The sequence below is a fragment of the Bubalus bubalis genome, chromosome 4, assembly GCF_019923935.1.
Source record: "Bubalus bubalis isolate 160015118507 breed Murrah chromosome 4, NDDB_SH_1, whole genome shotgun sequence".
NCBI classification, from domain to species: Eukaryota; Metazoa; Chordata; class Mammalia; order Artiodactyla; family Bovidae; genus Bubalus; species Bubalus bubalis.
Genome location: NC_059160.1, coordinates 20,311,949 through 20,384,037, shown reverse-complemented (window position 1 = coordinate 20,384,037; position 72,089 = coordinate 20,311,949). Strand labels below are relative to the sequence as shown.

Sequence of the window (72,089 nt, the reverse complement as noted above, 5' to 3'; positions counted from 1 at the left end):
ACTACCACTAAATACTACTAAGAATTATCTATTTTAATTTAGCCAGTAAAGCCTAAAACATACTTTCTATTCTGACACATCTGCATACTTTTCTACATATCCCATGGTACTCTTGTTCTGTGTAACATCTAGTAAAATATGTCATTTGGCTCATTTTTCTTTTCCATTACGCTTCAGCTTTGATAAAGGGATATTCTTATTAAGCGGCCATTAAATTAATATTTTTTCAGACCTTTTAAACTAAAAAGTCTGTAATTTATGATAGTTTTCAGAGTACTAAAAGTCATGAGGTATTAAAGCAACATTTTCACTTCTTCGTCAGTATTTTGTGGGAGAGTTAAAACTACAAATTGGCAGTTACGTGAAAACTTCCTGTGTACTTTTTCACATATGTTTTGAACAACAAAAGTTTATGTCAGTATCAGAGTGCTTTTTAACCTAGGGTCTTCTCTAGAGGTTCTTATACCAGATTATCTACCTCATAACTAATTTCAACCTACAACAATTTTACATTATTTTAAGTCTCTGATTTTCCTACAAATTTATCTTCAAGTCAGTGAGTATGATTGCTTCCGTTTATTTCCTTCTCTCAAGAAGTTGAAAATGTATGTAATGATTAGCATTAATTTGAACTAGTAACTCAGAATGTATAAATGATAGTTTAGGAAAAAATAGCTTTTGTAAAATTATGTTGCATGCTTATTTCATAAACAGTGGCATGGAGTATGAATCCACCTATCTCTTTTATTTATTTTTTTGTTTCTTTGTCTTGAAATTTTCCTGGTTTTTTTTTTTTTTTTTTTTTCATTTTTCCCAACTACCTAGGCTCTTTCCTCCAGTAAATTTATTTAAAAAACTATAATTTTCTCATTATTTTGATTTCTTGGATCAGTAGATGTTTTCATTATTTGGTTTGGTACATAACAACAAATTAATTTCCAAAGGGAAAGATTTAGATTAACCTGAAGTCTGTGTAAATAAATGTGTTTTCTTGCACATTGTGCAACACTATGTGACTGCATTTGACTTAAATTTAGTGATTTTATTGGTGAAAATGTGTATCATTAGTATGTTAGTTCATATTTCTTTGGTTAGTGGTGAAATAAAAATCTTTTAGTGTGACTACTGGTGACAAAAAATTTTAGTAATAAAAATAACATTTCTATAATTCAACTTAATTATTTTCCTACTCTGAGTGAGATTAGAAAGTTGTAACTATTTACTTATACTTTCTTTTAATCCTTTATTAGCTTTAGTCTCATGTCTTACATTTAACATTTTGACTTATCTGAAATTTGTTTCAGTATTGTAGTGAAATTAGTGATCTAAGTCTATGTAATGCTTCAGTGTGAACCAATAGTCCATTCTTCCAGTGATTATAGCACTTTTAAACTTTTCTTAGACCATGCTTATTTAATTACTTTTTCTTAATAACAATAGTCATTTTTCTTCCTCCTCTGGTACAAAAATGTAGTTTAATTACATGAAATATTTTAACAGCTCATTCTTACAATACCAATATATTCTTCAATTAAATATCATTTTGCTGTCATTGAGCAAAGTTTTCAGGAAACAATTTAAGGAAGTATAAAAATTTTTAATTAAAAAATTGTATCCCATTTTTTTTTCTGAAATTTACTCTTAAAATAGCCATGGATGTAGAAAATATCCTATGTATAAAATTATTTGATTTTCAACATTTTTAAATTCTCAAAATTTCATCTTTAAGTTACTTTTATCACATGTTCTTTAATTTTCAGTAAAATGGAAAGCAATGCAAACTTGCCAAAACTGTACCTAAAAGTAATCACTGCAAATCTATTACTTTGCTTTATGTATCAATATTTGTTACATTAAATAGTTAAAGGTGTACTAGAGTATCAATCAGAGAAGGCATTGGCACCCAACTCCAGTACTCTTGCCTGGAAAATCCCATGGACGGAGGAGCCTGGTAGGCTGCAGTCCATGGGGTCGCGAAGAGTCGGGTATGACTGAGCGACTTAACTTTGACTTTTCACTTTCATGCATTGGAGAAGGAAATGGCAACCCACTCCAGAATTCTTGCCTGGAGAATCCCGGGGATGGAGGAGCCTGGTGGGCTGCTGTCTATGGGGTCGCACAGAGTCGGACACGACTGAAGCGACTTAGCAGCAGCAGCAGCAGAGTTTCAATATATCAATGTGACATATTAACTTATCTCACAACTCACTTTATTACAAACACATCTGCTAATAACTTTGTTTTTTGTTTTCTGTTTTCCATCTTAACTCTTAGTAAAGTGTAAGAGAAAAAAAAATCTGTGCTGTATAACTTTGGATGTTTAAAAATTGTAAGATAAATTGCTAAAAGTAGAATTGTTTCAAAGCTTGCATACTTTATGTTTTGTAAATATTGGTAAATAATTTTGTACTCACAATCATTTGCTAATACAAAAATATCTGTTATCTAGTGTTTTCACAGGTAAAAGTTATTTTATTCTTTCAATTAGCCTTTTTTATTTATTAATGCATTTGAAGACAATAATTTTTTTTTAATTTTATATTTTACCTTTTTATTTCTTTTGTTCATTTTTGGTGGTTCATTGGCATTGTCTCATTAATTTAGGTGGTCCATGTGCTTGCTTCTGCTTGTGTGTGTATGTGGATAGGTAAATATGACTTGGTTAAGTAGGAAAAAGATGGTAGGCAGGCAGACTGAGAGATAAATTGTTATTTTACAATTGTAAGATTTACCTAGTTCCTGAGAGAGTTTTTCCTATATTAAGAATCTTCTGAATAATGGATTATTTCAGTGATACAACAACCTTTATGTCAACTTGATTTGAGATTAAAAAGCTCTAATATTAAATTTAAATAATAAGTTCTTTGTTAATGTCTTTAATCATAGTCTACACATGATTAACATTATTCATTACATAAAAACTATTGAGAGAAAAAAAAAACTATTGAGAAGCAAATATATATATACTTAATCTACTCCTTTCAAAAAATGATTAAAAGAGGAAATGAAATGTATAATCATATTAAAGGAAAATAAAATCATTCTTCTAAATAAGGATTGCAATGTTGGGAGAGATTTAGTCTCTCATTTGGTCCCTTTTTTACTCTTCTCATGTTATACCTAAATGTTTACTTATACATAAGAATGAAATAATTTTTCACTGTTTGATCTGATGCAATGACCACTTAACTCTTTCCTCACATTTGTCTATTGCATAGATACTAAAGAGAAAGATATCAAGATTGAGCTAAAGGAATCCAAGTCTTTTCAGAAAAAAAAAAATCCTTAAGAATATGCAAAACAAAGGTATTGTAAACAAGCAAGAGGTAACCCACACAGAACTGAAATTTCCCAGATCTCAACAGAAGCAAAAAAGACCCAAAACAAATGAGAGAAATGTCGTATCAAGTGAACAGCTAGCAAGACACAAGGAACTGAAATCACCCAGATTATCTCTCTTTCAGTACAGAAAATGGACGTTTAGGAAAAAAAGAAAAAGTATAATATTACATTTTGTAATTCAGTAGATCTCAGTTCTTGCATTTCGATTACTTCTCTCAAAATCTTTATTAAATTGCCACATTACACTATTTATTTATCTTCAGGACTGTCCTTGATTATTTTAGGATATTTCTGTGGAATTGTTTGTCTCTTAAATAGTCCTTCACTATGTTCATTTCTTCTAAAATTGTACTGATCCAAATTCCAACACAATTGCATTATTTGTAAGAACTATTATATGAATTCTATTGCTTCTTTCGTGTATTATTTTAAAATAATTCTTGATGCCAGTCTTCAATTCAGTTCAGTCTAACTCAGTTCCACAATTATTTTTTGAATTTGTACTGTGGGCCTGCTCTGGACAAAATGGTGCCTATAAAGGTAAAGAAGCAATAATCACTTAACTTCAAAAAACTAACAAGAGTCTATTAGCAGAGAGACAGACTACAGAAAGAAAAAGAATGTTTTGGAGGCAAAGTTTTTTAAGACTCTACAATCATTTGGATATTGGAGGTAAAGGTGAGAAATTAGTAGAATAAGATAGCAAGGTTCCTAACTTAAGTGACTGAGTAGTTAATCATCTTAACCACCATTAAGAAAAATATGTAATCCAGTAAAAGTCAGATCATGTATGGTATTTGAATCATTTCTTAATCAGTTCAGAGGACAACATACATAATGAAATGGGATCTGAAAGGTTGAATCTCTAGAAAGAAGATGTAAATGGGCAGGAAAGACTGATGTGAGTAGATAGAACTGCAAATAGAGACGATGTGAATGAAAGGTCTACCATAGAAAAGGGCAACATGTAAGAATTAGCAGAGGAAGACTCAAGAAAGGTACATATGAAATGCATATCCAGAGAGGAGAAATTAAACGATGTCTAATAAAGTGTAAGTGGAAAATTATTTCCTTGGATTTTGCAGTTGGGGTTTTTGTTTGATGATGGAGAAAAGCTTACAAGCTACAACTGAAAGTTAAGGGATCGAAAGAAGTTTAGTATAGGAATAAAAAGAGTCCGGAAAGTATTTTTACAATTTTCACTGATAATAGTAACATAAGAGAAATGACAATGAAAAGTGAAAAAGACCTGAGCCAAGACAAGGAATCCCTTATCTCAAAATATTAGATTTTGAGAGATTTGAGCCCATATATAGACTAATCAGATAAAGTTTATAAAAAAAAAGAGATGATGAAGAAAAGGGCACAAAAAAAGATAATTTTCTCTTAGATAATAAATGCTCTATGGGAGACTGGGTGGCATGGAATAAATAGGACATGTAAAAGGTTTTGACTTGAATCATAGAGAAATTGCTCATCTTCTGAAAAAAGAAGACAATGACAACAGGGTATGAATATATAAATATACATACACACACGTACATACAGATATAGGAGTGGGCAAGTTAAAGAAATTCATAACCTCAACTATTTTGGTAAAATAAGAGAAATATCTTGGTGTTTAGATAGAGCTTCTCCGAGGCTTGATTTTTGTTTGTTTGTTTGTTCGTTTTTAACTATCTGGAGGACTTGGGGCAGAAGTTGACCAAAACTGCTGCTGCTGCTGCTAAGTCGCTTCAGTCCTGTCTGACTCTGTGCGATCCCATAGACGGCAGCCCACCAGGCTGCCCCGTCCCTGGGATTCTCCAGGCAAGAACACTGGAGTGGGTTGCCATTTCCTTCTCCAACGCATGAAAGTGAAAAGTGAAAGTCAAGTTGCTCAGTTGTGTCCGACTCTTCGCGACCCCATGGACTGCAGCCTACCAGGCTCCTCCGTCCATGGGATTTTCCAGCCAAGAGTCTGGAGTGGGGTGCCATCACCTTCTCCATGACCAAAACTAAGAGGATTGAATTTAGTATTTTGCTCCCTCATTGCTTAATCTCAAAACCTGAAAGTAAAGTTTGACTCCTCACACTCAAGTAGTGTGTTCAAGCTGACCTGCTTCTCTCTTGGACTGAGATTCATATGTTTTCACGGAGATTACTGAGACAGACTCTCAAAAGTCTCACATCTTCCACTTTTTCAATCCTTTCCTTATATTTCAAGCAAAATGATCATGACTTTTTAAACAAAGTTCTTACACAATTTTCTATTATTCTTAAAGTTAAAAAAAAAAAAAAATAGTCCTCTAGTCATACAGACTATCTCTCCATCTCCATCCCTTCCTTTACTGAGCTCCACTAGATTGTATTTCAGTTCCAAGCTTTCTGTCCTTTAAAAGTGTTTACAGAGATTGCCTCTCCAAGTTGAAGACACCCTCTCTCCATCCCCCATGCTTCTCCTGCTTTAAGGAATAATGAATTTTTATTTTCCTCCAATTTTAAGTATGATGCCACTTTTTGACAGAAACATTTTCTAACATTATGCTGAAACTTGGTGTGTGCCTAATTGCTCAGTTGTGGCTGACTTTTTGCAACCCCATGGACTGCAGCCCACCAGGCTCCTCTGTCCACGGGGATTCTCCAAGCAAGTATTGCCATGGAATGGGTTGCCATGCCCTTCTCCAGGAGATCTTCCCAACCAGGGAATTGAACCCAGGTCTCTCACATTGAAGGGGGATTCTTTACTGTCTGAGCCACAAGGGAAGCCAAAACTTGATGAACATGCTCATATATCTTTATAAAATTTATGACAGCTATTTTTTTCTTGACAAAAGATAATAATGTATTTTGTTACTTCCCTTTTGACTGATATACTGAATGACTGATTGGCTAATAAAATGGATAAGAAAGCTGTGGTACATATACACAATGGAGTATTACTCAGCCATTAAAAAGAATACATTTGAATCAGTTCTAATGAGGTGGATGAAACTGGAGCCTATTATACAGAGTGAAGTAAGCTAGAAAGAAAAACACCAATACAGTATACTAACACATATATGTGGAATTTAGAAAGATGGTAACAATAACCCTGTATATAAGACAGCAAAAGAGACACTGATGTATAGAACAGTCGTATGGACTCTGTGAGAGAGGGAGAGGGTGGGATGATTTGGGAGAATGGCATTGAAACATGTATAATATCATATATGAAATGAGTCACCAGTCCAGGTTCGATGCATGATACTGGATGCTTAGGGCTGATGCACTGGGATGACCCAGAGGGACGGTACGTGGAGGGAAGAGGGAGGAGGGTTCAGGATGGGGAACATATGTATACCTGTGGCAGATTCATGTTGATATATGGCAAAACCAATACAATATTGTAAAGTTAAAAAATAAAGTAAAAAAGAATGTTAATGTTCAATGGAATTTATAATTAATATTTTTATTTGCATGACACTATGCTTCCTGGTGGGGCTTCCCTGGTGGCTCAGAGGTTAAAGCATCTGCCTCCAATGCAGGAAACCTGGGTTTGATTCCTGGGTCGGGAAGATCTCCTGGAGAAGGAAATGGCAACCCACTCCAGTATTCTTGCCTGGAGAATCCCATGGATGGAAGAGCCTGGCAGGCTATAGTCCACCAGGTAACAAAGAGTTGGACACTACTGAGAGACTTCACTTCACTTCACTTCACTTCACTTCACTTCATGCTCCCTGGTAGCTCAGCTGGTAAAGCATCCACCTGCAATGCAGGATACTCAAGTTCAATTTCTAGCTTGGGAAGTTTTCCTGGAGAAGGGATAGTCTACCCACTTCAGTATTCTTGGGCTTCCCTGGTGGCTCAGATGGTAAAGAATCTGCCTGCAATGCGGGAGACCTGGGTTTGATCCCTGGGATTGGAAGACCCCTTGGAGAAGGAAATGGCAACCCACTCCAATATTCTTGCCTGGAGAATCCCTGTGGACAGAGGAGCCTGGCAGGCTACAGTCCATGGGGTCCCAAAGAGTTGGACACAACTGACCGACTAAGCACAGGACATTATTTTCTCTATCTAGATGTATTTCATTTCTGAGTTTACTAGAAGAAAGTATATTTGCGGAGTGCTCAGAGTTAATAATTTATAAAATCATAGGCAAAGGAGGCTCAAAGATGATGGTGGAGGTGGTTCAGGTGACATACCTGGAGCCTCAAGCAGGATAAGAAGTGAGATCAAGAAGAATCTATTAGGGAGGAAATTTGAGTATGGAAAAATTAGAGTTCTAAATGTGGCTAAGAAATGGTTTTATTCAGGATGAACACATTCAAGAATTTAAAAAATGAATGATTTCCCTCTAAGAGTGAAACATTTTGGTGTTCAGTTTTATATTTGATGTTTTCTGGGAAAGGATGAAGCTTCATCATTGTTTCTGTTTCCTTTAGTGTCACACCACCAATCTACAAAGTGGCAAGTGTTAGCTTGGAGCCTAGGGATCTTGTGTGTGGTCCTGATGATAACACTGCGTGTCTTGCTTGCAAACTGTAAGTAATTGAGAAAATATCTGTTCTTATTACAATCAGTATGTCAGCAACATGTTTCAATGATTTGAAATCAGGACTGAATTTTTACATTGTCTTAATATTTTATCCTAAAGAGAACTAATTACTATCATGATTTTTGCCATAGTATTTTCTAGCAGAGAAGACCAAAACCAAAAACTATCAACTGTTCCCACTCTATCTTCTAAAACTGGTGGTAAGTATTCTCTCTGTTCAGTCTAATTCTAATATTGATTACTGGCCTAAAGAGTTTATTTTCCTGACATCCACAAAACTTTGGTCAATCATGATAGAAAAATATCATTTTATAGTATGTTCAGTTTTTCATTAAGGAAAAATTAATATTGGGCAAAAGAAGAAAGATTAATATAGGAGAATGTGAAAATACTCAAAGTGTCATGTGTATAAGTATTGTTTGTGATTTGATTCTTATTAGGAGAAAAAAGGGATTTAAATTATATTGAGGTAAAGGTGTGAGAAATGGGTGGAGGATGTCTAAAAGATAGAAAGAAAACAAGTGAAAAGCCAGGGAATTGTGTCTCTTTAGCAATTTTTCTTTCTCACTTTCTCTGATGGAGATGATTAGCATTTTTTAAATTATAAGCATATATATTTTACATTAATATTTATTGTACATCCAGATTCAGTGGCCATGATATAGAACGTTGTTTTTAGTTTTCTCTCTTTTTCACATATTGCAAGTTTACTCAAATCCTTATCAGTAAATTCAGCACTTATAAAGAAAAAGATATATCTATTCCTAATTGAGCCTGTCATTCCAGGAAGTTGGGATTTTTCCCTTCTGTTATTCTTTTGGGGAAATCATTGCATTTTCATGAACAGGGTTGGACTTTCAGGAACAATGCATTTGCCAAGAAACAAAGTATCTTTCCACACACACACACAAAATAGAAGGGTAGGGCTCCTATATGAACCAAAAGCATTGCCCATGAGTATTACCCATGAACTATCTTCTAAGCAGTTAAAAAGGAAAGAAAAATTATGACAATAATGGAGTAATTCAAGCATGACGTGAAAATAATTTGGCTTAGCATTCTCCAAGAAATTAGAGACAAACATTTATGAAAGGAGAAAAGTCAAAGTATGAAAAAGATGGAAGAAAGAACTAATTTCAAGTTTTATTAAAAATAAATTGCCTGAATAAAAAGGGAACATCCCAATAGGTTCAAGAAACAGGAGACTAGACAACACAGCTACTAGTTTTTATTATAATCAGTTATTGTTTTAGAACCTGTTTGATGGCTCTTAGAAAGAATAAAATCTATAAATGCCAAATATTAGCCATTTATATGGCTTGTGTTTTTGTTTTCCATTCATTCACCTGGTTTGAAAATTCAGTTCAGTTCAGTTGCTCAGTCATGTCCGACTCTTTGTGACCCCATGGACAGCAGCATACCAGGCCTCCCTGTCTAAAACCAACTCCCAGAATTTACTCAAACTCATGTCCACTGAGTCGGTGATGCCATCCAACCATCTCATCCTCTGTCGTCCCCTTCTCCTCCTGCCTTCAATCTTTCCCAGCATCTGGGTCTTTTCAAATGAGTCAGTTATTCGCATCACGTGGCCAAAGTTATGGAGTTTCAGCTTCAACATCAGTCCTTCCAATGAATATTCAGGACTGATTTCCCTGAGGATGGACTGGTTGGATCTCCTTGCAGTCCAAGGGACTCTCAAGAGTCTTCTCCAACACCACAGTTCAAAAGCATTAATTCTTTGGCCTTCAGCTTTTTTTATAGTCCAGCTCTCACATCCATACAAGACTACTGGAAAAACCATAGTTTTGACAACATTACTTTGTTGGCAAAGTAATGTTTCTGCTTTTTAATATGCTGTCTAGGTTGGTCATAACTTTTCTCCTAAGGAGCAAGTGTCTTTTAATTTCATGGCTGCTGTCACCATCTGCAGTGATTTTGGAGCCCGAAAAGATAAAGTCTCTCACTGTTTTCAATGTTTCTCCATCTGTTTGCTATCAAGTGATGGGACCAGATGCCATGATTTTAGTTTTCTGAATGTTGAGTTTTAAGCCAACTTTATCGCGCTTCTCTTCCACATTCATTAACACTCTTTAGTTCTTCACATTCTGCCATAAGAGTGGTGTCATCTGCATATCTGTGATTATTGACATTTCTCCCAGCAATCTTGATTCCAGACTGTGCTTCATCCAGCCCAGCATTTCTCATGATCTACTCTGCATATAAGTTAAATAAGCAGGGTGACAATATACAGCCTTGCAATACTCCTTTCCCTATTTGAACCAGTCTGTTGTTCCATGTCCCATTCTAACTGTGGCTTCCTGAACTTCATGCAGATTTCTCAGGAGGCAGATCAGGTGGTCTGGTATTCCCATCTCTTGAAGAATTTTCCACAGCTTGTTGTTATCCACATAGTCAAAGGCTTTGGCATAGTCAATAAAGTAGAAGTAGATATTTTTCTGGATCTCCCTTGCTTTTTCAATGATCCAACAGATGTTGGCAATTTAATCTCTGGTTCCTCTAACCTTTCTAAATCCTGCTTGAACATCTGGAAGTTCATGGTTCACATATTGCTGAAGCCTGGCTTGGAGAATTTTGAGCATTACTTTGCTAACGTGTGAGATGAGTGCAATTGTGCAATAGTTTGAGCATTTGGCCTTGCCTTTCTTTGGGATTGGAATGAAAACTGACCTTTTCCAGTCCTGTGGCCACTGCTGAGTTTTCCAAATTTGCTGGCATATTGAGTGCAGCATGTCACAGCATCAATTTTCAGGATTTGAAATAGCTCAACTGGAATTCCATCACTTCCACTAGCTTTGTTCATAGTGATGTTTCCTAAGGCCCACTTGACTTCACATTCCAGGATGTCTGGATCTAGGTGAGTGATCACACCATTGTGGTTATCTGGATCGTGAAGATCTTTTTTGTATAGTTCTTCTGTGTATTCTTGCCACCTCTTCTTAATATCTTCTGCTTCTGTTAGGCTCATACCATTTCTGTGCTTTATTGTGCCCATCTTGCATGAAATGTTCCTTTGGTATCTTTAATTTTCTTGAAGAGATCTCTAGTCTTTCCCATTTTGTTGTTTTCCTCTATTTATTTGCATTGATCGCTGAAGAAGGCTTTCTTATCTCTCCTTGCTATTCTTTGGAACTCTGCATTCAAGTGGGTATATCTTTCCTTTTCTCCTTTTATCTTCATTGTCTCAAAAATGACAGAATCATCTCCATTCATTTCCATGGCAAACCATTCAATATCACAGTAATCCAAGTCTATGCCCCAACCAGTAATGCTGAAGAAGCTGAATTTGAATGTCTCTATGATGGTCAACACCGAAATCAGATTGATTATATTCTTTGCAGCCAAAGATGGAGAAGCTCTATACAGTCAGCAAAAACAAGACCAGGAGCTGACTGTGGCTCAGACTATGAACGCCTTGCTGCCAAATTCAGACTTAAATTGAAGAAAGTAGGGAAAACCATTAGACCATTCAGGTATGACCTAAATTAAATCCCTTATGATTATACAGTGGAAGTGAGAAATAGATTTAAGGGCCTAGATCTGATAGATAGAGTGCCTGATGAACTATGGAATGAGGTTCGTGACATTGTACAGGAGACAGGGATCAAGACCATCCCCATGGAAAAGAAATGCAAAAAAGCAAAATGGCTCTCTGGGGAGTACTTACAAATAGCTGTGAAAAGAAGAGAAGCGAAAAGCAAAGAAGAAAAGGAAAGATATAAACATCTGAATGCAGAGTTCCAAAGAATAGCAAGAAGAGATAAGAAAGCCTTCCTCAGTGATCAATGCAAAGAAATAGAGGAAAACAACAGAATGGGAAAGACTAGGGATCTCTTCAAGAAAATCAGAGATACCAAAGGAACATTTCATGCAAAGATGAGCTCAATAAAGGACAGAAATGGTATGGACCTAACAGAAGCAGAAGATATTAAGAAGAGATGGCAAGAATACACAGAAGAACTGTACAAAAAAGATCTTCACGACCCAGATAATCACGATGGTGTGATCACTGACCTAGAGCCAGACATCCTGGAATGTGAAGTCGAGTGGGCCTTAGAGAGCATCACTACGAACAAAGCTAGTGGAGGTGATGGAATTCCAGTTGAGCTATTTCAAATCCTGAAAGATGATGCTGTGAAAGTGCTGCACTCAATATGCCAGCAAATTTGGAAAACTCAGCAGTGGCCACAGGACTAGAAAAGGTCAGTTTTCATTCCAATCCCAAAGAAAGGCAATGCCAAAGAATGCTCAAACTACTGCACAATTGCACTCATTTCACACGCTAGTAAAGTAATGCTCAAAATTCTCCAAGCCACACTTCAGCAATATGTGAACCGTGAACTTCCTGATGTTCAAGCTGGTTTAGAAAAGGCAGAGGAACCAGAGATCAAATTGCCAACATCCGCTGGATCATAGAAAAAGCAAGAGAGTTCCAGAAAAACATCTATGTCTGCTTTATTGACTATGCCAAAGCCTTTGACTGTGTGGATCACAATAAACTGTGGAAAATTCTGAAAGAGATGGGAATACCAGACCACCTGACCTGCCTCTTGAGAAATTTGTATGCAGGTCAGGAAGCAACAGTTAGAACTGGACATGGAACAACAGACTGGTTCCAAATAGGAAAAGGAGTAAGTCAAGGCTGTATATTGTCACCCTGTTTATTTAACTTATATGCAGAGTACATCATGAGAAATGCTGGGCTGGAAGAAACACAAGCTGGAATCAACATTGCCGGGAGAAATATCAATAACTTCAGATATGCAGATGACACCACCCTTATGGCAGAAAGTGAAGAGGAACTAAAAAGCCTCTTGGAAAGTGAAAGTGGAGAGTGAAAAAGTTGGCTTAAAGCTCAACATTCAGAAAACGAAGATCATGGCATCTGGTCCCATCACTTCATGGGAAATAGATGGGGAAATAGTGGAAACAGTGTCAGACTTTATTTTTCTGGGCTCCAAAATCACTACAGATGGTGACTGCAGTCATGAAATTAAAAGACGCTTACTCCTTGGAAGGAAAGTTATGACCAACCTAGATAGCATATTGAAAAGCAGAGACATTACTTTGCCAACAAAGGTTCGTCTAGTCAAGGCTATGGTGTTTCCTGTGGTCATGTATGGATGTGAGAGTTGGACTGTGAAGAAGGCTGAGCACCAAAGAATTGATGCTTTTGAACTGTGGTGTTGGAGAAGACTCTTGAGAGTCCCTTGGATTGCAAGGAGATCCAATCAGTCCATTCTGAAGGATGTCAGCCCTGGGATTTCTTTGGAAGGAATGATGCTAAAGCTGAAACTCCAGTACTTTGGCCACCTCACGCTAAGAGCTGACTCATTGGTAAAGACTCTGATGCTGGGAGGCATTGGGGGCAGGAGGAGAAGGGGACGACAGAGTATGAGATGGCTGGATGGCATCACTGACTCGATGGAGGTGAGTCTGAGTGAACTCTATCCTCCGGGTATACTGGCCACTATCACTTTGCTAGGGTATGTGATTGACATTAGTGATGTGAGGTGGGACTTCCTCTCTAGTCAAGTGGCTGTTGCTGTCTGTCAAGTGCTGGATCTGCTCCCAGTTGCTAGAGTAAAAACCCTGAGGGACAGACTCGATCAGCCTCCATTGCCCTTGAGTGCATGCCCTGACACAAAGTGGGGTGCTTGCTGAAGCAAGTGTGACCCATGTACTTACAGAAGACCTATGCACGACCTATGGAGGTGTCCATGGCTCCACTCAGAAGCAGCTTGGGCTTGCATCCCTTCCCCTGTTGTGATAATCCCAGATCTAGTGCAAGGCTGTAGTGTGGAGAATGCTGAGGCTAGGGGTCAGGGCACTGTGGCTGCAGGAAGTGAGCTGGCTGTGCTGCTATCGAAGATCTGGGCTGTCTCTGTGGCATTCTTCTCCCAGCCCTGTCTGCCACAGATCCAGCTCTGTACTGAGGTATGAAGTGGGTGGAGCTGGGGTGCTCTCAACTGGGAGAGGAACCGCTGAGTGCTCCTGTGGGTGCTGAGAATGGCTGTCACTGCCCTCACCCGAAACACACCTCAGGCTCATCCAGGCTGCCTCTGTGTAGTTACATCAGGTCCTCCCTCAGTATCTGTCTACTGGGACTCAGCACGAAGCCACTGAACACTCCTGCAGTGCTGCCCTGCAGGTTTGCTGACAATGGCTAGCATCGCCCCACCCAGATCACTCTCTAGGCCTCCCAGTCTGTCCCTGCAGAACTAGACAGAGTCTTTTCCCAGGGCCTGTTTGGCTGGATAGGACACCAAACAATGGTGTGGAGTGAGCAGGACTGGGGTGATCACCTCTTTGTATTGAAATTTGTGGCAATGCAGCAGTCACCATTGCAAGACTCTCCCCACCCTGACTGTTAGCCAACCAGCACAAACACTGTCCTCATAAGTAGAGTCTAGGCTTTTAGAGCCCTCTTTCTGTCCCAGGAGTTCCCCCATCAGGCAATAGGGCTTGTCTCCTACACACAGGATCCAGCACTGGGATGCCCAGACTATGGCTTATTCTGCTTATTCCACAGGGTGAGGGTTCTTCTCTTTCCTTTCAGATCCCTCCCAAGGGTGCAAGGCCCTGAACTGATGCCGTTTTTTCCCCCATCCTACCAGGTTACAATTTTCTTGCCGTTTTGGTTGTATGGGAGTTCTGCCAGTTTCCAGTTAGTTTTTCATGAAAATTGCTCCATATATAGATGTCTTTTTGATGTGTTTGTGTGGGTAGATGAATTTCATGTCCTGCTACTCTATCATCTTACTCTCCCTCAAGTATATGTTTTTGATGATTTAAAAAATATTATTAAAAATGCAAATTACATGTTTATTAAATAAAGTATAATTTTTAAATTTTTTTGCTGAATTTTATTCTGTATATTTAAAATCATTAATAATAAACATTTTTGACAAAAGGGAATAACTCATCAGTTACTTTCAGTGCTTGCATGTTTATACGTTGTTTAGCCTCTTATTTTATTTTTAATATTTATTTATATGGCTGCTCCAGGTTTTAGTTGCAGTATGTGGGATGAAACCCAGGCCCCCTGCATTGGGGGCAAGGAGTATTGGCCACTGGACCACCAGAGAAGTCTCTGGCCTTTTAAATATGCATGTATAATTTTAATCACATCAAATAATCTTGTAATATTATTTGGAATGCATTTTCCTTATAGGTAAAATTTGATAACAAATTTTAAGTAGAAAAGTATAATACATGAGCTAAATGTTATTGTTAGCTATGGTTTGTATAAAATTTGCCGAGGAACATTACAAAAAATGCTCTCTTTGCTTTCTACCTAATATCTGTATAACAAGCACAAAGGTATAGTAATTGTGTTAGTAGTACTGATTCATAGTACAGAGTACACATTAAATGAGTTTATATTTTCTAGAATGTTCCTGTGACCTTTGTTCCACTCACTGGATTGGATTTGGAAATAGTTCTTACTATCTTTTCAGTCAAGCCAGAACCTGGGTGGAAAGCCATGCTGCCTGTGCAGAGCTGAATTCCCACCTTCTAAAGATTGATACTAAGGGAGAGCTGGTAGGATAGACACTTCTGTTTTTGGTGGTGGTGGTGGTGGTGTTATACTGTAACCATATTTGGTTTGAAAGTGTTAGTGATTGACACCATAATTTGGGAAAACTGGAGATTCTCAAAAGTATATGATATTTTCTTTCTTTGACTCAATTTTCTTAGGGAGAGATTAGAGAAACTCTACTTTTTGACTGTTTAATGCTAGAAGAAAAAAAATCACATTAACAAATGAGATATCTTGAGAAAAAAAATCTTTTTAACACTAAGTAAATGTATGCAAGCCCTTGGGAGAACTTTAACCAATAACCTTTGAAAGGAGTGGATTATAATATGTGTACTTTTCTGGTTTATGATTTTTTTCCTAATAGGAAATTTTATCAGTGCTAGAAGCAAAAGGATGGATAGGTCTTCAAATCAGTGAATCCTGGTTATGGGAAGATGGCACCACAGTAAATGAAAACCTGTAAGGACAGTATTTTGATAACTGAACTTTTCTGTGTGTATAGGGATGTGTGTATGTTATGTGTGTAGGGCACAGAAAGATCAGCTAAGAAAAAGGAAGTTGTTATGTTTTTTGACAATCATCCTGTGAGATTTAATTGGGGGAAAATTGCCAGTTCTTTCTAAAAAATTTCACCTTTAGGAACTTTACATTTTTAACTTTACTGGACTCAGGATAAATTTGTGCATAGTTTTAGGCAAGCTTATAAATCTATAGACTTCTGTTGTATTTTTATTTGTCATTTGGCTTATAATTCTACTTAAACAGGATAGGATTAGGTATTGTCTAATACTTTCTGTTAAATTTTAATATTTTGTAATTAAAGACTATTAATCTTCAGAGTTTTGTTCTTGTTTTGATTTGTTTAGTTTGTTCTTTTACTGTTTCTTATTTTGTTTTTGCTGATTTTAAGCTTGTGAGTTGGCATTTGTAGATATCACACCTTGCTTTACAATTTTTTTTGCAGATTCGAATTCCTGAAAATGGATGATGAGAGCTGTGCATATATTGAAGGAAATTATGTTTATACTGCTAACTGTTTATCTGGGAAATCTTACATCTGTGAGCTTACCATATAGCAGCTGAATTTTGCTAATACATATTGTTGGTGAATTTTAATTAATTAAAAAGTACAAAATATGTTGTTGCTTTTATAAAATGTTATAAATTATTACTAAAGCTTTTTTTTAACTGCACACAGAATACTTTAGCTAAATTTTTGAATTTTAAATATATTCTAAGTGAGGAAAATTTATCACCCAAATTCCTTGGGAGCAAGTATTTTCCCTACAATAACTCATATTAATATTTTTTAATTTAATAAAGTTAAAAGCACTTTTTATGAACTAAAACATTTGTAAAATTAGGGATACAAAAATAAAAAGTGCTTCTATATCAGTTAGGGTTCTGGCATGAAATAGACATCATTTAAGATTGTTCAAGAGGTTTAAAGTGATGAGGACACTCACCATATTGGTGAGGTTTAATGGAAAAAACAAGAAATAACAAGATTTGTAGACCTCTCCTTGGGGGCAAGTCTTGGGGGCAAGCCAGGGTGCTTGTGTTCAAGCACACTCCTTAAGAGCAGAGTCCAGGCTTCCCACAGTCCTTCCATCTGTCCTGGTACTTCTACCATTAGCCACAGGTACTTGTTTCCCCCACAAAAGACTCCAGGACTGTCACACCCAATCTGTGGCCTGACCCATTCAATCCCAAGAGTGGGTCTCCATCAGTATAATCTCTCTTTCCTTTGAGTCCCCTCCAAGGAGCACCAGTCCTGACCCAATCACTTCTCTTCCCTGCCTACCTGATTACTTGTGTATCTTTCTTACAGTTTGGTTATACGGGAGTCCTTTTGCCAATTTCCAGTTAGGTTTCAGTGAGAATTGTTCCACATGTGGATGTATTTTTGACACATTCATGAGAGGGCAGGTAAACTTTATGGCCTCTTACTCTGCCATCTTAATCTGAAAAGTGTTAGTCATTCAGTTGTGTCTGACTTTGCAACCCCATGGACTCTAGTTCACCAGGCTCCTCTGTCCATAGGATTCTCCAGTCAAGAATATTGGAGTGGGTTGCCATTCCCTTCTCCAGGTCTTGATCTGAACCTCCTTTATTTACTTGGAATATAGCATGACTCCCTTTTGATCTATAAAATTTCTGCTGAAAAGGCAAATAATAATGTTATGAGAGTTCTCTTGTATATAACCAGTTGCTTTTTTCTTGCTGCATTTAGTATTCTCTCTTTGCTTTTTATTTTGCCAGTATAATTATAAGTGTTTTTTTGTGAACCCCTCTGAGTTCCTATTGTTTTGGAACTTCTGTGCTCCTGGACAGGGATATTTGCTTCCTTTTCCAGGTTAGAGAAGTTTTATACTCTTATTTCTTCAAATGAGTTCTCTGCCCCTTTCTATCTCCCACTTCCTTCTGGGTCTCTATGATGCAATTGTTTGTGCACTTGACATTATCCCATAAGTGTATTAAACTGTCCTAATTTTTGAAATTCGTTTTTCTTTATTCTGTTCAAGTCAAGCAATTTCCACCATTCTCTATCAGTTTGCTCATCTGTTCATCTGGGTCATCTAATCTGTTGCTGATTCCCCCATGTGTATTTTAAAATTTTAACTATTGAAATCTCCAGCTCTGTGTTTCTTCTGATATTTTCTAACTCTTTGCTAAAATCTGTGCTCACCCACTCTTCTCCCGAGTTCACTGAGCATCCCCATGATCATTTCCTTGAATTCTGTTAGATAGATCAGTTACCTTCACTTTGTTTACTTCTTTTTCTGTGATTTATTTGTTCCTTAATTTGAAACATCCTGTCTCCATCATTCTCTCTGATTCTCTATATTTGTTTCTCAGTGTTAGGTAGTTTGGTCATGTTTCTGGTTCTTGGAGAAGTGATCTTACGTAGGAGATGTCTTATGGGGCCCAACAGTAGACTTCTCTGGTTACAGAGCCATATGCTCTAGAGGTGACTCTGTGTGGGATGCATAGGCCAACTAACTACTATTGGGACACTGGTAGATGTGGTTAGTCCCTTGTTGGTTATGTTTGCAGAAAACATTTTTCCATGTTGTCATATTTTTTTTTCACTTTTCCAATAGTATCTTTTTGATAGACACAAAGACTTTATTCCCAAGATTTATTGAGATATAATCAACATATAACATTAAGTCAAACATTTAGATTTGATAGATTTATATACTGCAGAATGACTACCATCATTGCATTGACTATACCTCTGTCCTATCACAGAGGTACCTTTCTTTTTCATGATAAAACTTTCAAGATCTATTTTATAAGCAACTTCCAAGAATATACTACAATATTATTACTTTATTCATCATGCTGTACATTAGATCTCTAAAACTTGTTAATCTTACCACTGAAAGTTCATTCAGTTCAGTTCAGTCACTCGGTCATGTCCAACTCTTTGGACCCCATGGACTGCAGCACGCCAGTCTTCCCTGTCCATCACCAGTTCCTGAAGCCTGTTCAAACTCATGTTCATTGAGTCAGTGATGCCATCCAACCATCTCATCCTCTGTTATTCCCTTCTTTTCCTGACTTCAATCTTTCCCAGCATCAGGGTCTTTTCAAATGAGTCAGTTCTTTGCATCAGGTGGCCAAAGTATTGGAGTTTCAGCTTCAGCATCAGTCTTTCCAATGAATATTCAGGACTGATTTCCTTTAGAATGGACTGGTTGGATCTCCTTGCAGCTCAAGGGTCTCCAACACCACAGTTCAAAAGCATTAATTCTTCAGCCTTCAGCTTTCTTTATAGTCCAAATCTCACATCCATTCAAGACTACTGGAAAAACCATAGCTTTGACTAGACGGACCTTTGTTGACAAAGTAATGTCTCTGCTTTTTAATATGCTGTCTATGTTGGTCATAGCTTTTCTTCCAAGGAGCAAGCGGCTTTTAATTTCATGGCTGCAGTCACCATCTGCAGTGATTTCGGAGCCCAAGAAAATAAAGTCTGTCACGGTTTCCACTGTTTCCCCATATATTTACCATGAAGTGATGGGACTGAATGCCATGATTTTAGTTTTCTAAATGTTGAGTTTTAAGCCAACTTTTTCACTTTCCTCTTTCACTTCCATCAAGAGGCTCTTTAGTTCTTCACTTTCTGCCATAAGGGTGGTGTCATATGTGTCAGTCAGTCAGTTCAGTCGCTCAATTGTGTCCGACTCTTTGCAACACCATGAACCATGCATGCCAGGCCTCCCTGTCCATCACCAACTCCTGGAGTCCACTCAAACCCATGTCCATTGTGTCAGTGATGCCATCCCACCATCTCATCCTCTGTCATCCCCTTCTCCTCCTGCCTTCAATCTTTCCCAGCATCAGGGTCTTTTCAAATGAGTCAGCTCTCTGCATCAGATGGTCATGAAGTGATGGGACTGGATGCCATGATCTTAGTTTTCTGTGTTGAGCTGTAAGCCAACTTTTTCACTCTCCTCTTTCACTTTCATCAAGAGGCTCTTTAGTTCTTCTTCATTTTCTGCCATAAGGGTGGTGTCATCTGCATATCTGAGGTTATTGATATTTCTCCTGGCAACCTTGATTCCAGCTTGTGCTTCCTCCAGCCCAGCATTTCTCATGATGTACTCTGTATATAAGTTAAATAAGCAGGGTGACAATATACAGCCTTGATGTACTCCTTTCCCTATTTGGAACCAGTCTGTTGTTCCATGTCCAATTCTAACTGTTGCTTCCTGACCTGCATACAGGTTTCTCAAGAGGCAGGTCATCTGTGTATCTGAGGTTATTGATATTTCTCCCAGAAATCTTTATTCCAGCTTGTGCTTCATCCAGACTAGCATTTCATTACCTTTGACTAATATTTCCCTACCTCACACCAAGTCACTGGTAACTATCACTTCTCTATCTGTTTCTCAGAATTTGACTTCTCCAGATTCCACACATATTTGATATCAAGTAATATTTGTCTATGTCTGTCTGACTTATTTCAATATCAAACTGTCTAGTGTTGCTTTCAGAATATGTAGTTTTGTATTTACCATGCCAAATTCTCTCTTATCACTCTTCAGCTTTAGAAGTAAAATGTCCATTCTTGGCTCTTTGCCCTACTGTACAATTTTTAGAAATACCTTGTTTAGTTCTTGAAAAAAATTAATAATTGGATGTTTATTTTGGTTATACTAAATGTTTATAAAAATTTGGGCAGAGTTTGTGTATTTGTAATGTAAGTAAATATTTCAGTGAATTGGTAAGATATTTCACCATTAATTTAGGTCTTCTTCAGTAATTTTCAATAAAACTTCATAATTCTTTACATAGTAATTGTGTTTATCTTTCACTAGATTTATCCTAGGTATTTAATTTTTTCCTTAATGTAAATCACATCATTTTTTAAATTTATACTGGAAGTGAAACACTCATATAGAAAATAGAACAGCCAATTAATGTAGAACATTTAATTTTCACAAAATAAATATAACTATTTGGGGATACATTGTGTTGCTGCCAGAATATATTTTGAAGTGTTAACTCTCTATTTCCAAATGTGACCTCATTTGGAAATAGATCTTGGTATGTGATCTAGTTAAAGCTAGTTCTTTCTTTAGAGATAAGCCTAGAAAATTGTGCTTAGGGGTCAGCTCTGCTCACAACCTTATTTTGAACTTCCACCTTCCAGACTGTGAAAAACAAAATCTGTTTTTTCAAGATATTCAAGTTATGCTACTTTGTTACAGAAGCCCTAGGAAACAAATACTATATTGATGTAACCAGCACCCATATAATTGAATAATATTCCAAGCACCTAGAAATGCCTCTTGGACACTGTCTCCAGGAATAACTCCTCATCTTCATAACAGCTATCCATTCCACATCATTATTCCTTTTGGGAATAAATCCCCACTGTAGTACATTTTGTCTTAATTTATAATAGCAGAGACAAGATTTACCTGGTTTTAAACTGTATGAATAAATGGAATCTTATAGAATAAACTATTTTGTGTCACTTTTTTTTCCTCAAAATTGTTTGTGATATTAATCCACAATGACATGAACAGACCGCATAAATAAAAGAGATACCATAAAGAGATATTCAGCCTCAAAAAGAATAGGAAAATGTAAATTTAAATAATTCAAGATAATCCTTTCTGTTGGTGAAGGTTTATTGGTAAGGTATCTCTTACCTCCTTAAACTAAGAAGATGAACTATTATCTTGACCTTTTGTTAAAAATAAATAGCTAGGTTGTAGTTCTTACCCTAGTTTTCATTTCTTCATATTTGTTTGAGTGCCAAACATATATTGTTTTCAAAAGGAATAGCAAGTAATTTGTAAAGATATAAGAGAAGTAAGATTTATTTCATTCTGCTGTACTGGCAATGTTTTGAGAAAATTCAAGTTGCGTATACTTTTTGAAATTAATCTTAATCTAATGCTTTGTTTGCAAAGGAGAAATCTACTACAATGAAATTTCATTTTATTCATATCTGTTTTGAGTGGTTATATTCAAGAAGCATTCATAGGGCAACAGTAAAGATGAGGGAAGGGTCACATTTCAAGTTTGTTATTCACTCAGAACAGTTCAGTTCAGTCGCTCAGTCATGTCCGACTCTTTGCGACCCCATGAATCACAGCACGCCAGGCCTCCCTGCCCATCACCAACTCCCAGAGTTCACCCAAACTCATGTCCATCGAGTCGGTGATGCCATCCAGCCATCTCATCCTCTGTCATCCCCTTCTCCTCCTGCCCCCAATCCCTCCCAGCATCAGGGTCTTTTCCAGTGAGTCAACTCTTTGCATGAGGTGGCCAAAGTACTGGAGTCAGCTTCAGCATCAGTCCTTCCAAAGAACACCCAGGACTGATCTCCTTTAGGATGGACTGGTTGGAACTCCTTGCAGTCCAAGGGACTCTCAAGAGTCTTCTCCAACACCACAGTTCAAAAGCATCAGTTCTTCGGTGCTCAGCTTTCTTCACAGTCCAACTCTCACATCCATACATGACTACTGGAAAAAACCATAGCCTTGACTAGATGGACCTTTGTTGGCAAAGTAATGTCTCTGCTTTTAAATATGCTATCTAGGTTGGTCATAACTTTCATTCCAAGGAGTAAGCATCTTTTAATTTCATGGCTGCAGTCACCATCTGCAGTGATTTTGGAGCTCAGAAAAATAAAGTCTGACACTGTTTCCACTGTTTCCCATCTATTTCCCATGAAGTGATGGGACCAGATGCCATGATCGTAGTTTTCTGAATGTTGAGCTCGAAGCCAACTTTTTCACTCTCCTCTTTCACTTTCATCAGGAGACTTTTTAGTTCCTCTTCACTTTCTGCCATAGCGTGGTGTCATCTGCATATCTGAGGTTATTGATATTTCTCCCGGCAATCTTGATTCCTGCTTGTGCTTCTTCCAGCCCAGCGTTTCTCATGATGTACTCTGCATAGAAGTTAAATAAGCAGGGTGACAATATACAGCCTGCACATAAAATAGGTTTAAACAATTAAATACCTCACTGGGAATATGACATAAATTAGTCACTCATTCATGTCTGACTCTTATGACCTCATGAACTGTAGCCCGCCAGGCTCCTCTGGCAAATATTTTGGAATACATAGCCATTCTCTTCTCCAGAGTATCTTTCTGACCCAGGGATCAAACCTGGGCCTTCCCATTGCAGGCAGATTCTTTACTATCTGAGTCACCAGGGACATGACATACAAGGTAACATATTCACAGGTTCAGGGATGAGGATGTGAACGTCTTTGAGGGCTGTTTATACACTATCTCCCACAGTCTTCCACTCTTGGGAGGAGGAATTTGGAATTCTACATTATGGCCTGTTACTCTTCCTGAGAAAATACTCTGACCACAGCTCTGATGCTGGCAGTGAATGCATGACATGTTCCTCTTATGTGACAATCTCGTTCTAGGAGCTGAGTGTTTGGCAGACTGAAATAGAAGTTTAAGTCGCTCAGTCATGTCTGACTCTTTGCAACCCCATGAACTATATAGTCCATGGAATTCTCTAGGTCAGAATATTGGACTGGGTAGCCTTTCCATTTTCCAGGGGATCTTCCCAACCCAGGGATTGAACCCAGGTCTCCCACATTGCAGGTGGATTCTTTACCAGCTGAGCCATAGGGGAATCCCAAGAATACTGGAGTGGGTAGCTTGCCCCTTCTCCAGGAGATCTTCCCCACTCACGAATTGAACTGGGATCTCCCGTATTGCAGGCAGATTCTGTACCAACTCAGGGAAACCCTGGAAGAAGGGCTATCAGGGAAATCCAGATGGAAGAAGGCAGCATTGGCTGTCGGTATTAGTAATTGTTGTTTAGTTGCCAAGTCATGTCCAACTCTCTATGGCCCCATAGACTGTAGCCTACCAGGCTCCTCTATCCATGGGATTTTCCAGGCAAGAGCACAGGAGTTGATCACCATTTCCTTTTCCTGGTGATCTTCCCAACCTAAGGATCAAACCCATATCTTCCTGCATTGTCAAGTGGATTCTTTACCACTGAACCATCAGGGAAGCCTTGTATTAGGAACTACTTCTCTACATTTTCCTAATTTCTCTACAGCCATTTTAATGAAGTATTAATAGGAGCTGTACTGGAGATACTATACAGGCGCAAATGTCCAAACAGACAGCACCTAGTGTACTCTTTCTTGCAGTCTTAACCAAATTTAAGATACAGCTAAGCTTGAAGATTATAGTTTTTATTCTTTGATTTACTACAGTCTGTAGGGTTGCAAAGAGTCGGACATGACTGAAGCAACTTAGCACAGCACAGCAACAAATATTTATGGAGCATCTCCTTTATGTCCATCACTCTTTAGGGGTCTGAGGCTACATAAATGGACAAAACAAAGAAAAGTCACTGTCCACATGGACTGACATTAAAGTGGAAAAATGACAAAGACAGTGAAGTAGTAAATTATATGTAATAAGTGATCATGAATGCTAATAAGCAAAATAAAGCAGTGAAGGGTATTTTGCAGTGTCAAAGAATTGGATATTTAAATAAAGAAGTCAAGAAAGGCCTTGGGTCATCCAGATATCATTATATTTTTGCTTTGAGAATCAATTTAATGATCTAAATGTTCTCATTCTCTTGGTTAAAGGTGTTTCTCCATCCTTACTATTATAAAATGCCTTTTCCACAGTATAATTACTCTTTATCAATAAAATGCATAATAGATTGACAGGACTGTAATTTCTGTACAAAAATTGCTTACTGATGTTATCAAGGGATAGGGAAAAAAAAAAAAACATTACAAGGCAGGGTAGAAAGAAGGGTAAGGGGAACCTGGTGTGTGTTAATAGTATGTAAAATAGCCCTGACAAAAATGTAGTATGTGTGGAAATTTGTGTGTGTGTGTGTAATATTAAACAAATGAAAGAGGATTAAGTATATTTCAGATAAGATAGGACAAGTTCAAAGATACACTATTTTCTGTTAATGTTTTTCATATGCTTTATCAAGTAACACCACACCAAAAAAAATATTGGTTAGCTCTTAGATGCTATGAAAAATTGAAATGAGAGGTGGTGTAACTCCTAAACTCAGAAAGCATGTACAAGTGAGATATGACCAATAGAATTAAATGCACATAAAAATATTTGGCAAAACTAATACAATTATGTAAAGTTTAAAAATAAAATAAAATTAAAAAAAAAACTGATAACAGAACACAGAAAGATGACTGCGTGTGAGTGGGTGAAGTGTGCAGCAGGCGAGTCTGCTCACCCCTGTAGCTGCACAGGAAGCTCTAGCTCGGCCGAAGCTGTGGTGGACACTGTGGCTTCCAGGGGAGATGGCACTCAGCCTGTGAGGTCAACATGGGTGGAGGTGATGTTCACTGTGTGGCTGAAACAATGGCCTTTTCCCTGTAAACATGTTAACATATCTTAGCAAAGGAAATACTACAAAGTGGGTGAAATGAGGACGTTTTCCGGGGAATAAAGTGAAGAAAACATTAGCAGAGAAAGTGAGACTGGTCTTAAGATATTCACAGAGACTCCAGAAAAGAGAAAGACTACACTTTCATACTTAAAAGCATACAAAACCTGTCCATTCATACACATGTGAAGGCAAATTTAAAGCATAGGAATTATATTAATATGGATTGTATCAAAATTCAGTTACCTTTTTATTAATACTAGAAATTATATTAATACCCCTGAATTAATGGATTATATTCACATGCACAAATGTAAAATTTGGTATTACAATTAGATACACCAACAAGTTAATGACTAAAAGTGACTTTACGAATCTTGCAAATATTGAAAATCTTATTCCACCAAGGAATGGCTTTTTTAAGACTGTAATTGTTTTATTAAACATTGTAAACAGTGTGTGTATATTAAGGTCTGTTAGTCCATACAGAGAGGATTATCTGCCCTTTTTTTTTCTGGTTGAAATAATTTCACAATTTGTATGGAAATACAAAAAACCTCGAATAGCCAAAGCGATCTTGAGAAAGAAGAATGGAACTGGAGGAATCAACCTACCTGACTTCAGGCTCTACTACAAAGCCACAGTTATCAAGACAGTATGGTACTGGCACAAAGACAGAAATATAGATCAATGGAACAAAATAGAAAGCCCAGAGATAAATCCACACACATATGGACACCTTATCTTTGACAAAGGAGGCAAGAATATACAATGGATTAAAGACAATCTCTTTAACAAGTGGTGCTGGGAACTCTGGTCAACCACTTGTAAAAGAATGAAACTAGAACACTTTCTAACACCATACACAAAAATAAACTCAAAATGGATTAAAGATCTAAACGTAAGACCAGAAACTATAAAACTCCTAGAGGAGAACATAGGCAAAACACTCTCTGACATACATCACAGCAGGATCCTCTATGACCCACCTCCCAGAATATTGGAAATAAAAGCAAAAATAAACAAATGGGACCTAATTAACCTTAAAAGCTTCTGCACATCAAAGGAAACTATTAGCAAGGTGAAAAGACAGCCTTCAGAATGGGAGAAGATAATAGCAAATGAAGCAACTGACAAACAACTAATCTCAAAAATATACAAGCAACTCCTACAGCTCAACTCCAGAAAAATAATGACCCAATCAAAAAATGGGCCAAAGAACTAAACAGACATTTCTCCAAAGAAGACATACAGATGGCTAACAAACACAAGAAAAGATGCTCAACATCACTCATTATCAGAGAAATGCAAATCAAAACCACTATGAGGTACCATTTCACACCAGTCAGAATGGCTGTGATCCAAAAGTCTACAAGTAATAAATGCTGGAGAGGGTGTGGAGAAAAGGGAACCCTCTTACACTGTTGATGGGAATGCAAACTAGTACAGCCACTATGGAGAACAGTGTGGAGATTCCTTAAAAAACTGGAAATAGAACTGCCTTATGATCCAGCAATCCCACTGCTGGGCATACACACTGAGGAAACCAGAAGGGAAAGAGACACGTGTACCCCAATGTTCATCGCAGCACTGTTTATAATAGCCAGGACATGGAAGCAACCTAGATGTCCATCAGCAGATGAATGGATAAGAAAGCAGTGGTACATATACACAATGGAGTATTATTCAGCCATTAAAAAGAATACATTTGAATCAGTTCTAATGAGGTGGATGAAACTGGAGCCTATTATACAGAGTGAAGTAAGCCAGAAAGAAAAACACCAATACAGTATACTAACGCATATATATGGAATTTAGAAAGATGGTAACAATAACCCTGTGTACGAGACAGCAAAAGAGACATTGATGTATAGAACAGTCTTATGGACTCTGTGAGAGAGGGAGAGGGTGGGAAGATTTGGGAGAATGGCATTGAAACATGTAAAATATCATGTATGAAACGAGGTGCCAGTCCAGGTTCGATGCACGATACTGGATGCTTGGGGCTGGTGCACTGGGACGACCCAGAGGGATGGAATGGGGAGGGAGGAGGGAGGAGGGTTCAGGATGGGGAACACATGTATACCTGTGGTGGATTCATTTTGATATTTGGCAAAACTAATACAGTTATGTAAAGTTTAAAAATAAAATAAAATTTAAAAAAAAGTGATGTATTTTAAAAAGTATTTGTGTTTTTAACTAGTATAGACCAAAGAATTATATTTTATAAACTTGAAATTTACACACAAGGATAAGATTATGGAATATTAGTATATAAAAAAGCTGCTTACTTACTTTATGGAATATTTGTATTTGATTCTGTGTCTAATGTTTAGATCTTTGTTTTGATTCCAGTTTTTTGAAAACAGATTTGTCAAAGTTCCTGTTGCCTTAGGTAAGTGAAGGTCTTTGAAGTACAAAATCAACTACAGATTCACTGAGAAAGAAATAGAAAATACAAGACTACATTCCTGAAAGTTTGGGCTAGCAAAGTTTTAAAAATATGTGGTTTAAAATCTAGCTATATTCTAGAAAAAAACCTCTGATCCACTACTCTAGACACTGGCATTTCAGTTCATAGGCATGTGTGAACTTGGGAAGTTTGGGAAAAGTTTAGAATTTTCAAAGATTAATAATAAAGTTCAAAAATGTAAAAGAATAGTATATGCCAGTATAAGTTCAGAATAAAATTGCAAAGTGTTATATTCTCTCATAAATACAGAGCAAGTTTTTGCGTGCCTTTTATTTACTATGTTAGAACCCAGTAAAATTGGAGATTTAATTAATGAAAATCAGTTGTATTGATTTATCATTTGGAGAAAATCTTATTACTGGAAATTTATTTACTTTGAGATGCTTATTGAAAAAGGAAATATTCATTATTAAAATACATTTTGTTACAGGGCTAAGAATTTTTAGACCTGAAAATAAATATTGTTTTGTTGTTTAGTTGCTAAGTCGTCTTCGACTGTTTTTTATGACCCCATGGACTGTAGCCTGCCAGGCTCCTCTATCCATGAGATTCTCCAGACAAGAATACTGGAGTGGGTTGCCATTTCCTTTTCCAGAGAATATACCCAACCCAGGGATGGAACCCTAGACTCCTACATTGGCAGGAAGATTATTTAGCACAGAGTCACTAATGAAGCCCATTAAAAATAAATATTATATTAATCTAAATGCTCAGATTGCAAGTAGCATTTGTTAGGAATTTTCTGTTTGCTATTTTTCCTCAAGAAATATTCCAACGATTTTAGCAGGTTTAAATTGGGGCATAAAATTGTCCCTCAGCATCCCTGGAGGATTGGGTCCAGGGATCCTATGGATACCAAATTCTGCAGATGCCCAAGCCCTTTATATAAAATTGTGTGGCATTTGCATATAATCTCAGCACATCCTACATATACTTTAAATCATTTCTATATTACTTATGATATCTGATTCAATGCACATGCTGTGTAAATAGTTTAAGTACAATGTGGAAAGTGAAAGTGTTAGTCACTCATTCATGTCCCACTCTTTGCAACTCCATGGACTGAAGCATACCAGGCTTCTCTGTCCATGGAATTCTTCAGGCAAGAGTACCCGAGTGGGTAGCTATTACCTTCTCCAGGGAATCTTCCCAACCCAGGGATTGAACCCGGGTCTCTCGCATTGCAGGCAGATTCTTTACCATCTGAGCCACAAGGGAAGTCCAAGTACAATGTAAGCACTTTATAAATAGTTGCCAGTTTGCTGTACATTCAAGTTTTGCTTTTTTTGAACTTTCTGAAATTTTGTTTTTTAAAAATATTTTCCATCAGTGGTTGGTTGAATTTATGGATGTGGAACTCATAGATACAGAGAGCCACTTATATATGAAAAGAATGTGAAAATTGATCTATTTAATTAATTTGGTTTATACTGATGTATTTCACAAAGATTCTAACTTATACCCTGTTTTGAGGTAGACATAGGAAATAAGAAGAAACACAGGTGTATCTTTTATACTTAACAGCAGATCTTCTGAACAGAAAAGATGCCAGGCTGTAGTCAAAAAGATTTTCGCATCTTTATCTGAAGACTGCCCCTAGGTTGGGAAGATCTCCTGGAGGAGGGCACAGCAACCCACTCCAGTATTCTTGTCTGGAAAATCCCATGGATAGAGGAGCCTGGCAGGCTACACTCCATGGGGTCTCACAGAGTCGGACACGACTAAAGCAACTGAGCATGCATGCATGCATAAGAACTAAATCAAAGTTTTTGTCAGAAAATAGCAAACATTGTTTCAAAACTGAATTGATATTGTCTGTGGTATTGTCTGTGGTAAGAGAAACTTCTGATTAGCCATTTTAAGAAGATATTATATTTTTATCAGACTTCATCACATTATATTTAAATATATATATGTTATATAATATGGATTTCCCAGGTAGCTCAGAGGTAAAGAATCATCCTGCAATGTACGAAACATGAGTTTGACCCCTGAGTTGGGAAAATCCCATGTGGAAGGAAATGGCAGCCCACTCTAGAATGCTTCCCTGGGAAATCCCATGGACAGAGGGGTGGCAAAAGAGTCAGACATGACTTAGTAACACAACAACAACATTATGTAATATATATAGGTTATATATTTTCCATATTTAATAAAAAGTTTTATATAAATTAAAATATTTTGTTTTTCCCATTTTTTTGGACAAGCACATCATTTAAAAAATTTGTCTTCATTTTATTTTTTTTTACCTTTCTCAAAGATTAAAAATACATTTTCTGTGTTTTATTCCCTTATGTGTGTACATGCTAAGTCACTTCAGTTGTGTCCGACTCTTTGAGACCCTATGGACTGTAGAAAACCATGGGATTTTCCAGGCAAGAATACTGGAGTGGGTTCCCATTCCCTCCTCCAGGGGATCTGCCTGACCCAGGGATCAAACCTGCATCTCTTAGGTCTCCTGCCTAGGCAGGCAGGTTCTTTACTGCCAGTGCAACATGGGAAGCCCTTTATTCCCTTATACATATACTCATGTTTAGCATTTCATTTGCCTGATATAGGGAGCTAAGTTTAATTTTCCAAGATGTATATCTAGTTGTTTAAGCACAATTTATGGAGTGTTTTATTATTTATTTTCTGATTCACCCATTTAAGTAACATATTTGGTTGTCTACTATGTCAGGACCTAAAATGATAAATAGTAATGGACATATCCCTGGGGAAATTAAAATTGTTGGAGAAAATATATATCAGTCAAATAACTACAGAAATTATTTTTAGCTTTCAGTATTGATTATTACCTCAAAAAAGGTAAATTATCAACCTGGTACTATGAGAAATAATATACAGGTAACTGACTTAGTGTCGGAGTTCCCTGAAGAGCTCTAAGGGAGTATAGATTGGAACAAGTATTTTACAAACTGAATTGTTTCAGTCAGTTAGGTAAAGAAAAGGACAAAGAATGATTTAGGCAAGAACATTAGGATGTGTGAAGACCCAGTGATGTTAGGAAAAATGGTTCATTTAATTAAACAGGAATGATGCGGCAAAAGCAAAAAGATAGAAGAAAGTGTATAACACTTTCAAAGACTAGGCCATAGCAGAGGCAGGCAATTTGAGAATAATTTCTTATTTAAAATAGGTCAAATCTTGTAACTGATCTAGATATACAAACAGTAAATTGGGGGAATTCCAGATTCTTTACTCTTTCAACAAGTTGAAAAATGGTGACCTTCACTAACATAAGAACATATGTGGGATGATGATATTGTTTACTTTGTTTCATTTTTGAGGTGTGGAGTTTTAGTTGTTAATATTTAGGACATTTGAGGAGATGCTAACTGACAAAGAATAAGTGAACTGAAACCTAAAGAAGAAATCTTCTCAGCACTGTGCACATGTGTAAACACGTGATAAGTAGTAATTGAGACAAGGACGGTGGATGAAGAGACCAAGAAAATACAAAGAAAAAATGGTTAAGAAGAAAGAAGTGGTGAATTGGATTGAATTCTATTAAAAGTTCAACTAAAAGAGAAATAAAGGATCCATTTAGTGAAGCAGAGATCACTTATGATCTAACAGTGTGCTGATGCCGAGGAGTCATTAGGTAGGAGTTAGAATGCAATGGCTTTAGAAATGAGAATAAAATATAATAAATAGTGATGAAATTCAATGGCACTTTGAGAATGTTTCTAAGAGTGATAGAGAGCAAAGATAGTACTTTTTATTGGGATTGAGGTCTAATGATGATGACAATTGTGTGTAATTTTAAACTGATGTGAAGGATAGTACTAAGAAGATACTGAATATTCAAGAAGAAAGCAGAGTGATAAATAGTGTGTGATTCTTGGTCAGTGGAGAGGTAGATTCAAATATAGTTGAAATTGGCTTTATTGAAGAGGAAAGAAATCACCTCTGTTGAACAGGAAAGAAGATAAGATGCATGCATATACACGGAGAAAGATAAGGTAATCTGTTAGTTTTTCTTTTTCTGTGATATAGGTCATCTTCTGAGAACAAAGAGAGGGTGTGGAAGAGAGATTTGTTAAGAATGGAGAATGTGTGATAAAATTAGTTTCAGAGAATGTGAAAGAATGATGATTTGAAGAAAGCAACAGGATTCCTAGCAGAATTAAAGCAATTTCATGTTGGTGACTGTGAATTTATATTGCAGTAAATCTGATCTGTTCTAAAAAGGACTTGGCTTCTCAGGTGTTGACAGAGAGGAACAGATAATTTATCTCATACATAGGGTGATTTTACTGAACAAGTGGGACCAGAAAATGTTCAAGGAAGTTAGTGATTGGCAGAAGAGAATCAAGGTTGATAAGAAAGAAGGTGAAGAAAGAAGTATACTGATAGAGTGGAATGAGGTCAAATGGGCTGCAGACATCAATGAGATCAGAGCATTTTCATGTTGGAGAGAGATAAATGAGCAATCTTGAAAGGTAAGAGTGTTTGTGGAGGGTGCTAAGTTTATATAAGATACTCTTTTAGATGAAATACTTAAAGATATTCAAAGACCAAGGTGTTCCCATAGCGAGGCTTGGCTGTGGCAGAATGAGGAAGTTACTGTAGATGAGGAGACAGAGAAATTGTGTAATCGGGATATAAGAGGATGGTTCATATGGACATTAATGGATCAGAATACTGTGATTCATTAGCCTGGTCAATAATGAGGATGCCTGGGAGCACATAAGCCATGATGAGGGAAAATGAATGTTAGAGTCATAAATAAGTGGAAGAGACTTGAAAAAGGTGGTGTCTGTACTGTGGTTCTCAATCATCAGGTACAAACTAACAAGAGACACATTTGGAAATTTATATTAAAATGTTTCCTTTTTTACCCATAAGCTGCTGATCATGGAAGTCTTTCAAATTATATGTATTTATTATAACACACCAAGCTTTCCAAGTGGCTCAGACATTAAAGAATCTGCCTGCAAGTCACAAGACCCAGGTTTGATTCCTGGGTTTAGAAGATCCCCTGTAGAAGGGAATGGCTAACCATTCCAGTATTCTTGCCTGGATAATCCCATGGACAGAGGAGTCTGACAGGCTACAAGCCATGGGGTCGCAAAGAGTCAGACATGACTGAGCAACTAACACCCACAAACACACACACACACACATGACTATATTAAACTATATTGTGAAAGTGAAAGTCGCTCAGTCATGGAATTCTCCAGGCCAGAATAGTGAAGTGGGTTGCCATGCCCTTCTCCAGGGTATCTTCCCAACCCAGGGATTGAATCCAGGTCTCCCGCTTTGCAGGTGGATTCTTTACCAGCTGAGCCACAAGGGAAGCCTAAGAGCACTGAAGTGGGTAGCCTATCCCTTCTCCAGCGGATCTTCCCCACCGAGAAATCCAACTGGGATCTCCTGCATTGAAGGCTGATTCTTTATCAACTGAGCCATCAGGGAAGCTGATATTAAGCTGATAAACTATATTGTATGCTATAATAAACACAATGTAAAAATAAACTTCATTCTCTGGGTAGTGATACTTGGTATCACTACCAAGTAATAAGCAAGAATTATCTATTATAATTTAACCAGTAAAGCCTAAAAATAATTTATATTGTCATAACTACATACTTTTCCATGTATCCCACGGTACTCTTATTTCATATAATCTCTAATACGATATGTAATTGGTCCAGTTTTCTTTTCCTTTAAGGCCTCGGGCTTGATATTAAAATACTCTTATTAAGCGGTCATTAAATGTAATATTTTCCTTATACATTTTAAATTGAAAATTTGTAATTTATGAAATGGTTTTTGAAATACCAAAGGTATTTTTTATTTCCTGATTGGTATTTTGTGGGGGAGGTAAACTACAAATGAGTAGTTTCATGAAAACTTCCTTTGTAGTTTTTCACACATGCTTTGAATAACAAATGATTATAAGTCATTATTAGATTATTTTTCAACCGAGAATCTTCCCTGAAGGTTCTTACACCACATTATCCTCTGTATAACTTTATTTTCAGCATACAGCGATTTTATATTGTTTAGTATCTTTATATTGTTTAGTATCTTTGATTTTCCTACAAAGTTTCTTTTTAAATTTATTCTTCAAGTTGGTGAGTATTATTGTTTCTGTTTATTTCCTTCTCTCAAGAAGTAAAAATTGTATGTAATTTTTGACATTAATATCAACAATCAATTCATAATGTATTGCAGTTTAGGAAAAAAATCATTTCTGTAAAATTACATTATGTGCTCATTTTGTAAACAATGGTGTGGAGAATGAATGCAGCTATCTTTTGTATTTTTTTGATTCTTTGTCTTGGAATTTTCTTGTTGTTCTTTTCTCCAATTGTTTAGCCTCTTTTATTAAATAACCCATATTTTTCTCATTATTTTAAAATGTTGGATCAGTTGATGTTTTCATTATTTGGTTTCCATACACACTAACTAATTATTTTCCAGAAGGGAAAGATTTAAATCAACCATAAGTCTGTGTAAATGAATGTCTGTTTTCCTGCACATTGTCCAACTCTGTGTGGTTGAATTTGATTTATTGATTCTGCAGGTTAACATCTATATTATTAATATGTTAGTCTGTATTTCTTTTTTAGTGATGAAGATAAAGTCTTTTCATGTGGTTATTATTGACAAAAGGTCTTTACATTAGCAATAAAATGATGTTTTTATAATTCAACCTAACTTTCTTGTCTATGTGTGATTAGAAACATAACTATTTACTTATACTTTCTTTAAATGTTTTATTAATTTTATCATCTCATGGTTTGCATTTAACATTTTGATTTATCTGAAATTTGTTGAGGTATATATTGTGAAATTAGTGATCTATGTATTGCTTCAATTTGAACTAATATTCCATCTGATTCTATCACTTTTAGCATTTCCTGGATCATGTTTATTTAATTATCAACTCTCAAAAACAATAGTCATTTTTCTTTCTCTTTTGGGACAAAGAAAAAGGGAGTTTAATTGTGCTAAACATTTAAACAGCAACATTCTTACAATGCCAATATACTCTTAAATATCAATTTTTTGCTGGTGCTAAATGAATTGGTCAAGACTTTCAGAAAACAATTTGAGGAGGTGAGAAAAATTTTTAATTTGAAAATTAGTTTATCCTAGTTTTTCAAAGTTTACTGTTAGTAAATTTATAGAAGGATAAATATAGGATATGGAAAAGGCTTTATGAATAAAATTGTTACTCAATACTTCTAAATAGTAAAAATTTTTTAAAAACTGTTAAATAAACAAATAACAAACAAACAAAAAAATAGCTTGTATCGTGCATTCTTTTATTTTCAATAAAATAGAGAGCAATGCATGCCAAAACTCTACCTACAAGTAACCACTGAAAATACAGCCTATTAGAAATCTATTATTTTGCTTTAATAATATATATTCCAGTATACAATATAATAATATATAAAAATAATATGTTACATTAAACAATAGTATACTAGGGTATAAATGTACCATAGCTTTAATACCTTCCTTAATTGTGAATTCTGTTGATAACTTTTTGTTCTTTGTTTTTCCAATTTAGCTCTTAGTAAATAAAAACAAAAGATAGGTTCTACATAACTTTGAGTATTTAAAAAGTATTTTGTAAGATACATTGCTCAAGCTAGAATTGCTGGTTAAAATTCTACTTATTTTATGCTTTCATAAATATTGATAATTTTGTGCTCACAATCATGTGCCAATTCAACAAAATATTAATTATTTAGTGTTCTCACAGGTGAAATGTGCTCTATTATTTTCATTTGCATTTCTTTCTTTATTAACGAGACAATCAATTTTTAAAATTTTATGCATGACCTTTTAATTTCTTTTGTCCCTTTTTGGCAATTCATTGGTATTGTTTCTTAATTTTAGATGGCTTGTTTGTTTGCCTCTGTGTGTGTGTGCTTGCAAATAAACATGATATAGTTAAGTAGAAAAATGATATTAGGCTGGCAGAGAGATACATGGTTATATGCAAATGTAGAATTTACCCAGTTCATGAAAGACATAGGTTTTTCCCCCTCTATTAGTCAAGAATCTACTGCCCAATGAATTATTTCAATGATACAGTAAACTTTATGTCAATGTGATTTGAAATAGAAATTTTAATATTAAATTTAAGTAATTAAACCTTTGTTAATATAGCTGTGTTTTAACCATAGTTCACACATTGTCAACATTATTCATTACATAGAGAATGTTGAGAAGGGAAAACATATCTACTTTAAACCTACTCCTTTGAAAACCTGATTCAGAGAGGAAATGTATCTTATCAATCTTATTAAAGGAGAATAAAACTATTTTTCTGAATAAGGACTGCAAAGTGAGAAGGAGATTTAGTCTCTCGTTTACTCCTTTTTTTACCCTTTTAATGTTATACCTAAAAGCTTACTTGTACTTCAGAATGAATGCATTTTTCACTGTCTGATTTGATATAATCACCACTTAACCTTTTCCCTCACTTTTCTCTACAGTATAGATATTAAAGAGAGACACAGAAAGATACCCAGATTGAACTGAAGCAGTCTAAGTTTAAAAAAAGAAAAAATGCTTAAGAGTAAGCAAAACAAAGGTATTGTAAAAAAGCAAGAGGTAATTTACACAGAACCAAAATTTTGCAAGTCTCAACAGCAAAAAATATCCAAGACAAATCAGAGTAATGTCCAGTCAAGAGAAGAGCAAGTAGACTATATGGAACTGAAGTTTCCCAGATCTTCTCACTTTCAGCACAGAAAACAGAAAAAAGGAAAAGGTACATTATTATATGTATTATATTTTGCTATTTGCTAGATCTTGATTCTTGGGCTTAGAAAATTACTTCTTTCAAAACCATTGTATAATAAAATTGCCTCATTACACTGATTACCTATCTTCAGCACTCTCCTCAGTTATTTTAGATATTACCATAAAATTTTTTGTCTCTTAAATAATCCTTCACTATGTTCATTTCCTCTAAAATAATCCTACAGAATTGTATTACTTGTAAGAATTATTGTGTAAATTCTACTGCTTATTTTTTAAATAATTTTAAAAATAATTCTTGTTATTAGTCTTCAATTCAATTCAATGTAACTCAGCCCCACAACTGTTTTTGAATTTTTACTGTGGCCCTGATCCAAACCTATGATACCCATAAAGATGAAGCTGCAATCACCACTTAGCTTCAAAAAAAACTAACAGAATTTGTTAGAGGAAAGATAGATTACAGAAAAATATAATAATGATTAATTGGATATTGGCATTAAAGCTGAAAAATTAGCAGAATATGATAATAATGTTCCTAACTTAAGTGACTGAGTAGTTAATCATCATACTCACCATTAAAAAAAAAGTTTACTCACCATTAATAAAAATATGTTTAATCTAGTAAAGGCAGATCATATATGAAATTTGAATTGTCTCTTGATCAGTTCAGAGGAAAATGTCCATAAAGAAATTGGATTTTAAAGGCTAGATGTCCCAGAAAAGGATGGAAAAGGGTAGGAAAGACTTATGTTAGTAGGTAAGATTGCAAATAGAGACAATATGGGTGAAAAGTCTATCCTAGAGAAAAAGAACATATATGACTTAAGCAGAAGAAAATTCAAGAAGGATATATATGAAATGCATGTGCAGAGAGAAGGAGAAAATAAACTATGTCTAATAAATGACAAGTGGAAAATTATTTCTTTGGACTTAGAAAAGTCCAAAAATTTGGGGTTTGGCAAAGTCCAAAAAATTGGAATTTCTGCTTGAGTGCCAAGAAAAGCATATAAGCTACAACTAAGGGTTAAGAGGTTGAAAGAAACTTATTATGGGAATAAATTTAGTTCAGAATACAGTTTTACAATTTTCATTGAGAAAAAAACAACATAAGAGAAATGATGATAATAAATGAAAGACCTGTGTGAATAACAAGGACTCTGATGCTGGGAGGCATTGAGGGCAAGAGGAGAAGGGGACGACAGAGGATGAGATGGCTGGATGGCACCACTGAGTCAATGGACGTGAGTCTCAGTGAACTCTGGGAGTTGGTGATGGACAGGGAGGCCTGGCATGCTGCGATTCATGGGGTCGCAAAGAGTCGGACACGACTGAGTGACTGATCTGATCTGATCTGATACTAGATTTTGAGAGGTCTGAGCCCATATATGGATGAATGTGACAAAATTTATAGAAAGAGATGATGAAGAAGCTGGCAAAAAAGAGAAACTTTCTCTTAGAAAATAAATGTTCTAAAGGAAACTGTGTGGCATGGAGTAATTAGGGCATACAATAGGTTTTAACTTGGGCCATAAAGAAATTGCTTTTCCTCTGAATTGAAAAAAAGATATAAGGTATGAATATATGAATATCCATATAGTAAGGTAGAATATATGAATATTCATATATTCAGGAAGGTGGTCAAGGTAAGGAAATTCATGGTTTCAACTTCCTTGTAAAATAAGAAATTTCTTGGTGCTTGAGTTAGAGTCTTACTGAGGCTTGATTATTATTATTATTTTTTTTTTTTGGTAGTCAAAGAGGGACTTTGGGCAGAAGTTGACCAAAATTAAGATTAGACATGCTAATATTTATCCACCACACTGTTTAATTTCTAAACTTGGAAATTTGACTTCTCACACTCTTTCATCTATGACACATTCAAGCAATCTTGAAAAGGACCACGTGTTCAAATAACTTGCTTCTCTCTTGTATTGATGTCTACCTGCTTTCATGAAGATTACTGACACAGACTCTCTAAAAGTCTCTCATCTTCCACTCTACACATTTTTCAATCTTTTTTTTATGTTTCAAGAAAAATGGTCATATCTTTTTAAAATAGGTGTCTGCTAAGATTTCATATTGTTCTTAAAGTTAAAAACAGTTATCTCTACGCTTCCATTCCCTCCTTTGCTCCCTGAATTCCAGTCAGACTATAATTTCAGTTCCATGATACATCAAACTTCCTGTCATCTAAAATCATTTATTGATGACTCTCCTCGAGTTTGATCCCTGGGTCGGGAAGATCCTCTGGAGCAGGAAATGGCAACCCACTCCAGTATTGTCGCTTAGGAAATCCCATGGACAGAGGAGCCTGTTGGATTACAGTCCACAGGGTCACAAAAGAGTCAGATAGGACTTAGTGCCTAAACAATAACCCCAAGTGGAAGACCTCCTCCATGTCTTTCATACTTCAAGAAATAATTAGCTCTTACTTTCCTCCAGCTTTCAGTGAAATGTCTTTTTTTTTTTTTTTTTTTTTTGATAAATGCATTTCCTGTTCTCATGTGTCTGGATTAAAACTTGGTGAACATACTTGTATGTCTTTGTAAAATTTATGATAATTATTTCTTATCTCAACAAAGAGCAAAAATGTGTTTTGCTATTTCCCCCTTGACTGGTTGATTGGCTGATGAGTGAATATTAATATTCACATAGAGTTTTGAAAATAACTTTTTTGCATGACAGCATTGTTTTCTCTAGGTGTATTTCATTTTTAAGTCTCCTAGCTGAGAGTATATTTTCAAATTGCTCAGAGTCAATAATTTATAGATGACTAGGCAAGGAATACGCAAAGATGCTGGTGAGTCAGGTGACTTACCTGGGGCCTCAAATAGGATCAGAAAGAATTGAAGTCAAGAAAAAGCTAAAAAGGAGGAAATCTGGGTATCAAAGAACTCATACAAGGATTGGAAAGTGAATGACGGCCCTCTGAGAGTGAAACAAAATGGATTTAAATTTCATATTTGATGATTTGTGGGAAATGATGAAACTTCATCATTGTTCTGTTTCCTTTAGTGTTACAGCACCGATCTATAGCCTGGCAAGTGATAACTGGGAGCCTGGGGACCTTGTGCGTGGTCTTGTTGACAACAGTGTGTGTCTTACTTGCAAACTGTAAGTAATTAAGAAAATAATCTGTCCTTGGTACTGTCAATATATCAACAACATAATACATTTCAATGATTTGTGATCAAGACTGAATTTTTATTGTCCTAATTATTTTATCCTAAACAGAACTAATTATTACCATGATTTTTGCCATAGTATATTCCAACAAAGAAGACCCCAACCAAAAAATATCACCTGTTCCCACTCTATCTTCTAAAAATGATGGTGAGTACTCTCTCTGTTTTGTCCACTTCTAATATTAATTATTAGGGTTAAAAGGTTTGTTTTCCTAACATCCACAAAACTTCAGTGAATCAGATAGAAAAAAATCCTCTTTTATGGTATGTTCAATCTTTTATCATGGAACTATTAATATTGGGCAAGATGAGAAAGATGACATAGGAGAATGCAAGACCCAAAGTATTATGTATAGTAGGTAAGTATTGTTTGTGATTTGATTATTTTTAGGAGAAAAATGGGATATAAATTATATTAAGGTGGGAGCAAGAGAAATGGGTGAAGAGGGCAAAAAGAAAAACAAATGAAAAACAAAAGAGTTATGTCTCAATAACATTTTTTTTGTTTCTAGCTTTCCCTGATGGAGATGATTCCTCTAGCATTTATGAAGTTAGAAGCATTTTGATTTAATAAAATACATTAATTGTATTTATACATTGATATAATAGCTATGATATAGAAAGCTGTTATTGTTTTGAATTCTTGTTGTTTTTTTTTTTCCCCCCACTTATTGCAAGTTTACTCAAAGTCCTAACAGTAAATTCAGCACTTGAAAGAAAGACAAAGAATGCAAGAGAGAGGGAGATAATGTTTCTATTTTTTCAGGAAGTCCGGATGGTTCCCCTCTGACTTTCTTTCAGGGAAATCTTTCCTTTTTCAAGAACAGCATTAGATTCTCAGCACAGATGCATTTGCTAAGAAAGGTATCTCTTTCTATACGCTAAAACCAAAAGGGTAGGGTCCCTTTGTCACTGAGGCCAAAGACATTCCTCATGAGCGTTCCTGATGAACATTTCCTATAAGCAGGGGGGATAAAGAAAGAAATAAAAGGAAAATAATAAAAATAATGCAGTAGTTTGAGCATGACATAAAAACATTTTGGTTTAACACTCCCATTCAAAAGCAGAGACATTACTTTGCCAACAAAGATTCGTCTAGTCAAGGCTATGGTTTTTCCTGTGGTCATGTATGGATGTGAGAGTTGGACTGTGAAGAAGGCTGAGCACCAAAGAACTGATGCTTTTGAACTGTGGTGTTGGTGAAGACTCTTGAAAGTCCCTTGGACTTCAAGGAGTTCCAACCAGTCCATTCTGAAGGAGATCAGCCCTGGGATTTCTTTGGAAGGAATGATGCTAAAGCTGAAGCTCCAGTACTTTGGCCACCTCATGCGAAGAGTTGACTCATTGGAAAAGACTGATGCTGGGAGGGACTGGGGGCAAGAGGAGAAGGGGATGACAGAGGATGAGATGGCTGGATGGCATCACTGACTTGATGGACGTGAGTCTCAGTGAACTCCAGGAGTTGGGGATGGACAGGGAGGCCTGGAGTGCTGAGATTCATGGAGTCGCAAAGAGTCAGACACGACTGAGCAACTGATCTGATCTGATCTGATCTGAAGAAATTAAAAAGGACTAAACAGTTATGAAAGAGGAAGTCTAAGTAAAGATTTAAAAAAGATGAAAAGAACTAATTTCAAGTCTAATTAAAAATAAATTCTTTGAGTAAAAAGAGAAAATCTCAACAGATGCAATAAACAGAGACTAGATACATCAGTTGTTAATTTTTTATTTAAATTAGTGATTGAATTGAGAAACTGCTTGTTGTCTCTCAGAAAAAAAAAAAATCAATGTCAAATATTAGCCATCCACATTGCTTGTGTTTCTGTTTTCCTTTCATTCACTAATTTGAAAATAAAAAGCAATCAAACAGGAAATTAAGGAAATGCAAATTATAACCCCAATGAGTTACCATTACACAACCACCAATATGGTTAGAATTTGAAAAAACTGACAGTAACAAGCTTTAGTAAGGATGTGGAGTTAACTATACTGGCACAGCCCTTAACAAGCCTACTTTTAGACACTTAAAAAAGAGAAATGAAGGCATATGTCCACATAAGACATGTACAAGAATATCTAGAGACACTTTATTTATAATAACTAAAAATTATAAGCAATCCAAATATAAACCTCCAGATGAATGGATTACAAATTGTGGGTTAGTAAATAATGGACTACTCAGTAATGAAAAGGAATGAAATCTCTATACACACAATAGATAAGATTAAAAAACATACTGAGTGGGATAAGATGCAAAAGAATTGATCTTGAAGGATTATGTTTATATGAGCTGCTTAAAAAGGTAAAAAAATAATTTGTGGCAATGTAAATCAGATCCAAGGTTGTTTGGGTAAAGTAGGGGTGTTGGAGCATTAGTTGGGAAGTAACATAAATTAACTTCTGTGTTAATAGAAATATTCTAAAATTTGATTGGAGAGGAAGTTACAGAAATATATTCATGTATCAAAACTTATCAACTTGGATATTTCAAAACTGCCTTTTATTATGTGTAAATGATAACTCTGTGGACTGTAGCCTGCCAGGTTCCTCTGTCCATGGGATTTCCCAGGCTCAGAAGCAACCTGGGCGTGTATCCCTTCCTCTGTTGTGTTCATCCCAGATCTAGTGTAAGGCTGTAGTGCAGAAGACTGGGTTTGGGGGTCAGGGCATCACGGCCATAGGAAGTGCTGCTGACAGAGATGTGGACGGTCTCTGTGGCATTCTCCTCCTGAGACCAGTCTGTCCCAGATGGACCTCTAAGATGTGGTAGAGAGGGAGTGGAGCTGGGATGCTCTCCCTGGGAGAGGAACCACTGTGTACTCCTGTGGGTGCTGAGAATGGCTGCTGCTGCCCCACCCAAAACATACCATAGCCCCTCCAGGCAGTCTCTGCGTGGCTACATCAAGTCCTCTCCCAATAGCTGTATGCCTGAGACTCAGCATTAAGCCACTGAGACTCCTGGGGTGCTACCCCTGTAGCCGCTGTATTCATAGCTGCCCCATCTGTCGCCTTGTGTGTACACTGACAGTGACCGCTGCCCACCCACCCCCATCACTCCCCAGGCCTCCCAGTCTCTCTCTGTGTAGCTAGACAGTCTTTTCCCAGGGCCTGGTTGTCCCAGATATCACACCAGGCTGTGGTGTGGAGTGAGCATGGTTGGGGTGATCACCCTTTTGGATTAAAAAGAGTGTTGATCCAGTAGCCACAAGTCCAAAGATCTCTCCACCCTGATTGTTGGCAAACCAGCCCATGCACACCCCTCATAAGTAGAGTCTATCTAGGCTTCTCCAGTACTTCTATCTGTCCCAGCAGTTGTCTCAGCAGATGAGGGGGTTTGTCTCCCATGCACAGGACCTAGGACTGGAATGCCCAGATTGTGGCTCACCCTGCTTGCTGTTTGAGTGAAGGTCCTTCTCCTCATATCAGATCCCTCCCAAGGGTGCAGGTCCTGAAATGATGCCTTTTTCCCCATCCTACCGGGTTACACGTTTCCTGCTATTTTGATTTTTATAGGAGTCCTTCTACCAGTTTCCAGTTAGTTTTTCATGAGCATTGTTACACATGTAGATATTTTTTTGATGTGCCTGTGGGAAAATGAGTTCCATGTCTTCCTACTCCACCATCTTGTTCCCCCTCCCTAAGTCTACATTTTTTATGATTATAAAAAATTATTAAAATACACAAATTACATGATTATTAAATTGTTGAAGTATAAGTTTTAAAAAAAAATTACTTACTGAATTTTATTCTGTGTACTTAAATTGCATCCCTGGTGGATAAGTTGCTAAAGAAACTGCCTGCAATGCTGGAGACTGAGGTTCAATCCCTTGGTAGGGTAGATATCCTGGAGAAGGAAATGGCAAGGAATATTTAAATTAATAGTAAAAATTTTGACAAAAGTGAAATAGCTCATTAGCTGCTTTTTGTGTTCATATGGTTATATGTTGATTAGTTTTTTATTTATGACATTTATTTATTCACTTATTTATTTGACTGTGCTGGGTCTTAGTTGCAGCACATGGGGTTTTCCATCATCTTTGTGGCATGTGGGATATTTCTAGTTGCCACATGCAAACTCTTAGTTGCAACATGTGGGATCCAGTTCCCTGACCAGGGATCAAGACTGGGTCTCCTGCATAGGGGCTCAGAGTCTTAGCCACTGGACTACGATATGCATGCATAATTTTGATCAGATCAGAAAAGTTATATTTAAAATGCATTTTCCCTATAGATAAAATTTTATAAAAAATTTTAAGTAGAAAAATTAAAAACATGAGCTAATTATTGTTCAGTTCAGTTGCTCAGTCATGTCCGACTCTTTGATCCCATGAATCGCAGTACACCAGGGCTCCCTGTTCATCACCAACTCCTGGAGTTCACCCAAACCCATGTCCATCAAGTCGATGATGCCATCCAACCATCTTATCCTCTATCGTCCCCTTCTCCTGCCCTCAATCTTTCCCAGCATCAGGGTCTTTTCCAATGAGTCAGCTCTTCGCATCACGTGGCCAAAGTACTGGAGTTTAAGCTTCAACATCAGTCCTTCCAATGAACACCCAGGACTGATCTCCTTTAGGATGGACTGGTTGGATCTCCTTGCAGTCCAAGGGATTCTCAAGAGTCTCCAACACCATAGTTCAAAAGCATCAATTTTTCAGTGCTCAGCTTTCTTTATAGTTCAACTCTCACATCCATACATGACCACTGGAAAAACCATAGCCTTGACTAGATGAACCTTTGTTGGCAAAGTAATGTCTCTGCTTTTCAATGTGCTGTCTAGGTTGGTCATGACTTTCCTTCCAAGGAGTAAGTGTCTTTTAATTTCATGGTTGCAATCACCATCCGCAGTGATTTTGGAGCCCAGAAAAATAAAGTCTGACACTGTTTCCACTGTTTCCCCATCTATTTGCCACCAAGTGATGGAACCAGGTGCCATGATCTTAGTTTTCTGAATGTTGAACTTTAAGCCAACTTTTTCATTCTCCACTTTCACTTTCATCAAGAGGCTCTTTAGTTCTTCTTCACTTTCTGCCATAAGGGTGGTATCATCTGCATATCTGAGGTTATTGATATTTCTCCCGGCAATCTTGATTCCAGCTTGTGCTTCTTCCAGCCCAGCGTTTCTCATGATGTACTCTGCATATAAGTTAAATAAGCAGGGTGACAATATACAGCCTTGATGTACTCTTTTCCCTATTTGGAACCAGTCTGTTTTTCCATGTCTAGTTCTAACTGTTGATTCCTGACCTGCATACAGGTTTCTCAAGAGACAGGTCAGGTGGTCTGGTATGCCCATGTTTTTCAGAATTTTCCACAGTTTATTGTGATCCACACAGTCAAAGGCTTTGGCACAGTCAATAAAGCAGAAATAGATGTTTTTCTGGAACTCTCTTGCTTTTTTGATGATCCATCGAATTTGATCAATTCAAATTTGGCAATTTGATCTCTGGTTCCTCTCCCTTTTCTTTTTTTTTTTTAAATTTTATTTTATTTTTAAACTTTACATAATTGTATTAGTTTTGCCAAATATCAAAATGAATCCCTTTTCTAAAACCACCTTGAACATCTGGAAGTTCATGGTTCACATATTGCTGAAGTTAGCTATGGTTTTGTTTAAAATTTGCCCAGAAATGTTACAAAAAAATGTTTGTTTTGCTTTCTACCTAATATCCATCTGTATAACAAACAGGAAGATATGGGAATTGTGTTAGTAGTAGTGACTTATTGTACAGAGTACACATTAAATATATTTTTACTTTCTAGAATGTTCCTGTGACCTTTGTTCAACTCACTGGATTAGATTTGGAAGTAGTTATTATCATCTTTCGAGTAAAACCAAAACCTGGATGGAGAGCCATGCTGCCTGTGAAGAGCTAAATACCCACCTTCTAAAGATCGATATCAAGGGAGAGCTGGTAGGGGAAACACTTCATTTGTTTGTTTTTGTTGTTGTTGTTTTTATACTGTGACTGTATTTGGTTTGAAAACATTAGTGATTGATGCTATAATTTGGCAAAACTGAAGTTCTCAAAAGTCTATGATATTTTGTTTCTTTGACTCAGTTTTATTAGGGAGAAATTAGAGAAACTCCACTTTTTGAACATTCAATGCTAGGAAAAAAGCACATTAATAAATGAGATATCTTGAGAAAAAAATCTTATTAATACTAAGCGGATGTGTGCCAGTCCTTGGGAGAAATTTAATCAATAATCTTTGAGTCAGAAAGGAGTGAATTATAATATGTACACATTTATGATTTATGATTTTTTCCAAATAGGAAATTTTATCAATGCTTGAAGCAAAAGGATGGATAGGTCTCAAAATCAATGAAACCAGTGAATCCTGGTTATGGGAAGATGGCAGCACAGTAATTGAAAACCTGTATGTACAGTGTTTTGATAACTGAACTTTTCTGAGATTATATGTGGTTTTGTGTGTATGTGTGTTATGTGTGTAGGGAACAGAAAGAGCAACCAAGATAAAAGAAATCATTGTGTTTTTTGAGGATCAGTCTGTGGGATTTAATTGGGGAAAAAGTGCCAGTTCTTTCTAAATAATCTCAGCTTTAGAACCTTTACATTGTTAACGTTACTGGACTCTTAGGAGAAATTTGGGCATAGTTTTAGGCAAGTTTATAAATCTATACATTTCTATCATAGTTTTATCATTCGTGATTTGCTTTTGTTGTTGTCCAGTCGCTGTCATTTCCGGTTCTGTGACCCCATGGACTCTCTGCCCTATCCTTCATTAACTCCCTGGGTTTGCTCAAAGTCATGTCCATTGGGTCAGGGCTGCCATCCAACCATCTCATCCTCTATCACCCTCTTCTCCTCTTGCCCTTAATCTCTCCCCACGTCAGGGTCTTTTCCAATGAGTCAGCTCTTCACATCAGGTGGCCAAAGTATTGGAGCTTCAGCTTCAGCTTCAGCATCAGTTCTTCAGATGAATATTCAGGATTGATTTCCTTTGGCTTATAAATTGTCATTTGACTTATAATTCTATTTAAACAAGCAGGATTAGATACTGTTTAGTATTAACTGCTAAACTTAAAGACTGTCAATCTTCAGGGGGTTGTTCTTATTTTATTTGTTTAGTTTGTTCTTTTATTCTTTCTCATTTTGTTTGTTTTGTTAATTTTAAGCTTGAGATAAAATTGGCATTTGAAGATTTTATTGCTTTAATTTTTTTACAGATTTGAATTCCTGAAAATGGAGAAAGATGGTTGTGCATATATTGAAGGAAATTATGTTTATACTGCTAACTGTTCATCTAGGAAAAATTACGTGTGTGAGTTTACTGTATAGCAGCTCAATTTTGCTAATACAAGTTGTTGCTGCTGCTGCTGCTGCTAAGTCACTTCAGTCGTGTCCAACTCTGTGCGACCCCATAGACGGCAGCCCACCAGGCTCCGGCGTCCCCTGGATTCTCCAGGCAAGAACACTGGAGTGGGTTGCCATCTCCTTCTCCAATACAAGTTGTTAGTGAATCCTAATTAATTAAAGAGCATAAAATATGTTGCTGCTTTTATAAAATTTTATTAGTTATTAGTTAAACGTTTTTTTACTGCATGCAGAATACTTCAGTTACATTTCCAAATTTTAAATGTACTCAAAGTGAGGAAAATTTACCACCCATAAATTCCTTGGGAGTGAGTAGTCTCCTTATGAGCGCTCATATTAGTAATTATTTATGTAATAAAGTTAGCAAACATCCTTTATGAACTAAAAAAATTGTAAAAATTAGGGATATAAAACTAAAAAATCTTCTACTTATATCAGTTAGGGTTCTGGCATGAAATAGACATTTAAGATTGTTGTAGAGGTTTACAGTGGTAAACCACATTGGTGAGGTTTAATGGAAAAACAAGAAATAGCAAGATTTATAAACCTTTGTCTGTCCAGTCTTGGAGGCAAACCAGTATGCTTATGTTCATGCATACTCCTTAAGAACAAAGCCCAGGCTTCCCACAGCCCTTCCATCTGTTTTAGTAGTCTTACAATCAGTCACAGGTACTTGTCTCCCCCGCATAGGACTCCAGACTGTGACACCCAATCCATGGCTTGACCCATTCAATCCCAAGAGTGGGTCTCCATCAGTATAATCTCTCTTTCCTCTGAGTCCCCTCCAAGGGGCACCAGTCCTGACCCAATCACTCCTCTTCCCTTTCTACTTGATTATTTGTGCATCTTTCTTACAGTTTCGGTTAAACAGGAGTCCTTTTGCCAGTTTCCAGTTAGGTTTCAGTGAGAATTGTTCCACATGTGGATATATTTTTGACATGTTGTGAAGGAGTAGGTGAGCTTTATGTCCTTTTACTCCATCATATTGATCTGAACTTCCTTTATTCAATTTACATATAGCATTCCTATCTTTTGACCTGCAGTTTCTGTTGAAAAGCCAAATGATAGTCTTGTGGGAGTTCCTTTGTACATTGTACTTTGCTGTGCTGTGCTTAGTCACTCAGTGTTGTCTGACTCTTTGCGATCCCATGGACTGTAGCCTGCCAGGCTCCTCTGTCCATCGGGATTCTCCAGACCAGAATACTGGAGTAGGTAAACTTTCCCTTCTCCAGGGGATCTTCCCAACCCAGGGACTGAACTCAGGTCTCCTGCATTGCGGGCAGATTCTTTACCAGCTGAGCTACCAGGGAAGCCTCTCCCTTGTACAATACCAGTGGCTTTTCCCTTGATGATTTTATTAATAATGTTCTCTTTTTATTTTTAATTATTGCCACTATCTTTATAATGTGTTTCTTTGAGGACCCCTTTGGGTTCATATGTTTTTGTACCGTCTGTCCTCCCAGACAGGGATATTTGTTTCTCGGGTTAAGGAAGTTTTCTGCTCCTATTTCTTCATATGAGTTTTCTGCTACATCTCTTACTGGTGATCTGTATGAAGCAATTGTTTGTGCACTTGATGTTGCATAATGTGTGTCTTAAACTGTCCTCGATTTTTAAAAGTCTTCTCTTTTTTTTCCTTTTCTGTTCAACTTAAGTGCTTTTCTCTACTCTCTCTTCCAGACTACTGAACTGTTCATCTGCGGCATCTAATCTGTTGTTGATACCTTCATGTGTATTTTAAAATTTTAGCTATTGAATTCTATAGCTCTGTGTGTTTCTTCTGTTATTTTCTAACTCTTTGTTAAAAATACTGTGCTAATCCTTTCTTCTCCTGAGTTCATTGAGTATCTCTATAATCATTTTCTTGAACTCTGTCAGGTAGATTGGTCATATCCACTTTACTTCTTTTTCTGTGATTTTACCTTGCTCTTTCATTTAGAATATTTTGTCTCTATCATTTCCTCTAATTCTCTGTGTTCATTTCTCTGTATTAGGTAGCTTGGTCATGTTTCTTGTTCTTGGAGAAGTGGTCTTATGTAAGAGATGTCCTATGGGGCCAGCAGCAGACTCTTCTGGTCACCAGAGCCATACGCTCTAGGGGTGACTCTGAGGACAGCATAGGATGACTACTATGGGGACACTGATAGGTGGGGCTGTCCTCATATTGTTGGTTACATTTGCAGCAAACATTTTTACATGTTGTCACTTTTTTCCCCCACTTTTTAAGTAGTATCTTTTTGACAGACACAAAGACTTTATTCCACAGTTTTACTGAGATATAATCAACATGCAACATTGTGTAAGTCAAGCATGTTGATTTGACACATTTCTATTGCAAAATGACTGTCATCATTGCATTACCTAGCACGTCTGTCCTATCAGAGACATACATTTCTTTTTTGTGATGAAAACTTTCAAGATCTAATTTATTAGAAACTTCCAAGTATATAGTACAATATTATTATCTTATTCATCATCAGATCAGATCAGATCAGTCGTTCAGTCGTGTCCGACTCTTTGTGACCCCATGAATCGCAGCACGTCAGGCCTCCCTGTCCATCACCAACTCCCGGAGTTCACTGAGACTCACATCCATGGAGTCAGTGATGCCATCCAGCCATCTCATCCTCTGTCGTCCCCTTCTCCTCTTGCCCCCAATCCCTCCCAGCATCAGAGTCTTTTCCAATGAGTCAACTCTTCGCATGAGGTGGCCAAAGTACTGGAGTTTCAGCTTTAGTATCATTCCTTCCAAAGAAATCCCAGGGCTGATCTCCTTCAGAATGGACTGGTTGGATCTCCTTGCAGTCCAAGGGACTCTCAAGAGTCTTCTCCAACACCACAGTTCAAAGGCATCAATTATTCATCATACTATACATTAGATCCCTAGAACCTGTTAATCTTATAACTGAAAATTTATGTCCTTTGATTAGTATTTCCACAGTCCACTCCCAGTTCCTGGTGACAATCACTTCTCTCTCTGTTCTCTGAATTTGGTTTTTTCAGATTCCATATGTATGTGATATCATGTAATATTTATTTGTCTCTGTCTGACTTATTTCATTATCAAGTATCTAAATTAAGGTCGCTTTTATAATATGTAGCTTTGTGTTTACCACGCCGAATTCTGTCTTACCATTCTTCAGTTTTAGAAATAAAATATCTATTCTAGGCTTTTTGCCCTACTATAAATTTTTAGAAATAATTGATTAAGGTCTAGAATAAACAATGATAGGTTGTTTGTTTTAGTTACACTAGTGTTTAGATTACTTTGGGCAGAATTTGCATATTTATAATGTAAGTAAATATTTCAATGAATTGGCAAGAGATATCACTAGCAATTTACATCTTCTTTAAAAATTTTCAGTAAACTTCATAATTTTCTACATAGAAATAGTGAATATCTTCTGGTATTTACTCCAGATACTCCTAGGTATTTAAATTTTTTCCTAATGTAAATGGAATCATCTATTATATTAAACAAATTCATAGTGTAAATAAAACATGCAGAAAACTGCACAGACTATTAATGTAGAGCTTGTTTAATTTTCACAAAATAAATATACTTGTTGTATATTTACATGTTGAGATCCTAACATATAAATATATGTTAAGATCCTAATCCCCCAGGACCTGAAAATATGAACTTATTTGAAATAGGTCTTGGTGGATATGATCAAGTTAAAGCTACTTCTCTCTTTAGAGAGAAGCCTAATCGAATATGCTCATTTGTAGGACTTGCTGACACCTTTATTTTGAACTTCTATCTTCATAGAGCTGTGGAAAAAAAAAAAATTCTGTTCTTTTAAGACACTCAAGTTGTGCTACTTTGTTACAGAAGCCCTAGGAAACAAATACAACACCCAAGTAACCAGGACCAGATAATTAACAAGGCTTTGACCAGAAACATATTGATATATCTTTTGTTACTGAAACTTTAGTGACTGGTGATGTTTCAATATTCACTTATGTAACAAATCACCAACCACAGGCATTAATGTCTGCAAAAATCCCCTGGTCAATAATGTGTTAAACAATATTACAAGCACTTGAGAAATGCCTCTTGGACATTGTCTCTAGGAATGACTTCTCACCATGGTAACTATTATTCATTCCCATTATTATACCTTCTAGGAATAAATCCTCTCTAAAATAAATTCTGTCCTAATTTATAACAGCAGAGATTAGAGTTACTGTATAAATAAATAGAATTTTATAGAATAAACTATTTTGTATCTTATTTTTTGCTCAAAATTATGTTCATGTTATTAACCCACAATGACATGAACAGATAGTTTAAATAAAAGAAATACCAAAAAGAGATGCTTGGTGTCACAAATAATAGGAAATTGTAAATTTAAATAACTCAAGACAACTCTTTCCATTGGTAAAGGCTTTATTGGCAAAATCAAACAGATTCATAACACACTTTGTTGGTAAAGATGTAGGGAAGCAGGCACTTTTGAATGATGCTATTTGGGGATAGTAAGTGCACAAGCTCTATTAAACACTAAATTTCTATGAAAATTTAATTTACATATTTTTGACACAGAAATAGCACTGCAGGAGATTTATATTATAGATATGCTCTATGGCAAATGATACAGTATATCATGCTATTTATTGGAGAATTTTTCTATAATTACCAAATTCTGGGGCAAAACTGAATATCCATTGAAATAAGCAGTTAAATTTTTTAAAAGTAATTTATTTTAAATGAAACAAAGATAAATATTTTTAATGATAAAAGGTACAATTCACAAAGAAGATAGACATCATAAACCATTAGCTACCTTAACAGCAAAGAAACAAAAATGCATAAAGCAAAAATCAGAAGGAATAAAAGGGAAAAGAAAAAATATATATAATCACAATGAGACAGGTTAACATTTCTCTGAGACTATTTTATCAAGTAAGCAGTTAAATTTTATCATAATACTTGCAATTGTTTACAAAAAGTGAGATAGCTCTTTATATGCTGACATGGAAAAATCTGCAAGAAGGTTATTTAAATAAAAAAATAAAGAAGCAGGACTATTGTTTATAATTCAGTTCAGTTTAGTCGCTCAGTCATGTCTGACTCTGCGACCCCATGAACTTCAGCCCACCAGGCCTCCCTGTGCATCACCAACTCCTGGAGTCCACCCAAACCCACGTCCATCGAGTATGTGATGCCATCCAACCATCTCATCCTCCATCGTCCCCATCTCTTCCTGCCCTCAATCTTTCCCAGCATCAGGGTCTTTTCCAATGAGTCAGCTCTTTGCATCAGGTGGCCAAAGTACTGGAGTTTCAGCTTCAACATCAGTCCTTCCAATGAACACCCAGGACTGATCTCCTTTAAGATGGACTGGTTGGATCTCCTTGCAGCCCAAGGGACTCTCAAGAGTGTTCTGCAACACCACAGTTCAAAAGCATCAATTCTTTGGCGCTCAGCTTTCTTTATAGTCCAACTCTCACATGACCACTGGGAAAACCATAGCCTTAACAAGACAGACCTTTGTTGACAAAGTAATGTCTCTGCTTTTTAATATGCTGTCTAGGTTGGTCATAACTTCCCTTCCAAGGAGCAAACGTCTTTTAATTTCATGGCTGCAATCACCATTTACAGTGATTTTGGAGCCCAGAAAAATAAAGTCAGCCATCGTTTCCCCATCTATTTGCCATGAAGTGATTGGACCAAATGCCATGATCTTAGTTTTCTGAATGTTGACTTTTAAGCAAACCTCTTTCACTTCCATCAAGAGGCTCTTTAGTTTTTCTTCACTGTCTGCCATAAAGGTGGTGTCATCTGCATATCTGAGGTTATTGATATTTCTCCCAGCAATCTTGATTCCAGCTTGTGCTTCTTCCAGCCCAGTGTTTCTCATGATGTACTCTGCATATAAGTTAAATAAGCCAGGTGACAATATACAGCCTTGAAGTATTCCTTTTCCTATTTGAAACCAGTCTGTTGTTTCATGATTACATAACATTTGATTTAGCATATAGCATGTATACAATTTTATGTTCCTAGAATATCTCTGGAATAACATCTAGGCAAATATAATATTTACTCTGAGAAGGAAATGAGGAAAAATAAAAGACTTTGTTCATTATTTCACACCTTTCATATTTTGAACTTTATGAAAGTATCAATTTCAAACCTTTTCAAATACATTTAATAATGACTTATATAGATTACTTTAAAATATCTACTCCATTAAATGAATTTGTTTGATATTTTCTTATTTATTGGTCCTTGAAATTTTTAAAATCTAAATTTATTTTTTGGACTTTTGATTTTATTACATATAAAACTTATTGTTTTATCCTTCAGGAATATTTGAGAGATCATAATCCTTCATAAATCATGCATAGTTGAGTAATTTGAATGAACATCCTAAGTTTTTTTTTATACTATCTATTAAAGAATTAAAATATTGACTTTGAACACAATAATTCTTTTAGTTATCAGGGCAAATAAACTTCTTTTCACAAATGTAATGAAGCTGTCTAATACAAACATCAAAAATGATGCTCACTGACTTGAGGTATCCACATTTCCCATCAGGTGAATTCTGTTGGAAATTCCTACAACAGAAAATATATTTATTTTAGACAGTCATTCTTTAGGAAAAATTTGATTATCACAAATTTAAAACATATGTGTGTAATTATTTCAGTGTTCAGATGCAAATCTTGTGACAGATATATAGCTATAAAATTGTAAAGTGTAACTTTATATATAAAACTAATAGAAGTATTGCCAATTATAAGTATACATAAAAATACTTCCAGTTTCCTATGACTCAGAATAATGTGCTGAAAGCAATTATCTACTATACTAGCCTCACTTTGAGTGCAGAAAGTGCTTATATGCATTAAAAATGAATGTATATTTTTAATTTTTTTAGTTTGGTCATTTTTAAAGTCTTTATTGGATTTGTTACAATATTGTTTCTTTTTTTTTTAATGTTTTGGTTTTTTGGCCATGAGGCCTGTGGGATCTTAATTCCCCAACCAGGAATTGAAGTGGAAGGCAAAGTCTTGACCACTAGACTGCCAGGGAAGTCCCAAGAGTGTATGTTTGGAAAGCAAGATAGCTGAGCTGGAGATCCTGAGCTCATTTCCTTCCACAGACAAACTAAAACTACAACTGTATGTAGAACAACAATCTCTGAGAATGACTTAAAGACCAACAGAGCAGATTTTCTATAACTAAGGTTGTAAAGACACTGCATAGGGGCTTCCCTGGTGGCTCAGTGGTAATGAATCTGCCTGCCAATGCAGGAGACACGGATTCGATCTCTTACACAGGAAAATCACACATGCCATGGAGTAACTAAGCCTGTTCACCACAACTGTTGAGCCTGTGCTCCAGAGCCCATGCTTTGCAACAAGAGAAGCCACCGGAATGAGAAGCCCATGCATCACAGCTAGAGAGTAGCTCCCACTCGCCACAACTAGAGAAAAGCCTCATGCAACAATGAAGACCCAGCACAGCCAAAAATAAATTAAAATTTAAAACAGACAATGCCTAGGTATAGTGATTCAGAGCCTGCATTCCCAGTGCCATGAGATGTGAGTGCAACTGCAGAGTTCACCCCTGAAAAGCAAGGGCTCTGGCCCTTCTCTGGGGTCCCCAGACCAGGGGACCTGCACTAGAAAGATGAGGCCCCATAATGTCTGGTTTTGAAAACTAGCAGGGCTTTTACATCCCAGGGAGCCAGAGTTCAGTATGAGGCTGAGACTGTAGTTTTGAAGGACTCACACACAAACTAACATGCTCTGATCCCAGAACAGCAGCAGAAGCTTGAAAAATACCAGAGTCATACAAGAAAAAAATTAATTGAGTAATTTTAGGGCCTGTGCTAAAGGGGCAGGGATATGGTAGAACTTTCTATGGGGATGGAAACACTGGTGGGTGACACTTTTTTTTTTAGCTCTTCATCCACCTAGCTAACCCAGCACTGGTTGGCACCATTCCTGTTGCTCCTTCCCAGGTGGTTCAATGATAAAGAATCTGCCTGCCAAGTAAGAGAAGCAAGAGACATGGGCTTAATATCTGAGTCGGGAAGATTCCCTGGGGTGGGAAATGGCTACTGGCTCCAATATTCTTGCCTGGAGAGTGCATGACAGAGAAGTCTGGCAGACTACAGTCCAGGGGGTTGCAAAGAGTCGGATATGACTGAGTGACTTATCACAAGCACAGAGAGTTAAGCACAACGAGGAGACAAATAGACATAGTCACTATGTTGTACACCTGAAACTTGTTGTATGTCAACTATACTTTAATAAAAAATTTTACATAAATAACTGAAATGAAAGTAAACCTTTTTCCTACTGACCTTAAGGACTTTGGGGCTTCCCTAGTAGCTGAGATTCTTTCCCTGGTAAAGAATCTGCCTGCAATGCAGGAGACTTGTGTTCCATCCCTGGGTCAAGAAGATCCCCTGGAGAAGGGAATGGCTACCTCCTTCAGTATTCTTGCTTGGAGAATCCCAAGGACAGAGGAGCCTGGTGGGCTACAGTCCATGGGAGTCACAAAGAGTCAGACATGACTGAGCAACTAACACTTTTATAAAGACTTTCATACCAAAGAAAGTATTAAAATTCTGTGAAATTGAGCAATGAGATTAGGGAACATAGATTTTACATTTTAGAGGGAGGAGGCAGCAATATGTAGGAGAAAATGTTGCTTAATTTTAATTTTATCTAAATGTTCCTGAATCTAACCAATAGTGAGTAATACTTTTAAATCACAAAAGTATCTGTGTGAAGTCACCAAACTTTCAAATTCTGCTAATGTCCTCAGTAGCACTTATATTTAAGGTATCCCACGATCCTACCTGCTTCATTGTTTTCCTTATGTCTCTTTCACCACCCTTCTTAGTAGTCTCTCCTCATCATCCTCTTCTCCCCATTATCTTAAACATTTGTGTCTGCAAAAGTTCAGGCTTAGATTTCCTGAAGGTCACTCCCAGCCTCATAGTATTGACAATGTCTCTGCAATGATTCATGCTGCACTTGCATTCCCAGCACAGACCTCTCATTTGAACTTGATAAGCATATACAAAAACCGTCATGTGATATCTTGTGGATAGATAAATGTTTAATATGCTTATCTGACATATCTAAAATTGAATTCCAAATATGTACCATCAGAGTTAATGGCAAATATTCTTACAATTACTGACATAAAAATCTTGGAGACATCCCTGACATCGCTGACTCACATATCTTTAAATACGTTTGGAATCTGTCAGCAGACCAACTCAACCAATGTTTATCAGCTCAATTCAGTTCAGTTCAGTCCCTCAGTTGTGCCTGACTCTTTGCAACCCCATAGACTGCAGCACACTAGGCCTCCCTGTCCATCACCAACTCCCAAAGTTTACGCTAACTCATGTCCATCCAACTATCTCATCCTCTGTCATCCCCTTCTCCTTAATGTTCATCATTGTTCATCAAGCCACTATCATCTCTCACCTAGATGACAGTATTAAGTACTTCATGTCCCAATTCTTACTCCCTATACCCCTAAACATACCCTAGACAGCCTGGAAGGCAAAGTCAAGTGGGCCTTAGGAAGCATCACTACAAAACTAGTGGAGGTGACGGAATTCTAGTTGAGCTATTTCAAATCCTAAAAGATGGTGCTGTGAAAGTGCTCAACTCAATATGCCAGCAAATTTTGAAAACTCAGCAGTGACCACAGGACTGGAAAAGGACAGTTTTCATTTCAATTCCAAAGAAAGACAATGCCAAAGAATGTTCAAACTACCACACAATTGCACACTAGGAAAGTAATGCTCAAAATTCTCCATGCTAGTCTTCAACAGTATGTGAACCATGAAATTCCAGATATTCAAGCTGGATTTACAAAAGGCAGAGGAACCAGAGATCAAATTGCCAACATCCGTTGGATCATCGAAAAAGCAAGCGAGTTCCAGAAAAACATCTATTTCTGCTTTATCGATTATGCCAAAGCCTTTGACTGTGTGGATCACAATAAACTGTGGAAAATTCTTCAAAAGATGGGAATACCAGGTCACTTGACCTCTCTTCTGAAAAATCTCTATGTAGGTTAGGAAGAAACGGTTAGAACTGGACATGGAACAACAGACTGGTTCCAAATAGGGAAAGGAGTACATCAAGGCTGTATATCATCACCCTGCTTATTTAACTTATATAGAGTACATCATGCAAAATGCCAGACTGGATGAAGCACAAGCTGGAATCAAGATTGCCAAGAGAAATATCAATAACATCAGATATGCATATGATACCACCCTTATGGCAGAAAGTGAAGAAGGACTAAAGATCCTGTTGATGAAAGTGAAAGAGGAGAGTGAAAAATTTGGCTTAAAACTCAACATTCAGAAAACTAAGAACATGGCATCTGGTCCCATCACTTCATGGCAAATAGATGGGGAAACAGAGTTAACCATGACAGACTTTATTTTCTTGGGCTTCAAAATCACTGCAGATGGTGACTGCAGCCATGAAATTAAAAGATGCTTGCTCCTTAGAATAAAAGCTATGACCAACCTAGACAGCAGATTAAAAATAAGGCATATCACTTTGCCAACAAATGTCCATCTAGTCAGAGCTATGGTTTTCCAGTAGTCATGTATATGAGAGTTGGACTATAAAGAGAGCTGAGCACTGAAGAATTGATGCTTTTGAACTGTGGTGTTGGAGAAGACTCTTGAGAGTCCCTTGAACTGCAAGGAGATCCAACCAGTCCATCCTAAAGAAAATCAGAGATCCAATCAGAGATCCCACCAGTCTATCGTAAAGGAAATCAGTCATGAATATTCACTGAAAGGACTGATGCTGAAGCTGAAGCTCCAACTCTTTGGCTACCTGATGTGAAGAACTGACTCACTGGAAAAGCCCCTGATGCTGGGAAAGGCTGAAGGCAGGAGGAGAAATGGACAACAGGGAATGAGATGTTGAATGGATCACCGACTGGATGGACATGAGTTTCAGCAGGCTCCAGGAGTTGGTGAAGGACAGGAAACCCCAGTGGGCTGCGGTCCATGGGGTCTCAAAGAGTCTGATACGACTGAGCAACTGAACTGAACTGAACTGAATTAATACCTCTAAACACACACACCCACAGTCTAATCTCAAAGAGTGAGTCTCTAAAACTAGAAATCTGCCCTCATCACTTCTCTGCTCAAAACCCTCCAGTAGTTATCCTCCTGAAAACAAATCAAAGTTCTTGCAATAATGTCTGATCTCTTACATGCTGCTGTTTTTGTTCAGTTAAGTTGTGTCCAACTCTTTGCAACGCCATGGACCATAGCCTGCCAGCTCCTTTGTCATGGGATTTTCCAGGCAAGAATACTGGAGTGAATTGCCATTCCCTTCTCCAGAGGAGCTTCCCCATCCAGGGATTGAACCCTTGTCTCCTGCGTTGGCAGGCAGATTCTTTACTGCTGAGCCACCAGGGAAGCCCATGTTCTCTCTCATCCTTATTATTTCTCTGCTCTCTGACCTACTTTTCTTCTTCTTTCCCCACTTTGCTCCAGTCTTATAGGTCTCTTGCTTTTTCCTCATGCAGGTGATATACATTCCAACCTCTGAGTTTTTACACCGACTTTTTTTTTTCTGGATAATATCTTTCAATTCCTTTTTTAAATTAATTAATTTATTTTAATTGGAGGCTAATTACTCCACACTATTTTAGTGGTTTATGCCATTCATTTTGACATGAATCAACCATGGGTACACATGTGTCCCCCATCCTGAACCGCCCTCCCACCTCCTTCCCCATCCCATCCCTCAGGGTTGTCCCAGTTCACCGGTTTTGAGTGCCCTGTTTCATGCATCAAACTTGGACTGGTGATCTATTTCACATATAGTAATATACATGCTTCAGTGCTATTCTCTCAAATCATCCTAGCCTCGCCTTCTCCCACAAAGCCCAAAAGTCAGATCTTTATATCTGTCTCTTTTGCTGTCATACATATAGGGTTGTCATTACCATCTTTCTAAATTCCATATATATGCGTTAATATACTATATTGGTGTTTTTCTTTCTGACTTACTTCACGCTGTATAATAGGCTCCAGTTTCATCCACCTCATTAGAACTGATTCAAATGCATTCTTTTTAATAGCTGAGTAATATTCCATTGTATGTATGTACCACAGCTTTCTTATCCATTCATCTGCCAATGGACTTCTAGGTTGCTTCCATGTCCTAGCTATTGTAAACAGTGCTGCAATGAACACTGGGGTACAAGTGTCTTTTCAATTCTGGTTTCCTCAGTGTGTATGCCAAGCAGTGGGATTGCTGGGCTGTACACTGACTTTTTTACTGTGCAGAAGCTATCCCACCAGGCAACCCATATAGCTTGCTCATTCAAGATACTGTATGGACATAATTTCTCAAGAAGGCTGTCCCTGGCAACTCTATTTAACACAATGAAGTATCTTTCTTTTGCATCCATATATAAAAAAGTACTTTGTGATATAGTGGAATGTATGGACTCATATCACATCATAGCATTTATCATTCTCTGATATGTTATGCAATTTACTTGGCATATTTTGTTTTTTGTCAATCATTTTCATTATCCCTATCTCTCATGCATTAAAATGTAATCTTCTACAAGAGTAAGATATTTTTGTATGTTTATTTATTGCTATAGCTTCAATAGCTAGAATAGCTACATGGGACAGTGGGTAATTAATCAATAAACAGCTTGTTAAAGAGGCTGTGTTTCTCATATTGTTCCCCATGCTACTTAACTTTAACAGGTGATTTTTCTTCATTTTCTAAACTACCTTCCTAGATATGGATTGACAAATCTATGCTGACTAACTAATGATGAGAGAGGATTAACTGGAATTAATGTGAACTTATGTGAAATAATGGCTTGAAAGACAGTACCACATAAGCAATTTGAGATTACTAAATGATTTATTAGGAAATGGATTTGTTTCGATTCTTCAATGACATTCCAGTAAGTAGCTACAAATTTCACATACAGAGAGTGCTGGGTTTAGGTACAACTGTTCTTTCCCATTTACATTTTTACTCTTTCTTGCAGCCCCACCTGCAAATACAACTAGCATCATCAAATACACAAGGGAAAAATACAAAAGTAAAATGTTACTTTACTCTGTTTGGAAGACCCCTCCATTAAAGAACATGAGAAGAAATAATGTTCTTTGTGTTTGATGATTTGGGGCCTGAGATTTGCATCTGGTTCCTTGAGAAGTGATATTCAATGCAATTAAAGATGGTCCCTAAATTCCCAAGGACCATTTCGGTTCGTGACCTGTAATCTCTGAGTCAGTTACTGAGAATGAAATGAAAACTTAACATGTTCTGAGAAAGAGATGAACCATCCAGCCACATCCAGGGATGATTAGCTCCTTTTTAATATAATCCAACCCAATAGTTGTATTTTATTTTTGATCGAATGATCTGTGGGAAAATTAGAATCACTAGCATTATTCATAATATTGATAACACTTTATTACTGGGGACTTTCATAAAACATTGGACACATTTGTCTTCAAATGCCCCTATGATAAATCAAAAAAGCACTAATTTCTCCATCGTGCAGAGAAGAAATGAAAGTGGGAAAGCCTCATGAATGACTCATCCAATTCTTTGTGTCTGGATGAAAGGTATCGAGAAAGAGACATGATAGACTAAAAGAAATTCCATGTATAACAGAATAGACGGGTTAATATGGGTGCTCTAAACCTAAAACTTCTCTTCAATGAAAGACATCTTAAAAATGTGAAAAGACAAGCTTCAAATCTGGAGATATCTGCAATATTTAGCTTAAAGAACAAATAAAATATTCTTATAAATCAATAAGAAAACATAATAAATATAATATATATTCAATAAATATGGAAATATTTCAAGCTCACTAGAAATCAGGGTAATGTAAATCAAAACTACAAAGATATTGACAGCTATTCAACTGTCAAAAATTAAGAATAACAACTCCAAAGAGTTGGACATGACTGAGTGACCGAACTGAAGAATAACTACTCCAAGTTTGTGGGACCCCAGATATCAAAGATATTTTTTAAACCATTGCTAAAAATATTGAAAAATAATTTAGAATTATCATATAAAATTAAACTTTTACATACCCAATTATCCTATGATTCCACTCCTCAGGATATTGTGACAAAGAAAAGACAGGACACAGGGGGAAAAAAAAAAAACTTATGAAGTGATATATCTATGAATGTTTAATGAAGGACAATTCATAACAACAAAAACGGGAAAAAAATTAAATTCCCATCATTTAGACTATGGATAAACTATATCTGTACTATGGAATATTATATAGCTGTGAAAATGGAGAAACTGTATCTACAAGTTTTAAAACAGGTCATCCCATTTACTTCCATGTTAATGTAAGGAAACAAATTTTCTTAAGCATTTTTCATATATCAAATGGGAATCATACTGTCTAATTCTGAAGATTTTGTGTACTGAAATAATGGATGCATGCAGTTTCTGAAACATCCTTACCATAAAAATACTATTAATTATTTGCAATCATTCTTTATGGTGCATTTTATTCACTTGAGATATTTTCTTATGGATGCAAATGTGGAGCTATAAAGTCATATTTTTTCCTAAGAGCAACATCTTTCTCTCTTTTTCTCTTTCTATATTTCCCTCTCTCTCTCTCTCTCTCTCACTCACACACACACACACACACCCCAATTTTTTCTACTATAGTTAAATTGCATAGAAGAAAATTTTAATTATTAACTTTTAATGTCTAGGAAAAATATATAGGTATTCTAGAGGCATGTCAAAAATATACCCTATCATGTCTAGGTCTCTGAAAAAGCACTAAAATTAAATGTTCATTAATTTTTTCATTTATATATCTTTGTTACATACTAGGGGTCTATATCATTTATAAAAGACTGTTTTCACATATCACTGGATTTAAGTCACTGCTTTACCTATACTCTTAGGCTCTATAAAGCAAGAAAATACCAAAAATCCTAAACCATTAGCATGAAAGTAATGCTGTTATACAAGAAAGTCTGTCATAAGATTTGTACAACATAAAGTTTTCACTCTAACAAACATCAAAAGGTTTCAGAAATTTCAGAGGAGATGGAATAGTTCATGGAAGTACACAGATGAAAGATACAAAACGTTTGGCTGAAATGTCAAAGTCCAGAAACTCCAGTGGCAGAAGTAAAACTGTAGACAACAAAATGGGAAGAGATGAGAGAAATACAGATTAAAATAAAGCTAATTTCCTGAGTGTAAAATAAAACTCATATCATTCAGGGATTGATTGTTCACAATTGAGGTTTAAATTAATCAAGGTACCTATAATCTGTGTCTGAATTTTTGTATTTCTCTGTCTTCATTGTCCATCACTTAATTCATTAATTTTTTATAGTGAAGAGTTATTCACTGACACTGTTATTTTAAGAACATAAGCATTTCACAATCAAGAAAACATAAAGCTCTTAACCTATACTTTATAAGACTAATAGAAATAGCATTTTAGGGACTAAATATTACAAATTAAATTCAGTGCCTGACCTGAATTATTAGAAGGAAATCTACAAAATCTTCTAGGTAGGCTTTATAGTTCTACATTTTATAAGTCATGGCAAATGTGACCTAGATTTTCTCTTCCAGAAAAGAGAAGCTTCCTCTGTCATTCAGGATTAAGAGTAAGACAAAAACTCATTTTCAAAGAATCATTCCAGCTAAATTCTTTCTCTTTATTTTTCATTTTATATTTCCTATGGTCATGAAAGTGAAAAACTCATCCTCCCTTAGAAATGTGATCCTTCCCAAATACCGATGTGTGTTAGTCACTCAGTCATATCCAACTCTGCAACCCTGTGGACTGTAGCCTGCCAGGCTCCTCTGTCCATGGAATTCTCCAGGCAAGAATACTGGAGTGGGTTGCCATTCTCTTCCCCAGAGGAACTTCCCAACCCAGGGATCGAACCCATGAAATACTGGTAGTGGAAGAATAGAACTCAATACAGTAAGATGTTGGCTCTTTTAGACTGTTTATATCATTGAAAGCAGTTTCTCTTTTGTCCCAAAAATATTCTTTGGAAGGACTGATGCAGAAGCTGAAGCTCGAATGCCTTGGCCACCTAATGGGAAGAGCCAACTCACTGGAAAAGATCTTGTTGCTGGGAAAGATTGAGGGCAAAAGGAGAAGGGGGCAATAAAGGATGAGATGGTTGGATGGCATCACTGACTCAATGGACATGAGTTTGAGCACCCTCTGAGAGATAGTGAAGGACAGGGAAGCCTGGCGTGCTGCAGTCCATGAGGTCACAGAGTTTGACATGGCTGAGCGACTGAACAACAACAAAGTGCTTTGAGGCTAAATACTGAAACAGCCTTATGTATATTAAAATATGAAGATGCCACACATAAAATGAAAAAACTGAAAATCATTCCATTGCACCCACACCCACAGCAAAACTACCTCTCTTGGTTTAGAACTAGCTTTTACAGGTCTTTGTTACACCTGTGTCCCCTTTTCTGCAGGTAAGTCTGCACCTATACGTATCAGGGCTCAAACCAAATTGGTCAAATATCATTGGAGGAAAAGTCTACGCAATTATCCTAACTTAAGATATACAAACTTCTCCTAAAACACTTACTCAAGTTTAGTAAAGTAAACATGCCTTCTCCTCTTGGTCATCAATCTTAATGAGTCTAGGGCCCAGGTCTTGGCATGATTTCTTATACTCACTACAAGTTTTTTCTTCTTTTGAAAAATAACAATTCTTTCGACAGCAGGATCAATGTACTTGACATGTGCACATCTTGAAAACAAAACTACCATCATCCACAGCCTCAAGATCTTTAGTGACCTGTATATTTTCTTTACTTCACTGCTTACTTCAGACTGAATGATCAGTAAATAGATTATTTTCTGTGTCCCAAAAGTCTATATTTAAAAAATAGCTCTTCTACCAAATTCTGTAGGTAAGAATACTGTTGAGCCAGATACTGTCTCTGACAGACTCAAGGCCTTTGATAAGATTACACTGAGAAACCTTGACTTCTCAAATGCAGATAAATTGTAACAAAATGAAATGTGTCTCCCTAAAGGGCAAAATCCGTCAAAGTGAATACATGGGAATGATGTTAATTCTAAAAACTAAAAAAAAAAAAAAAAAAATTCTAAAAACTCTTTGCTTTAGGAAATATTTATAGATAGCATGGGTGTGTGCTCAGTCATGTCAGCCTCTTTGCAACCCCATGGACTATAGCCCACCAGGCTCTTCTGCCCATGGGATTCTCTAGGCAAGAATACTGGAGTGGGTTGCCATTTCCTAATCCAGGGGATCTTCCTGACTCAGGGATCAAACCCAAGTGTCTTGAGTCTCCTGAATTGGTAGGAGGATTGTTTACCACTGAGCCACCTGGAAATCTTATGACTAGCATACAACATCCAAATAATCAAGTAACTATGATGATATCATAGGATTTTTGTGAAAGTATCCAATTAACTATAGTAAAACATGAATTCAAGAAGAAAGATGAGTAAAATTTAATTTCTGCCAAAGTTTCAATATAAAGTTTTAAAACTACATTTTGAAATGGTACAGAAGGGGATATATTTCCATGAAAAAATACCTGTCAGGTATCAGTCTAAGTATTTAATACTTGCTTGTATTAGGTGGTAAAACAAAGTGATCCTCAACTTCTGGTGCAGAAATTTTCCTTTCTGTTGTATTTTGTATTTTGCACTCACAATAGCCCTGTAACACTTCAACCCATATTGTAAAAATAAGATCATGAATGGCTTTAAGAGAAGATGATGTTATTATAATTTATTGTATGAATGATGTTGGCTAAGTTGAAACAATCAGTGAATATGTAAAGTTAAAATATTTTGAAATGTTGAAGGATAAAAAAGATCTTTAAATGATAGCTGCATATATTTGACTCTGTTATTTTTAAAGTGAGCAAAATAATAATAAACATTTATACAACAGAAAACATAAAGTGGAAATAAAGAAGCAATTAACTGTTTTCTTTTCCATATATTCTTCTCAAACAACAATTTCAAACTTGTGATTCTACTCAGTTTACATTAACCCAGAAAGACATCCAAAATGGTTTGAAGTGAACCAGATAATTAATAATTATCAGGAAAAACACATTGAAATGCAAGAATAATGTACAAAATGATATATAATATATCAAACTCCTGATTTTTATTTTAATAACATAAAAAGAGATCAAATTTACTCTTTTCTAATGAAGTAGTATTGCAGTAAGATAAGGAATGTAACACTCAAATAAAATGCTCTAACTCTTGGTTCATATGGCAAATTCAAACTTACATGAAAAATAATTTCAAATAATTTCAAATTCAAATTCCTTACTAAAATTTTTGTATGACTTCAGCTATTTTGTGTGACATAAGAACTTTATGATAACAAGATTATGATATCACCATCAATATCATAGTCATTACCGTCTGGAATCTAACATTTCTATAGAACTTTATAGTCTACGAAGCTCAACAGCAGTTTAGCAGTTATAGTATCTCATTTTTAAAATTCTGGTTCATTGCTCTCATGATCAATAAGTGTACCTGATACTCATATGTATATCCTAAGCCTCTGGTTACCAGCAGGAATAAAAAGCACATTAATCCCAGGATTGCTGCAACAATATGCTGTGTAAATTCTGCACAAAATCAGAAGGCAAATATGTGGTAAGCAAAACCCCCAGAATCAGAGCAAAACTGAACTTATTGTGGAGTTTCAGATTAATATCACTATTTAGTTGATCACAAATGTCATTGAATATTGCATTTAAATACACCTCTTAATATATTAAGAACCAGACATATAATAAATACACGGACGCAACTGTTATCATTTCATTTTTTCTTACTTGACATTGTTTCCAGTAAACAACCAAATACATAGGAAAAGAGTTTCCTTGGTGGCTCAATGGTAAAAAAACAGCCTGCAGTGCAGGAGATGTGGGTTCAATCCCTGGGTCGGGACGATCCCCTGGAGAAGGAAATGGCAACCTACTCCAATATTCTTTCCTGGGAAATTCCATGGACAGAGGGGCCTGGCAGAATACATTCTACGGGGTGGCAAAAGAGTCAGATACAACTTAGGACCTAAACAACCACAGAATATAGAAAAAAGTATTTACCTTTTTATCAGCTGAATGCCTTTTATCCTTCTTTGAATAAGAGAATTTCTGGTTTATGAGTCACCCCCTCTTCTCACTCATTTCTGAAGACTATAGGCAAAGAACACACTAAGAATCCTTCACATTGTTTCATAAGATATAATTCAATGGAAAAATGGCAACATATTCATCATTAAGTAATGGGGTGCTAAGTGAATAATAACCAAGATGATCTTAAAAAGTGAAATAAAATATCCATTTCTCTGGGAATATCAGAAAATATGATTTTTTTAATTTCTCTTTCTGGAGCTTTTAGAACATATTTTTTGTGTGGTTAAGTAATAATCCATGACAGCTTATGGACATGTTATATTAAACTTTCAAACTTAAAAATCAATTTAATTGGTTGCAAAGTTTTAGAAATGATATATTTCACACTCATCAAAAACCCAGATCAATATCTTCTTTTGAGAAAAATTATATCTTATCACTTAATATCTGTATTAGACTCAAATGGCACACATATTGGTACACCAAATAGAGTAACTCCTTTGAAGAAGAATACACACACACAGTCTAATTTGGCAAATTCCCTTAACTGACCAATTGTATTATACCAGATCCTATCATTCACTTTTCTTGTTCCTTCAACATTATGGTCACTGGAGTTCATAACTTGAATCTTAGATTTTGAGGAAAACACAGTAACCATGAGATTCAAAAAAAGAGCATTTGAAAACTGATATTAAAGGTGCCAAAGATGACTTGTGGCACTAATAACAAGCCTATATGGTGTGATTATTTTTCAATCTATAAGTGAGAAAACTTGAACCTAAATAATATAAATATTTCTAAGATCAATCAACTAATAAGTGATAATCTTTAATCAAAATCCATATATATATGTACATACATACATATAACTCCAAAATATAATTTCTCATCTATACTTCCACAAAAATATAGCCTCTGTCTACTCCAGAAAAATAAATAAATTTAAGGAGGAAAACATTCTGAAGAAATGCAAGGTTTATTTTTTTTCTATTTTAACACAACAGGGCTTAGAATGGAGACAAATATGTTCTCTTCAGCAAGATATGGATGGATTTTTAAAGAACGTGGTACTAAATCTACTCTGAAACTTAAGAGGAACAATAAAGGTTCAAGATATTTTAGGAAGGTGTGAATAATCTAAGACTCATAATCTTTTGATATTTAGCAGACTATAAAACAAGGCAATTCAAGATTCTCTGAAATAACTTTATAATTGAATACAGGAGATAGTTATAATCTTTGTTATGATACAAATTAATTTTATGACTTTAAGAAAATAACTATTCTAACTTTCTCATACACATAAGGAGAGGTTAGAAGAGACGATCTCAAGTTTCATTTTTGAGTCTAAAATTCCATCTTAAATGTAATTCTAAAGCAAATCCAATATGGATAGAATAGGTAATTAGTATAGCTGATCTTTAGTGAGTAAAATATACCATATTGTACTAAGGTTTTTGTTTTTTTGCTTTCTGATTCAACTTATTCTTGCAACCAATTAATATACCTTAATTAATACATGATATATATTAACTACATTCTATAACTAATTAAATCATACATGTTGTGTTAAAAAGTGTATAAATTTATTATATAAGTCAGAGGCTAAAAGGAAGGATTATCCAGTTAATGGAGTTGGGACATTTGCTTAACAATCTCATAGAAATTGTAGTCTTTTCTCAAATCTAAATCAATTTAAAGTATTTCAGTTTTCATATTGATTGATTTCCCAACATTTATTCTACTCCAGATATTAGCCTAAGTTAATCATGAGCATCAACTTCATCTTGCCAGTGATTTGGTTTACATTTTAGAATGAGATCGAGAAAGTAAAAAGAAGCATAATAAGGAGTTAGCATACAAAATTTATTTATGTTTTGTGTAATTATGAGAAAATTTTGCATTTACTTTTATGACTTATCTCCACAGCTTTTGTTTACTGGATATTTACTTGCAATATTTAATATATTTTTCTTAAATATTTATTTTGACTCCTAAAACAAAACAAAATGTGCCTTTACAAGTTGACTCATTTATGAAGTAAGGGCCTGTTTGTCTCCAACTCCTCCCCTATCACTTAGCAGACTGTGAGGTGAACAGCCAATACTGGCAGAGAAGACTGTTGCGGGAATGACATCCTTCTATTGTCCACATGTTATACTATGAACATATAATAATTTCCAATCTATGAAAATATTTTAAATAATGAATATAGAATAGATGTCAGTGAAATTCATACATTCAATACACAGTAAGATTTACAAATTTAGTTGAAAAGCAATTATCATTCAATTAAAAAATAAATTAATAAATTAGTTGGATTGTGTATGGCTAATACAAAATAAATTACTGAAGAAATGGAAAATGCTAACGATTAAAAGGAAAAACCCATATTTTTCTCTGAAAAATATTTCTGTGACTTCTTTAAACATAGCCAGAATAGTGTTCCTAAGAGTTTAGGTTTTATTCTTGGGTTCTCAAAATATCTTACTATTTCAACATTTACTTTGTAATTTGAGGAAACTTGATTTGAACAATCATCTAATAATGATAAGTTAAATAAAAACACTACTATTTATTGTTCAGTAAATATTGTCTCTTCTACACTGCCAAAATATATAATAAATCTTGTTATAGTTAAAATAACTTCTTGGCAAACTTTTTTAATATAAATTTATTTATTTTAATTGAAGGTTAATTACTTTACAATATTGTATTGGTTTTGGCATACATCAACATGAATCCGCCACAGGTATACACATGTTCCCTATCCTGAACCCCTCTCCCTCCTCCCTCCCCGTACCATCCCTCTGGGTTGTCCCAGTGCACCAGCCCCAAGCATCCAGTATCATGCATTGAACCTGGACTGGCGATTCGTTTCATGTATGATATTATACATGTTTCAATGCCATTCTCCCAAATCATCCCACCCTCTCCCTCTCCCACAGAGTCCAAAAGACTGTTCTATACATCTGTGTCTCTTTTGCTGTCTCGCTTACAGGGTTATTGTTACCATCTTTCTAAATTCCATATATATGCGTTAGTATGCTGCTAAGTCGCTTCAGTCATGTCCGACTCTGTGCAACCCCATAGACGGTAGCCCACCAGGTCCCCCTTCCCTGGGATACTCCAGGAAAGAACACTGGAGTGGGTTGCCATTTCCTTCTCTAATGCATGAAAGTGAAAAAAATAAAGTGAAGTCTGTCAGTCATGTCTGACTCCTAGCGATCCCATGGACTGCAGCCCACCAGGCCCCTCCGTCCATGGGATTTTCCAGGCAAGAGTACTGGAGAGGGTTGCCATTGCCTTTTCCAATGCGTTAGTATACTGTATTGGTGTTTTTCTATCTGGCTTACTTCACTCTGTATAATAGGCTCCAGTTTCATCCACCTCATTAGAACTGATTCAAATGTATTCTTTTTAATGGCTGAGTAATACTCCATTGTGTATATGTACCACTGCTTTCTTATCCATTCATCTACTGATGGACATCTAGGTTGCTTCCATGTCCTGGCTATTATAAACAGTGCTGCGATGAACACTAGGGAACATGTGTCTCTTTCAATTCTGGTTTCCTCAGTGTGTATGCCCAGCAGTGGGATTGCTGGGTCATAAGGCAGTTCTATTTCCAGTTTTTTAAGGAATCTCTACACTTTTCTCCATAGTGGCTGTACTAGTTTGCATTCCCATCAACAGTGTAAGAGGGTTCCCTTTTCTCCACACCCTCTCCAGCATTTATTGCTTGTAGACTTTTGGATTGCAGCCATTCTGACTGGTGTGAGATGGTACTTCATTCTGGTTTTGATTTGCATTTCTCTGATAATGAGTGATGTTGAGCATCTTTTCATGTGTTTGTTAGCCATCTGTATGTCTTCTTTGGAGAAATGTCTATTTAGTTCTTTGGCCCATTTTTTGGTTGGGTCGTTTATTTTTCTGGAATTGAGCTGTAGGAGTTGCTTGTATATTTTTGAGATTAGTTGTTTGTCAGTTGCTTCATTTGCTATTATTTTCTCCCATTCTGAAGGCTGTCTTTTCACCTTGCTAATAGTTTCCTTTGTTGTGCAGAAGCTTTTAAGTTTCATTAGTTCCCATTTGTTTATTTTTGCTTTTATTTCCAGTATTCTGGGAGGTGGGTCATAGAGGATCCTGTCGTGATTTATGTCGGAGAGTTGCCTATGTTCTCCTCTAGGATTTTTATTGTTTCTGGCCTTACGTTTAGATCTTTAATCCATTTTGAGTTTATTTTTGTGTATGGTGTTAGAAAGTGTTCTAGTTTCATTCTTTTACAAGTGGTTGACCAATTTTCCCAGCACCACTTGTTAAAGAGATTGTCTTTTCTCCATTGCATATTCTTGCCTCCTTTGTCAAAGATATGTTGTCCATAGGTGCGTGGATTTATCTCTGGGCTTTCTCTTTTGTTCCATTGATCTATATTTCTGTCTTTGTGCCAGTACCATACTGTCTTGATGACTTTAGCTTTGTAGTAGAGCCTGAAGTCAGGCAGGTTGATTCCTCCAGTTCCATTCTTCTTTCTCAAGATTGCTTTGGCTATTCGAGGTTTTTTGTACTTCCATACAAATTGTGAAATTATTTGTTCTAGCTCTGTGAAAAATACCATTGTTAGCTTGATAAGGATTGCATTGAATCTATGGATTGCTTTGGGTAGTATACTCATTTTCACTATATTGATTCTTCCAATCCATGAACATGGTATATTTCTCCATCTTTTAGTGTCCTCTTTGATTCCTTTCACCAGTGTTTTATAGTTTTCTATATATAGGTCTTTAGTTTCTTTAGGTAGATATATTCCTAAGTATTTTATTCTTTTCATTGCAATAGTGAATGGAATTGTTTCCTTAATTTCTCTTTCTGTTTTCTCATTATTAGTGTATAGGAATGCAAGGGATTTCTGTGTGTTGATTTTATATCCTGCAACTTTACTATATTCATTGATTAGCTCTAGTAATTTTCTGGTGGAGTCTTTAGGGTTTTCTATGTAGAAGATCATGTCATCTGCTTCTTCTTTTCCAACTTTTTTAATTTAGTTTTTTCCCCATCAGTTGCTCAGTTGTTTCTGACTCTTTGCAACTCCATAGACTGCATAACACCAGGCTTCCCTGTCCATCACCAACTCCTGGAGTTTACTCAAACTCATGTGCATCGAGTTGGTGATGCCATCCAACCATTTCATCCTCTGCTGCTCTCTTCTCCTTCTGCCTTCAATTCTTCTCAGCATCAGGGTCTTTTTTAATGAGTTGGCTGGTAGCATCAAGTGACAAAATTTTGGCGCTTAAGTACAGTAAATAAATATATACAATATTGGGTTGACTGATATGAATAATAGCCAGTTTCTATTTCTTTCTTGTGTTCTCCTAGAATTGTCTGAAGAAACAGACATTGGTTTTCAATTAAAAAAAAAAAGTGACAGAAACTAAAATTGAAAATCTTAAAATGGTGAATGGGTTTGAATGTAGCCTTTTAAAACCATCAGAGTCAAAATCATCTGTTCCACTAGCTGTAGCCACAGTTGTCAAAGCATTGTTTTTAAATCATGACATGTTTAAATATGAGTAGGTCTGGGCCCTATTTAACCCAGAAGCAAGTGCTAGTCAGGCAGGAACAAAAGAAGGGTTATATTTTGGTTTTTTTGTCTTTTTTTTCCCTTATTAACCACATAGATCTGTGCACCTCAAGGGCCACCAATGCTCTGATGCTTTACAACTTTTCCTAGAAATGCATAGTAGCAACAATTGAAATTACCTCTATGTCAATTACACCATTTGTAGTGTTTTCAATAGCACTGTTCTGTGGCTTGGTATGACTTCACCCGTCATTGCCAAAACAAAGCTGTCTTT

General features: G+C 36.2%; 2 protein-coding genes across 4 annotated transcripts in view; both read left to right on the top strand.

Annotated features, from left to right (window-relative positions):
• The window catches only part of LOC112584485 (killer cell lectin-like receptor subfamily I member 1), a 20,034-nt gene extending 1,105 nt beyond the window's left edge, over positions 1 to 18,929 (top strand). Inside the window, exons 1-6 of one of the 2 annotated variants that reach the window (XM_025283235.2) lie at positions 433 to 556; positions 7,746 to 7,844; positions 7,990 to 8,058; positions 15,270 to 15,421; positions 15,784 to 15,878; positions 16,384 to 18,929. In XM_025283235.2, coding sequence (XP_025139020.1) covers position 556; positions 7,746 to 7,844; positions 7,990 to 8,058; positions 15,270 to 15,421; positions 15,784 to 15,878; positions 16,384 to 16,495 — 528 coding nt within the window. In that variant the 5' untranslated portion in view covers positions 433 to 555 and the 3' untranslated portion in view covers positions 16,496 to 18,929. Of the gene's footprint in view, positions 1 to 432; positions 557 to 7,745; positions 7,845 to 7,989; positions 8,059 to 15,269; positions 15,422 to 15,783; positions 15,879 to 16,383 lie in introns of those variants that run through there. The other variant, XM_025283236.3, reaches the window with a different exon arrangement.
• Positions 18,930 to 30,908: 11,979 nt separating this feature from the next.
• LOC102415248 (killer cell lectin-like receptor subfamily I member 1) lies at positions 30,909 to 49,630 on the top strand. Of its 2 annotated transcripts, none has more exons than XM_025283234.2 (7): positions 30,909 to 32,224; positions 36,245 to 36,522; positions 39,531 to 39,629; positions 39,780 to 39,848; positions 45,464 to 45,615; positions 45,978 to 46,081; positions 46,893 to 49,630. In XM_025283234.2, exons 2-7 carry the CDS (start codon positions 36,318 to 36,320, stop codon positions 47,002 to 47,004), a joined length of 741 nt encoding a protein of 246 aa, XP_025139019.1. In that variant the 5' UTR covers positions 30,909 to 32,224; positions 36,245 to 36,317; the 3' UTR covers positions 47,005 to 49,630. The 2 variants fall into 2 exon arrangements, with proteins under 2 accessions (XP_025139019.1, XP_006059881.1); XM_006059819.3 differs by lacking the exon at positions 30,909 to 32,224 and adding an exon at positions 34,549 to 34,850.
• Positions 49,631 to 72,089: the final 22,459 nt, after the last annotated feature.

Excerpts from the sequence above, each read along its gene's own strand:
- LOC102415248 (XM_025283234.2), top strand. The coding sequence starts at position 36,318 with ATGCTTAAGAGTAAGCAAAACAAAGGTATTGTAAAAAAGCAAGAGGTA. Across the intron at positions 36,523-39,530 it reads AAAACAGAAAAAAGGAAAAG|TGTTACAGCACCGATCTATA; the intron begins GTACATTATTAT and ends TGTTTCCTTTAG. Across the intron at positions 45,616-45,977 it reads TCGATATCAAGGGAGAGCTG|GAAATTTTATCAATGCTTGA; the intron begins GTAGGGGAAACA and ends TTTTCCAAATAG.